This window comes from Chelonoidis abingdonii, chromosome 7 (assembly GCF_003597395.2).
Source record: "Chelonoidis abingdonii isolate Lonesome George chromosome 7, CheloAbing_2.0, whole genome shotgun sequence".
Classification (NCBI taxonomy): Eukaryota; Metazoa; Chordata; order Testudines; family Testudinidae; genus Chelonoidis; species Chelonoidis abingdonii.
The window spans coordinates 30,992,623-31,048,025 of NC_133775.1; the positions used below are offsets into that span (position 1 = coordinate 30,992,623).

Genomic DNA, 55,403 nt, shown 5'->3' on the forward strand with positions numbered 1-55,403 from the left:
TGATGTGTTTATAAAAGATGTTATTCTTTTTGCTTAGCATTAACACATCCTGGCCTCCAAGTAAATAATACTTAAGCACAGTCAGAGTATCAGCTGGTAATTCAGTAGCCTCAGGCAAACTCTCAGTGCTTTCTAGTTTCAGCTACCTATAATAGGAGCATCAAAGTATGTGGGTAAAAGGGCTGCATAGCTACTGTCTCTTAAGCTTCAATCCTGTAAATACTTACACATAAGCAACTTTATACAAAAAAACATGGTCCCACAGACGCTACCTTGCACAAGGTTAACTTGACACATATAAGTAATTCCATTGGCTTCAAAGGCATAAAGTTAAGTGCATGCATAAGAATTTGCAAGATAAGGGCCTCACTGATTCTATAATTTCTTTTCTCAGTTCACAAGTAAAAAAAAGATATATTTTTCTAACTGCCAGCCCAGTAATCTCAACCTGATATCTCAGTAGCTTAGTGTTTTCTGAGCAGGGCATCACCATCAGTCAGCCTGACCCAACTGAGGTGTATTATACTCATGTGATACCTGAAGCATACAAACTTGTGTGCTACATTGAAGTAAAGATTCTGCCTCTGAAATTGTCACCAATTCCACTAATCCATGTAGCTAGCTATGGTAGGTAAGGTATAGGTACGGATAGAGCTCTGCACAGATACAAAAATGTGGATCTGCCTCTGCCAGGATCAACCCGCGATCCGACCCACAATCTGCTAGCCAACTTTTACCTCTATCCACATCTGCAAGCTGTCTCGGAGGGGTGGGGGAGGCGGAGATGAGTGAGCAGGGAAGAGGAAGCGCGAGAGCAGGGTCTGGGGGTAAGGGGCAGGGTCTCAAGATGGGGCCGTGAGGAGGGGGGGCTGGGCTGCTGGATGGCGAGCACATGCTGGACAGCCCCGATTCCAATCTGCCACCCAGCCCCAGCCACTGGCTGCTGGCCGCCAGCCCAGAGCGCATTGCAACCTTTGGGTTGCCTGAGCTGGATGCCACAGGACAGGTGCCGCTAGGGTGAGCAGATGTCCCAATTTTATAGGGACAGTCCTGATATTCAGGGCTTTTTCTTATATAGACACCTATTACTCCACACTCTGTCCTATTTTTCATACTTGCTAGCTGGTCACCCTAGGTGCTGCGGTAAGACATGGCACCAGAGTCCATGCATGCATTCATGGGCCTGCCTGAGAGAATGGGAATGGGCTCCAAAGTCTTCTCACCTGCTCCTGCTTATCCCCTGGCTAGTGGACTTTCATCCCTCCACTCCTGAGCCGTCAGCCAGGCAGCCCGACTCCTTGGTCTCTCCATCCCCTGCCAGGCACTGACTCTCCCCCTTTTCCTCACTCTCCCTTCTCACCACTCCCAGCCCAGGCAGCATACATTTTATTCCTATCTAAAGTGCTCCGGTCTCTGTTGGAAATCAGATCACCTTTTCCCGGACATATTTCTTGGCTTCATAGCCCCAGCGGGGGGTGGGGGTGGAAGGGGGGTTCACCGCCGCTGCCACGAAGGGGGCTCATGACTGGGCTGCACTTTATAAGCCACCCACTAGGTACTGGAAAGAGGCAAAGTGTCTCCAAAATGGTTTGGGACTTGGATGGGCGCAGCTCAGCTTGACTCAGCCCTGTGCAAACACGTCTCTGTCTCCACTCTAGATCCATAGAGCCCTGTGAGGCTGTATCTGGATCCGCCCAACTATCTGCAAAAATGGTCCACTGATATGAAGCGGATAGCTGCGTATTTGCAGGGCTCTAATTATTGCATTAAAGTAAAGTAAAGACAAAAGGTTAAGGTTTTTCTAATTTCCTGGATAGCAGAGGCTAGGTTAAGGGCAATGTATTGGAAATTCTTAAACTATTTATCAAATAAGAAGTCTACACGTATGACAGTGACCTCCATGTGGTTTAATTGGACTGTTCTAGGCTTTTAAAAGTAAACCTGGTACTGGATTCAAGGTTTTACTTCTGCATATCTTGATGTTTCTTCATTCATGATTTTTTAAAAAGGTTATGATCATTCAGTATCACTAAACAGGTAAACTCTGAAGTGGTGGAGGAAAATGTTAAATCTAATCAAAAGAAAATTTAGTATTAGTTTTTTAAGCCAGGGAACCAAAAAGTTGTAATAGAAAGTACTGTGCTAGTATCACAATAATCAAATATACTTAAATAATAGTCTTCTTTTTTTTTTTTTTTAAAAAAGTGTAGAGTGTAAACCAACAGAATAATACTTCACATACCATTAGCTTGTTGATATGGGTACCTAACTGCAAAGTAAAAAAGAAAACGCTGATGCACCAATAAATATTTCATTGCTAGTAGTTTGTTATATGTTGAGAAAAGATTACAGTTATAACATGTACATGTAAAACAAAATAAGTAACATCAGTTATATTTTTATATAAAAAGGACATTTATAGGATATTTAATACACACTTAAAATTTATATATTGAGATGTTTAGACGTTACCTCAATCTGTTATCTTTAAAAACAATATCACAATTCTGTAAGAATATTTTAAACTATTGCCATAGAAACCCAATTTACATAAACAGGATTTTCCTTCATACTGGCCCCAGTTCAGCTAGGTACTTAGGTATGTGGTTTGTTTTAAGTGCATGAGTAATCTCACTGACTTCAAATGAATTACTAATGTGCTTAAAATTAGGGATATTCTTAAATACCTTGTTGAATTGGGGCCATTATCAGGAGGACTATCATCACATTTAGTGCCTCCACATAATAATTTGAATGGATTTTCTTTCAATTATATGTTACATATACAAAATATTAAGAATAGTATTTCTATTACCATCATGGTAGCTGGAATCCATATTGAATCCAGTGAGATTTCTACAGCAATGAAAGTACAGTGAATAACAGGAACACACCTTTCATGGAGATTGCACAGTTTTCCCTTCACTGTTGTTCAAGAAATGAAGATTAGTAATGCCATTTTTAGATTAGTAATACCATGTAAACATTCAGAACATGATCAACCAGTGTATATACATCAGGGTAGGCTCAATTCTGCAAAACCTGGAGCGAGAATTTTGCTATGAAGCCCTAATGATACGGGTTCAATCCAGCAAAATGTCCTCAACTTCCATTGACTTCACTGAGAGTTAAGGTCATTCAGCGCCTTCCAAGATTCTGCCCTTTAACATTTAAAATATTCTAAATCAAAGAAATCGGCCAAACATTGTTACATATGAGTTTTTCAAGAACTGTACATAACTGTGGATGCTGTGGTTCTGGTTTTCTGATTTTCGTAGTGTGTGCTCTAATTCTTTCAAACATACTTCCTGATGTTTCTCTCTCTAAAGAAAAAGAGGGAAAGGTGATGCAAGTTAGAAATAAAATATAAAATAAAAATATAATAAGACTAGTCCTTCAAGTTTATAACCATGTCTGTCATTCCCTAAAATTTTAGTCAACTCCACACAAACGCAAGACCTTCAAAATGACCCCAAAATCTTGAACCTATACATTATGTCTTCTGAGCACAAATTGATCTGTTTGAGTAACTTTATACTCTTAAAAAAAGATATGAGTCCTGGGATATCCTTTATAGCAACTGTTGAACATTTTGCATTTCCATCATTAAAGATTTGTGGCACCTTAATTCCAATACAAACTCAAAACTCTCATGCTTATTTTTTTAATGAGAACATCTGTTACTGATCTTTAATGCAGCCTGATTTTTGTGGCCTATGTTACTCTTTAAAATAAAGGATGAATGATAACATCATTTACTTGTTTATTAGATCCGTATATGGTAATTTGTTACATTAAACAAATAGCCATTTTTTGGATTTTCTTTCATGCCTATCATAACATGATTTCAGATGTGAGTTACTTAAAATAAACATTTTTCTTAAATTTTTTAGTCATTTATAACATTTGGATTTAATTCTAACGTTATATGAAATAATCAGGTTAAAGTGAACTAAAGAAAAAATTACCTTCTTGAGCCCTGCCCTGTTTCCAGCATCATGGTAACAGGAATAAAAATATGATTTTTGTTTTTCCTTTCCATAATTGTATTCCCAATTTTATGGATATGTAACTGGAGAAGGTGAACAATGTATATGTTTTGTTTTTGTTCAGAATAATGCTCCCCTCAGGCATAAATAATTCTCTTTTCATATTTATTTTGAACTGGCACCTAAATACTTCTAGAAAGGAAACTATTGAAAAGTATACTACAGACCTGATACAGAGGTATCAGAGAGATTCTGCTGAAAAATAATAGCAATGACTTATAGTCCTTATCTGAAAGGTTTCAGACCCAGGTGGGAGATTTGGAAGTGGAGTTACAAGGTAAAATAATTTAGAATGCATGGGAAAGTCTCTGGTCATGTGACTTCAATTCTTTTATAAAGCTAAGCAAATTGTAATAAATCCTTGCTTTGAGGCTTGACTACGTTCCCATTGACCTCAATGTCAGAACTCCAACTGGTTTCAACAAAAGCAGGATCAGGCTCATAAAAAATGAAGAAGTGTATAGGTATCATGGATAGATTTTTAGAGGTACTTTTCAAAATGGGGGGAAAAAAAGGGGACAAGAACACCCTGCCCAAAATAGAAATGCCAAAAGGGAGTGGAGGGGGGGGGAGAGGGAAGAGCAGGGATGATGAATGCTGACGGTTGAAGGAGCAGCAGTGATCTCTATGCTATGTATAACCTGCAGCTCAAAAGGTTTGTTACACCTTCCCCACCCCCCACCTTCTTTTGAGCTTAGCTATCAGTATAATAAATGTGCTGCTTTCTGCCAGACTCTGGTGGGTCATTAGTTTTCCCTAAGCTTACTAGCTGGCCCAGTTTTGGTTAACATTACTGGTGGACAATGCAGGCAGCTTAGTAGAGGATTTGATCCAAGAGTAGGGTCTCTCCGGTAGTCTCTTGAGTGGGTCCAGCTCAAGCCTGAATGAAAAAGTGGTAGGCTAGCAACCTGCTGCAGGGAGGAAAGGACGCCACTACTAAGTATGCCACTGTGGGGCAAGGGGAAGAAAAAGGTGAAGCAGCTTGAGCGAGAAGACACCTTCCCTTGGGGAGCTGCGCCGCCGCCAGGGGTGTTGTTAGAAGGGCTCCAAAAGAAAGAGGCAGACCCCTGGATACTAGGGGGGTTCCACCTGGGAGTACAATTCCTGAACTAGAGCTCATGTTAGATACATCTGTACTATATACAGTCCCAACAAGGTGGGACTGGATCGTGCAACCGCCTGGCTGCTGTGAAAAGCAGGCTGGCAATGGCAGGCGGCAAAAAGTCAGCTTGCCACTGAAACAGATTCACTCAAGGATTGATGTAATGCACTGGAGAAGGAACGGGATGTGTGGAAGGCGCAGGCTCTGACTGCTAGCACCCAGGCATCTTCCCTCTCTGTAGCCGCGTTACAGGTGGCGGCAGCAGAGGAGGAGGAGTGGGAGCGGGTGAAAGTAGAGAATGCCACTCTGAGCCAGGCAGTTACCTGCTTGAAGGATCTGGTCCTGGAGGGGTCCACACAGTAGAACAGGGCCCCGGGGGCTTATTCAGCCCGGATTGCCACCATTGGGGTGAAAGCTCAGCATGGTATGGGACCATATGATGATTGGGATGGGGATATCTGGTATGATCCGGATCCCCCAGATCCGGACCCCGGATGGCCGGACCCCAGACACAGTGTTGCAGTGGTCCAGAGGGTGGTCTGAAACTATGGACCTGTGCCCGCAGGGTGCAAGGCAGCCCCAAGTACTGGACACACTGTGGCAGAGACCAAGTTGGCTCCTGCGCAAGCAATAGAGTTAGCAAAAGCCCTGGGTGGCATAGATAATATCCCAGAAGGAAAATGGGTACCCTGCAGACAACTCAAACAAGCACAGTTTGCTGCAGTGGGAGCACTGTGCTAATTTGTTTCTAAGATATCCTTCAGCTTCCAAACCAGAACATCAGGGGAGCTGGTACCAGCTGAAGAGTTACAGAAATACCAAGTATCAGAGGGGTAGCCGTGTTAGTCTGGATCTGTAAAAGCAGCAGAGAATCCTGTGGCACCTTATAGACTAACAGACGTTTTGGAGCGTGAGCTTTCGTGGGTGAATACCCACTTCGTCAGATGCAGGTAGTGGAAATTCCAGGGCAGTATATATATGCTAGCAAGCAAGCTAGAGATAACGAGGTTAGTTCAGTCAGGAGGGTGAGCCCTGTTCTAGCAGTAGAAGGTGTGAAAACCCAAGAGGAGAAACTGGTTCTGTAATTGGCAAGCCATTCACCTTTGTTGATCCAGGCTGATGTGTCAAATTTGCAAATGAAACTGAAGCTCAGCGTTTCTCTTTGAAGTCTGTCCTGAAGTTTTTTTCTGCAGGATAGCCACCTTAAGGTCTGCTATTGTGTGCAGGGAGTTGAAGTGCTCTCCTACAGGTTTTTGTATATTGCCATCCTGATATCTGATTTGTGTCCATTTATCCTTTCCGTAGTGATTGGTCCAGTTTGGCCGATGTACATGCAGAGGGGCATTGCTGCTATGATGGCGTATATTACATTGGTGGACGTGCAGGTGAATGAACCAGTGATGGTAGTGGCTTGATTGTTAGGTCCTATATGGTGTCGCTGTGTAGATATGTGGCAGAGTTGGCATCGAGGTTTGTTGCATGGATTGTCCTGAGCTAGAGTTACATGGTACGGTGTGCATTGCTGGTGAGAATATGTTTCAGGTTGGCAGGTTGTCGTGGGCAAGGATTGGCCTGCACCCAAGATCCTGAAAGTGTGGGATCATTGTCCAGGATGGTTGTAGATCCCTGATGATGCGTTGGGGGTTTTAGCTGGGGGCTGTAAGTGATGGCCAGTGGAGTTCCTGTTGGTTTCTTTTCTTGGGTTGTCTTGCAGTAGGAGGCTTCTGGGTAACACGTCTGGCTCTGTTGATCTGTTTCCTAATTTCCCTAGTGCGGGTATTGTAGTTTGAGAATGCTTGGTGGAGATTTTGTAGGGTTGTCTCTGTCTGAGGGTTAGAGCCGATGCGGTTGTACCTCAGTGCTTGCTGTAGACAATGGATCGTGTGATGTGCCCAGGATGGAAGCTGGAAGCATGAAGGTTAGCGCGAGCGGTCGGTAGTTTTTGATTAGAGTGGTGTTTAATGTGACCATCACTTATTTGCACGTGGTTCTAGAAAGTGGATCTCCTGTGTAGATTGGTCCAGGCTGAGTGATGGTGGGGTGGAAGTTGTTGAAATCGTGGTGGAATTTTCTAAGTCTCCTTCCCATGGTCCAGATGATGAAGATGTCATCAATGTAGCGTAGGTAGAGAAGGGCGTGAGTAAGAACGAGAGCTGAGGAAGCGTTGTCCAGGTCAGCCAGATATATTGGCGTATTGTGGGCCATGCGGATGCCCATAGCAGTGCCAGCGTATGCTGGAGGTATATATTAATCATCAAACTTGAAATAGTTCTGTGTGAGTCAAATAAAGGCACAGAGCTCAGCAGCCAGTTGTGCTGTGGCATCATCAGGGATACTGTTCCTACAGCTTGTATTCCATCTGTGTGTGGATGTTTTGTTAGAGAGCCTCTACATCCATGGTGGCTAGGAATGGTGTTCTGGGAGGTGACCCAATCGTTGTAGTTCCTCAGAAATCAGTGGGTTCACGGAGATCCTGGGAGTGCTGGTGCATAGGGTTGAGTAGAGAGTCCACTATCCAGACAGTCCCTCAGTGAGAGTGCCAATGCCCGAGATGATGGGGCGTCCAGGATTTCCGGGTTTGTGGATCTTGGTAGTAGATAGAATAACCCTGTCGGGCTCTAAGGGTATGCTGATTTGTTCTGGTGTAGTGTAGGGATGTCCTGAGTAGATGGTCCAGTTCTTAGTGTATCCTCAGTGGATTAGGAAGTGGCCTGTAGAATTGGTATGAGAGTTGTCTGGCGCCTCCTTCTGGTAGTCAGACTACCAGACTACAGGACTCCACTGGCCATCCTTACAGCCCCAGCTAAAACCTCCAACGCATCATCAGGGATCTACACCATTCCTGGACAATGATCCCACACTTTCACGGATCTTGGTGGGCAGGCCAATCCTTGCCGCAAGACAACCTGCCAACCTGAAACGTATTCTCACCAGCAACTGGCACACCGTACCCATAGTACTCTGCTCAGGACAATCATGCAACAAACCTCGATGCCAACTCTGCCCACATTACTACACCAGCGACCCATATAGGACCTACATCGCCATACCCATCACTGGTCATTCACTGCAGTCCACAAGTAATAGCCATTCATATCACAGCAATGCCCCCTCTGGCTATGTACATCGGCAAAACTGGACAATCACTACGGAAGGAAACTGGACACGAATCAGATATAGGATGGCATATACACAAACCTGTTAGAGGAGAGCACTTCACAAACTCCGCTGGCCCAAAATAGCAGACCTTAAGGGTGGCTATATCCTGCAGCAAAAAAACTTCAGGACAGACTTCAAGAGAAACTGCTGAGCCTTCAGTTCATTTTGCAAATTGACACTAACAGCTCTGGACCAACAAAGATCGTGATGGCTTGCAATTTACAGACCGTTCTCCTCCCTTGGTTTTACACCTCTACTGCTTTAGAACAGGGCCGTCACCCCCTGACTGAACTAACCTCGTTATCTCTGAGCTTGCTTGCTAGTATATATACCTGCCCCTGGAAATTTCCACTACCTGCGTCTGACGAAGTGGGTATTCACCCACGAAAGCTCACGCTCCAAAACGTCTGTTAGTCTATAAGGTGCCACAGGATTCTCTGCTGCTTTTACAGAAATACCAAGGTTACAGTATTGCGACAAACTCTGTGTTCAGTGTTCTGTGTTGTATGTTCTGTGTTTCATGTTCTGTGTCTGTCTCTGGTGGGTGTCTTGTGCTAGCATTGGGTCCAGAGAGAGAGGGGATAATACACTAAACAAGGTAAATGCTTTTTCCTCTGTCTACTTCCCCCATCCCCAACCAAATTACCAATCACATCCACCTCTGTCCTAAAGACTTTGGTCCCCAATGCATCAGGTTTATTTTTTGTTAGGTTCTCTAATAATCATTTTGTTGTTAATTTTTGTTATTGATACATTTGTATTGTTAGTTACATTTTCTTGTATTGTTAATTCCACACTTTCCTCTATGCACCCTGGTTCTACTTCCCCAAGCCCTGAAGAGTAGTTCATGGGCCCCCATAACCTGTACAACTAAATGTCACTAAGTATCAGCAATTTCCCAAGTTATCTGTTACTATGTATCTTCCAAATCAGTTTAACTTCGCATGTTAACTGTGGTACTCCTACAACTCTTATTTGTTGTGTGTGCTTAAGGAGATCCTGACCTCAGTGACTTTTATTGTTTGATGGCTATTGCAGCATCAGACTTGGGCCTCATTTTGTTTGTCGATGTACCCAATTATTGTGATAGTTTTACTGTATTCCCAACTATTATGATTGTGATTGTTAGCATTTGTGTTTATGTTATATCTGGTGTTTAGTCAGTTGTAATGGTTTTAGTTATATTCACCTGGTTATGATTGTTTGGTTTGTTTGCAACAGCTCACCTGTGCCCTACGACAACAACTACTGTAAAGATCATAGATCAAGGGGCGGAGTGTTGTAGGAGCAGCAGTGATCTGTATGCTATGTATAACCTGTATGCTCAAAAGGTCTGTTACACCTTTCCCCCACCCTTCTTTTGAGCTTAGCTATCAGTATAACAAATGTGCTGCTTTCTCCCAAACTCTGGTGGGTCACTAGTCCTCCCTAAGATTACTAGCTGGCCCAATTTCGGGTAACACTGATAATGCTGGAAATAAGTTATAAAAACAGCTAACAGAACATCCTGAATATCCTCATTTGGAGCAGTCGCAAAGGAAACTCACGTCTTCCTTGTTAACACTCAAGTAGGGGGCTGAAATCTGTGGTCCTCTCCTATGGATGAATTTTCCCCCTCTGTTGGGGAGTTACATCTTTTCTCACTCAGACGGTTCCCCTGGAATTATTCCACTAATGTGGGGGACTAACCGTTCTTCCAGCCTTGGTACAGTCACATACTGCTAGACTTCTTGATAATAGTTGCCCAGAGAAACATGACAAATTGGAAAGATGTATCAAAAATATTCAAAAAATATTCAATAATCAACTGACTACACAAGGATGAACAGGGAGCAGCCAAAAAAGCCAGCTTCATTCTCTGTCTCAAACTTGGAAAGCTCTAACAGACTTCACAGAAATATCCAAAGTAGAACAAGAAACTAAATTCTCCCTGCAATACTGCTTATCTTTGTCAGTGATGTGCCTTTCCATTCTTATTGTATCATTTCTATCCATTGTAAATTGTTTTTATTTTATTATAATTAAAGACACACCAAAACAATTCTGTGATAATGGGGAGACGTATGCCATCAGTTTTGGGCTTTTTCCCCCGAGCTTCTAGAGGGTTTAAAAAACTTCCTGTGAATCTTAAACCAGAGTTCATGCTAGAAGGAGAAAAAGGCAAGTTCAGAAAGTAAGAAGAATCCCTGGCTCTAGGTGACCCGGTGTAGCCAGAGTTCCTTTTGACCATACGCCATCTTCAATTTAGCTGGAATTCACCTCTTACCCTCCTACCCTCCCAAAAAAGTCTATGAAGATTTATGTAATATTCACCCACCTCATGAAGGATGAAAGAAAAATGAAATTTTGTTTATTGTTTTTTAAATTAAGGGGGGAAATGTTTGTTACCTTTGTGGTGTTTATGTGGCTGTTGGCAGAAAATACCATTTTACAGCATTGCAGGGCCAGAATCAGGTCCCCGGTCTCTGAAACCTTATGCATCAATTTGAGTACTGTTGTCTCTAGCCGGATGCCATGAAATCAAGGGCCAACATTTTCTATTTGGATACCTGAAGTTAAGCACCTGGGATGCAATTTTCGAAGAGTAGAGGATTTAGACATGCCTTCTATTAACACTAACGTAAAACGTGTTGAAATTCCCAAGATTGCTTTGAAAATCTCCACCTAAATTCATACTTTGGCACTTAAGTAGCTAGCCTGATTTTCAAAAGGTGCCAAGCCCACAATACCGTCTTGAAATGAGGACTTGCTCATAGAGCAAGAACCAATGTGCCACACCTAGGATTTGCAAGTTCTTGAAACCTTTGAAAATCAGGGCACTTATTTAGATTCCCGTATAAGGCTATAGGTGCCTAACTTGAAGCACTCATGTTTGAAAATGCTTGCACAGATTCTTGGTCAGATCAGATTCTTTTATCAGCTCAGAAATACATTTATCCACTTCACTAAGTAGGTCTGGACCTGCTAACAATTTGTTTGTCTGGGTGAGCCTTTAGAATAAGGAGCAGCCCCAAGGGAGGTTACTAAAGGGTCTTAGCAGAGTAGACAATCCTGCACTAATGTAGGAAGATGGATTAGGTATCCCGGAGATCTTTTCCTAACCTGTCATCTATAATTCTGTGCACAAAATATGCAGTCTTTCTGATAGTTTTATGCTTAACTGACTTATGTGAACTGACTCTATGCCCCAAATTATGTACAAATTCATTTAGAAATATTTATCTGTTTAAAACACTTTAGTGTATGTAATGATTAAATTAACTAAGCAGTTTATGATCAGTGTCAATAAAGTTATAGATACTCACATTGTTTAATTTGCAGACAAGTCGCTTTTGCTCCTCTCGTCTCTCTCTTAATTCGGTTTCCAGAGTCAATATTTTTGTCTGAAGAGCTCTCTCCTTGGATGACATTTTTTCAACCTCTTCAGACTCCTGTGATGGTAATGAAGGAAGAAAAAGCTATTTAATTACATATAGACCTGCATTTGAAGCACAAAACAACAAATAATTATTTTAAACTATTTTATGCTACAATTGATCGTCTTGTCCATATTTGCTGATTATAATCCTCCCTCTATTCCCCACCAATTATCTTGAGCACACATGGAATACATTCAGATTTAAAATGAAATAAGCTGTCTCATAGGAAAATACTGCAGGAATGATTAATGGGGAGGGAAAAGTCTGACTCATCTGTGAATCTGTCCTGAACTGAGACTTATTCAGAATCTGTCAGTATTACTAGAATATGAGAACAATCATACAATTGTACATTCTACTTTACTTATAGTTAATTTAATGGGAACATTATCACTTCAGATATATATTTTTCTGATTGTACTGCAATAGTTACTTGTGATGTAAGTTCCTACACTTCTTCGCCTATTTGTTTTATTGCTTGAAATCTAATCTTTTCTGTTCATGACCACACAAAAACTTGCAAATTTTGAGTGTGGAAAGCCCTCTTCTGACATTAGAAAGGCTCGATATCAAAGTCCTAGTGGGCTGCCCATTCAAAAGGGAAATGAAAAAAGACAAGCTGAAGCTTTTGATCAGAAACTCTGTCACTTCTGCACATTTAAATATTGGGTGGTTGAAGCTCTTCATGTTGTTTCAAGGAAAGAATTCCTGTGTATAAAGATGAAGGACAAAATCTCAGTCCCATTGAAGTCAATGGGAGTTTTGCCATCAGCTTCAATAGGGCTAGGAAATCCAAAGTTCTTTGTATTTATTCAGGCAAAATTCCCATTGACCTATTCTTCCACACAGCCCCCTCCTATGGAATGATCTACCTTTCCTGATCTGTCTGGCCATCACACCTCCTCAAGCCCTTTGTTCTTTTCCAGATTTTTCTTCATTTGAAAATGGGAAAAACTGCAATCAAATTTAAAAACATATTACACCATATATACCTTTTTTCTGCCTTCTTCTAAAGCAGCCTCCAACTGTCTGGCTAAAGCATCATATTCTGCTAATTTCTCTTTAAGCTGCAATTCACTGTGCTGAAGACTCTCCTCTTGGTTTGCCAGCTGATGTACAAGTTCTTCATTTTGTACTTCCATCCTTTCTAATTGTCTTTGTGTAAAACAGATACACACATGAAATTTGATGAGGAGGAGAAAAATGTAAAAGTGAGTGCTAGTCAGATATCACATTTACCTTTTAAGATATTCATATTTCTTCTGAATGTTACAGTTTTCCTCTTCCAAAGAATGGTTTCTCAAGAACTTCTTGTTGTCATCCATCTGTGAAAATGACGTTTCCATTCTATTTAATGGAGATTTGCACAGGACATTATAAGCCAAATCAAGCTTGCGTTATTCAAGCTATCCTATTAAAATCAGTGGGCTTACTTCATCACCATGGCAAGCAGTATTTGGCCTATATTTGAAGCAAATAAAATCCAACTATAGGAGCAGACTATATTGTAACCTAAAGACTTATTATGGCATGAACTTAGGGCTGGTTTACCCTGCAACCTAATACATTTAGTTGGACAGGTTTAAATTCGTGCAAAATCTGGCTCATAAAGCCTTTTTTCTCCATTTTAAAATTATTTTGTCCTCACAGTATATAAAAAGTACTTGGAAGCTTGATAATATTTGTTTCCTTACCATTTTCCTACATGTACAATTGTTCTTATGCAGGAGCAGCTTAGGAGTGCTGTCTGATGGATTTCATTAAAGCACCAAAGTATTTATTTTGAAAAGACCAATAAACTTTGCAAACACATATACTAGACTTTAACTATATATATGAGACTATAGCTAGATATAATAGAAGAAAAATACTGATTATTTGAATTTAAATGTCATGTCGACAAATTAGTGATCAGATTCTGATCTTGGGTACACAGTGAAAACCTTGAGAAACATCACTGACATTAGAGTTCTTCTGTATTTAGGCCTCAATTCAGGATCATCTCCCTCTTCAAGAAAGCATGCAAACATTAGATTAACTTTAAGTACCTACTTATTCTCCATGAAATTAATGGAATTTACTGAAAATTAAACATGTGATTAAGTACTTTCCTGAACTGAGGCCTTGGACAGGTTTAAGTGAGAGCAGAATCTATCCTATAGCTATAAAGATGATCTTTCCAAGAAATTTAACATAAAATCCAGAGCTTGTATTTTTATATGGATCACAAAAATAGCACATGGGACCTCTTTCTGTTTCTAATGATGTCATTGAAAGTTTTGCCACTGATTACCTGTCAATAAGTTTTAGGAGACTCTTTCTGATTTTCCCCATTAATTCAAACACTTCCCAGAGCTCTGCTGTCATAGATTATTCTAGTCCACAAAGAAGATATATAGTCTGTCACATACATTTAAGTTTAAAATAAAAAAACTACAAGTTGTTTTTCTCTCAATGTTCAGAATCAAAATCTTTGAAAAATGAAATGTATATTAAAAACAGGAGGAAAAACATTCAGGCCCTTAAGAGGTACTATAAACAGTGATTAAAAACTCTAAAAATTACTTGGAAATCATCTTTTTTAGAAGTCTGAAGTGTCCTTTTTAGTATATTTATATGTACAATACAATGTAACTTGTAAAATAGAAAGGATATAATTTACTGCTTTGAAGTTTATGATTTGTAGCCATTTTCCTGAACAAGTATTGCCCAGCTTATAAATTAGGCATTACAATACCATTTTTTAAAAAATGCAGTATTTTCATTACATGAAAAAAAATCCAGAGATTGAAATTACTCCATTAAATATAATGGTGTCCTTTAGAACTGTACAGTACATTAACAAGGAAAACTTTCTCGGATTGAGCTGGGGATTCACGTTTAACATATCTAATTATTCAAAAGAGAAGAGGTCTGTCTTATTAGAAAGCTCTAAAATCTAAACGCAAAAGTAAATAATAAGAATTTTCAGCTAGGGACTGAAGCTGCAATTTCATCTCTCAACGTACAAAAAAATGCAGGCAGAACATATCACAAAGAGCATAACAATTGCTGCAGAAGGAACTTTTGTTCTATTAAGCAAGTATGTGGATGAGAGAACATTGACATGGGTTCCCTCACATGGCAAAACCACTCCCAAGGCTTTCTTCCACATAGTTTAGATACTTTACTATTAAATGGTTATGCTCTAAGCACCTGAACCTGTAGCTCCCTAATGGTTTTGGATTTGTCTGCATAGCTTCTTTTGTAGGACAACAGATTTTCCTGATACTCTAGCAGCCTCTCTTCAGCTACTTTCAGTAAGTCACGAACATGTTCTAACTCCTTCAACTGAGCCTGTATCTGGCTCCTCACCTGCATGGTAGCATTAAGGGAAAACAGGTAGGTACAAAACCATAAATTATTTGTTAAAAATTTTCAAAAACTTTCCATATGATAACATACACAATACATCTAAAATTCTACACACATTTTTGCATAATGTTATTCCTTCAATAATAATGAAAAATGGAATGAATATTATGGCACAAACTTATCCCTCCAGCCCTATATTTTAGTTAGAGCTCAGTGAAACTGAAAATGTAATGAAATGTTTATGAAAAGTAACGTGAACATTTTCAACAAGCTATTGTATGTGTACTGCACTCTTAAAATGCTAATTTGTAGGATGCTTAACAAAGCAAACCTTACAGTAATTTCCTTCTTCCCTGTCCAGCTTCCACAGCTTTTCATGAGGGTGGGGGTAAACTAGGCCACTGATTGGTATTTAAAAGCAAACAAACAAATCAGTAAATATGAACATTCTATGGTGGGTTCACAAATTGTTATAGTGTGGACCACCTCCTACCTAGTTACTGTCCTGGGAATGACTGCTGCTATTGCGCTGTAATTCTCACACTGTGGTGCTTACAGCAATTGCTTAGAGGAAAAAGTAATGTTAGTGAAGTATTTAATGTATTTTTTGCATCGTTTTATGCAATGTAGTACCTGGAAAACAAGAAAGCCATCATCTTACAACCACCAGCAAGTGGTTCCCAGGCCAGTCTGAGGTTCACTGTTCTACAAAATACCATGAAACCATGTTATACTGTTTGTTAAAGTGGACTACTTACCTCACTTATCTCTAAATTTTTGGTTTCTGTTATTGTTTTGTTTTCATTTAACACTTTCTTGTATCTGGCTTTCAATTCTTCTGCTTCCATTTGTAATTTTTGTACCTAGGATACAACACATTTTACATATATTTGCAAATGCTACTCCATCATTCCTTAAAGCTGGAAGCATTTATGTCAAGCAACAGCCTTTCATTTCCCCAAATGGTACTTTGTCATTGCATATACTTACTTATTCATTTTCTCTATCCTCATAATTGCCTTCACAACTGAGTAGGCCGCAGAAACATTGAATACCACCCACACTGCTGAGCAACTGGAGACTGCTCCCTATTCCAAGCCACGTATTGAACTCGTACAGATACAGAAAGCCTATTTTGACTTTGTTGCCCCCAAACTTATATCTTTGCAGTGGCAAAAACTGTGACTTGGCACTATTTGACTATTAGCTGACTCATTTACTTGAATCCCCTTGCATCACTCCCCAATTGCAACAACTGCAGTTTTCCTTCCTTGCTGTGCGACACCCGGTCAACCTGATGAAGTCATCCAAATGTGTAAATGGCAAATGTAGTCTTCTGGGACTCAGACAAGACCAAATTACTTTTCAGATGAGGTTCCTATTATTAATTCAAGCATTGCAGTTATTTTTTCAGAGGCAAACTTTTCTGTCCTGCAATTAAAACTCATCTAACAAAGCCCAAATAGCATTAACATATTCATGTTAATACACTTAGGCTAGGTCTACACCGGGGGGAGGAGTCGACCTAAAATATGCAACTTCGGTGTATCTTAGGTCGATTTACCTGGCCGTGAGAATGGCAGCGAGTCGACCGCTGCCGTTCCCGCCTCTTGACATGGTGGAGTTCCGGAGCTGACGGCACAGTGATCAGGGATTGATTTTATCGCATCTACACTAGACGCGATAAATTGATCCCCGATAGATCAATCACTACCCACCAATCCGGCGGGTAGTGTAGACATACCCACAGACTTTAATGAAAAGCCTCTGTGCTTATCATGAAAAAAAAACCCATAATCTCTGAAACAATTCACTTGAATTTACACAGGCACTTGAGGCTCACTGCACTTTAAAGTTACTTTATTTCATACAGTAAATAAAAGGCAACAAGTGGTTAATATGATTTATAAGCACCTATATCTTCCATTTCAAAGGCTTTGTTACAGCCATATGCAAAAAGTTATAAACGTATAAATATGAATATATCTAGCCATTTCAAAAGCTCATACTTCCATGTCTCCAAATTTCAAAAATTCTCATCACTTTAAGATACATGGGGTCAAATTCATCCTTGGTGTAATGAACATTGCCAGTTATTCATTAAGGGCCTGATGCAACTCCCATTGGAGTCACTGGACAGGCTCCCACTGACTTCAGTGGGAGTTGGATTGATTCTAAAGGGCCAAGGCCAACATTTTCAGAATTGTGTGCAAAAATTTAGCCTCCTAAACACATTTTTTGGCACTTAAATGTCTGGTGTGGCTTTCTAAGGTGCAGAGGACCCAGAAGCTCCTGCTGAAATCAAAGGACCACCACCTTTAAAATGATCAAATTGTACACCCTTTTAGTTAGATAGCAGTAACTGAATTTTTATTTCTCATGGAGATAAAAATATTCAACATTAATTTACCATAATTTAGATTTGGTGCGATGAGATCTTATTACAGACTGGAAAATTCTGCTTGTGAAAAAAGTGCTGTTCTGTTTAAAATGTTTGTAATAGATTTAACAGAGAGAAATACTACTTCAGTTAAAAAGAGCTTTTACACTGCAGAATACTTAAAGGTAAACCCATTCTTCTTACATGTGTTTCACAGGTTTTCCATGCCTCCAACTTCTGTTACTTATCAAAAATACATGTGCTTTAACAAGGAATTTCCCTCTTTGTATTCCAATCTCTCCTCTATCTCATCTTTGTAGTGAAATCAAAATAACATCAATCATTTCCACTGCAAGAAATTCCTATGATAAAGAGCAAAATTATGGCTTCACTGCAACAGCAAGTAAGTGGAGAAACTGGGCTTAGAGGGAGAAAGTTTGTTTAAAAAAAAGAACGTAATCAAGAGAAGCAGTGAGGAAACTAAGTTTCCTGGCATCATGTTTTCTTTTTTCAAATTTGCGGCAGTGTGACAGACCCCGCTTCACAGAAAATATTTTGAAAGGACAACTCTGAATATAAAATGCCAAATTAACTGGTAATATAATGGCCCATTATCCACCATGGAGAACGAGCTGCAGCTGTTGTGTGGGGGCAGTTAATTATCCAATCTCCTCCCTCTCAAAACACTGGGTGTCAGCTAATGGCAGTCTATTTCTGAAAGTAGCCCAGCCACTAGTTTGAACTCTAATAACTACTTAAGGCTGGATGTGGTGAGGAACTACCTCTTGACTCTTACAGCAGGCTAAAAGTTTTATTGTAGCTCTTTGTTCCATAGGCTAGGCCTGTTGGCAGGTTTTCGAGTTTGTAATAAAACTGTTGCCTGGTCAGTAATTTCAAAATATGATGAGTCAGGGATGTCAATCAAGGGTGTCCTTACGCTATCACTGAATTCTAAACAACATCTAATTCATCATGCTAAAATTTCCTCTCCGTAAACAAAGGCACATACTACAAAGGAAATGCTAAGGAACTCAAAACAGATTTGTAAAATATGAGCTTTACTGGTATTTCCCTAGCACTGAGACAAAATATCCATATGCCATATCAACAGAGTGCCAAAACATTACTCTATTGCTACCTCACTAGTCCCCGGACTGTTACCAGATGTCCTGGTCTGTGGGGAACTTTTTTCAGATGATGAGCTTGGAGAGGTTGTTTGAAGGCCAGAAGTTCAGGAAAGATTTATTTCAGGATGGGGTCCTCATCAAGTAAGGGTTGTAGTAGTTTGATGATACCATGTATGGGTTCCAGTGTGGGGTGGTAGGCAACAACTAAGGGTGTGCAATTGGAATGGGTTTTATATCTGTACTGAAGCAGGTTCTCTCCAGGTATTCGGGTGGTCCATTCCATGACGCTGTCATAAACAGATAGTTAAGGGTTAATGTCTCTTTTACCTGTAAAGGGTTACAAACAATGAATCTGGAACACCTGACCAGAGGACCAATCAGGAGACAAGATACTTTCAAATCTCGGTGGAGGGAAGTCTTTGTTTTGTGTGTTTACTTTGCAGGTTGTTCTCTCTGGGATCTGAGAGCGACCAGACGTACCTACAGATTCTCTAATTTTCTGTTTAAGTAGTAAGTACAAATAGAAAGGCGGTTTAGTGTTTTTGATTGTTTTTCTTTATTTGCAAATGTGTATCTGGCTGGTAGAATTTTAAATGTGTATTTTGCTGGAAAGATTTTATTTTGTATTTGTGCTAGGGGGGAGGCTTCTCTCTAGTGTCTATAAGCTGAAAGACCCTGTAATATTCCATTTTGATTTACAGAAATAATTTTTACTTTTTATTTCTTTTATTAAAAGTTTTTCTTTTTTAAAGACCTGATTGATTTTTTCACCCACTTGTTGAAGGACTCTAAGAGGAACTGAGTCTGCATTCGCCAGGAGTAGGTGGAGAAGAGGAGGAGGTGAATTCCTTTCTGTTTTAAGATTCACGGAGCTTTGAATCTGTATTGCCTCTGGGTGAGGGGAAAGAGAGAGGGAGAGGGACTTTCCTCTCTGTTTTAAGATTCAGGAGTTTGAATCACAGCTGATTCTTAGTTGTACCCGGGAGGGAAAGATCTGGGAGGAAGAAAGGGGCGGGGAATGGTTATTCCCCTTGTTGTTGAGACTAGGGGTTTTGGGTCTTGTGGTCCCAGGGAAGATTTGGGAGTCAAAGTGTCCCAACAAACTATACTTTTGGGTGGTGGTAGCCCTGAGAGAGATATAAGCTAGGTAAGTAAGGCTTAAGGAAATTCATGCTGGTACACCATCTTTTGGACTCTAAGGTTCAGAGTGGGGTTTTATACCATGACAGATGCGATCTACTTCTCAGGTGGAGTGTCCTTGTTTGGTGAAGGTGGTTTTGAGTATTTTAAGATATATATCCTGGACTTTCTCCTTGGAGCATATTCTGTGATATCTGAGTGCTTGGCTTTAAATAACAGATTTCTTGGTGTGTTTGGGGTGATTAATGGATCTATCAAAGCAAGTGTGGTGATCCGTGGGCTTCTTGTACAGAATTGTCTCTAGGGTTCCATTGAAGCTGATCATTGTGTCCAGGAAGTTGATGCTAGCAACAAAGTGTTCCAGAGAGTGTTTGGTAGTTATTGAAGTCATGGTGGGAATCTATGAGGGAACTTAAGTCATCTTAAATATCATTGATGTATCTCAGGTATATCATTGGTTTCATGGTGCATTTGTCCAAAAAAATTTCTTCAAGGTATTATCTGTTATCTATATCCAGGTACTCAGATACCATTGACTATGCTCCAAGGAGAAAGTCTGGGATCCAGACTATGCTCCAAGGAGAAAGTTTTAAATCACTCAAAACATACCTTCACTAAACAAGAACAGTCCACTAGAGAAGTAGATTGCATCATGGAACAAGCCACCCAAATACCCTGAGAGAACCTGCTTCAGTGCAGAAATACACCCCCCTCTGACAGCACACCCCTAGTTGTCACCTACCACTGCATACTGGAATCCATAAGGGGCATCATCAAACAAACATCCTGAAAAAAAATCTTACCTGAACCCCCTCTTCTGGCCTTCAAACAACCCCCGCACAACCTCTCCAAGCTCATCACCAGATGCAACTGCCCCACAGACCAGAATAGTAACTCAAAGCGACACCAGATCCTGACAGAACAACAGATGCAAAAACTGCAGGTGGTATCTCCACTATTACCATGATTAACATCCCCTACAACACACCTTTCAAGATCCATGGATCCTACACATGCTTATCACAACATGTGGTATACCTGATCCAGTATACTAAATGACCCAGTAACAACTGTGTGAGTGAAACCACACAATCACTACAGTCTCGAATGAATTCACACAGCAAAATGATAAAAGACAAAAATACCATATCACCAGTGAGTGAACACTAAATCTGACCTATCAGTCCTCATCCTCAAAGGAAACCTGCACAATAACACTTTCAAAAGGAGAGCCTAGGAACTTAAATTCATAACTTTGCTAGACATTATAGCCTTGTCTTCACTACAAAGTTTTGTCAGCAGGGGACGTATATACACTACAGAGCGACTTTGGGCAGCAAAACACTGCTGTTTTGCCAACAAAATAAAACCACCTCAACGAGAGGTGTAAAGCTTTTTGTGGCCAAGTTAAAGCGAAAAAGTGTCAGGTCAGTGTAGACGCTGCTGTTTGTTTTGTCAACATAACTGGCTTCCCCCAGTATCCTACAATGCATGCAGTGACCACTCTGCTCACTGTTTTGATCTCTACTGCCCTGAAGGCATGCGTCCCTCCCCTTTCAAGACGCCAGGACAGCTGAACATGCTGCTCTGCTCTTGGAAAAAAGAGCAAATTATTAACTTGGAATGCTCCAGTTCTGCCCTGCACTAGGAACACAGCAGCAGGCAGACTGCTGTTGCAAGGAGTGGAGGGTGGGTGGGCGAGGACTGCTCTGCTGCTTTGACATTCCTTAGCATTCAGAGCTCAGAGCTGTTCAGGATGCCACTCCTGGCAGCGGAGGAGGCTGTAGGAGAACTCAGAGGGAATCACAGAACTTAAGGCAGGCAGGCAGAGCAGGTTGCTTCGAGAGGGACTGCTGTGCCGAGCAGGGCCGGAGGGAGACATTGAGGGGCATGTCTCCCTCCCCTGCCTCAGGGTAGGTCGGTTTGCCTGCTGTCTCCCTCGCCCTGGACACACCACTCTCCTGTCTCTCCCCATACCACTTCAGTTGAAAAGCAGCTGATAATCTACTAGGATGCCCATGGAAAGATGGGATTGAGAAACTTGCATCATGTGACACTGTACCTGCCCCACGAGGCATTGCAAACCCTTTCAAAAGCATCCTGTGGCCAGTTGCACATTGGAATAGCTACCACAGTGGCCTCCTCTCTGCTAGTGTGGATGCACTCTGTCAACACAATGAGCATAGTGTGGACATGCAACAGCAGTTTTAATTAATGCAGTTTAACTCAGGGGGGAGGGATAGCTCAGTGATTTGAGCATTGGCCTGCTAAACCTAGGGTTGTGAGTTCAATCCTTGAAGGGGGACACTTAGGGATCTGGGGCAAAATCAGTGCTTGGCCCTGCTAGTGAAGGCAGGGGGCTAGACTCGATGACCTTTCAGGGTCCCTTCCAGCTCAATAAGATAGGTGTATCTCCATTTTTTTTTAAAATTATTTTATAACTTTTGCCAATAAAACTTTGTAGTATAGACAAGGCTCCTCCCCACTTTTTGTACTATGACTACAGGGATGCTAATAGAGCACTTCACCTTCAATGGTCCCATAGAATATGTACTAACTACTTACACTAAACTGTTCAACCTCATATTTAGCTGTGACACTCTGAGAGCATGGCTTCACTTGCAGATATAGAATGCTGTGAGTTAAACCAGCCTTCGGAAAGCACAGTAGGGAAAGTGCTGCAGTCTGTCCACACTAACAGCTGCTTGTGCACTGGTGTGGCCACATTTGCGGCACTTGCAGCGGCATTGGGAGTGGTGCCTTATGGGCAGCTATCCTGGCATGCAAGTGACTGCAACGTGCTTCTCAAATGGGGGGTGTGTATGTGCGGCGACAGAAAGTGGGTTTTGGGGGGGCTGAGAGCATGTCACCATGCTGTCTTGTAAGTTTAGACAGCAGCAGACCCCCTCTCCCCTGCCTCTCTCTCTCTCACACAGCATTCCGCACTAATTTGTCTCCGAGCATACTTATCTGTCTCAGCAAATAAGCAGCCGGTTGTCAGAAACAGAGCTTTCAAACAGCATATTCGTATTCCTACAGTGAGTTCAAAACAATGACAAGAGTAGCCACTTGACTTATGGGGATTATGGGATGTTTCTGGAGGCTGGTCAGAGTGCAATAATACACCTCATCCACACTGGCACCACGGCACTCCAGCAGGGGCGCAGCAAATGTTATTCCACTCGCCAAGGTGGAGTACCAGCAGCACTGTAGCCACGGAGTCAGAGCACTCTATGTGCCTTGCCAGTGTGGACGGGTAGGGAGCCAGTGCGCCCAGTGCTCCTTTATTGCACTGCAACTCACAAGTGTAGCCAAGCCCTCAGTACCTTTCCCAGACCTGAAGAAGACCTCTATGTAGCTCAAAAAGCTTGTGTCTTTCACCAACTGAAGATATTACCTCATCCGCCTTGTCTCTCAAATATGATCCTCATAATTATCTCAAAACTGCATATTGACATAAAACTGATACTTAAACCTTCCAGGTCCATTAGTCACCTGAGTTTTATACTGTTCAGCAAGGTTTTCCTGCTGCTTTACTTTTTCTTGCAGATTTAAGAGTTCAGCTTCAGCCAAAACAGTGTTGTCTTCCAAAGCAGCAAGTAAAACCTAGATTAAAATACACAGAAAATAAATATTTAATTCTTGTTATAGGCAATACACTTTTTTTCTGACAGTGGAGAATTAAGAAGTCAAAGCACCATCAGCACTATTATATAACTAGCGATTAAACTACTGGTATTTAATTGTACATGATTACATTTTGTTATTTTGCATGGTAAGTAACTGTGACAAACTCATTTAAATCTGTCAACTTTCATTCATATTTGATCCAGAGTAGAAATACTATACAAAAGACATAAATCCTGTCATTTTAAAGACAGACTGAGTGTGAGTTAATCTAAGTCTAGGGCAAACCAAGATTCAATCAGCTTGATTCTCTGGTTGATTAAGATGCAGGCAAAATCAAAGAGGCATTTGACAGCCTTGATTTTAAAAAAGAAAAATTTTTGGAATTATTTTCCAAGTTGGAAGGGCTGTTGGATGTTAAAGACTATAGGGGATAATAGTCACTATACAGAGAACAGAGACTATTACACTCCCCCCAGGTAGTGGAATATATTGATCAAACAATACATTGTTGAATTGCCTATGTAACCTTGACTGGCATGTCTGATATGATGATGAATTCTGGAACATCTTTATAGTCTGTGACCACTTTCAATGTTAAAGTACAGGGATCTGAAAGGATAGCAGTGAGGCACTTGAAACCAGAGAATGTGATTCTCAATATATATCTACACTTCAAGCTAGGAGTGTGATTTCCAATTTGAGGAGAAATACTTGCACTAGTTCTGATCAAGCTACCATGCTAAAAACAGAATGTAGCTGTGGCAGCACAAGCAGTGGGATGGGCTAGCAGCACAAGCAGTGGGATGGGCTAGCAGCCCTGAGTATATGCCTGGGGTCTTGGATGGGAACGTACTCGTGGCAGCTAGGCCCTCCGCTGCTCATGGCTACACTCTAGTTTTATCATGGTAGCTTGTTCAGAACATGAGTATTTCTTCTTGAGCTGGGAATCACACCCCCAAGCTCCAATTCCAAGTGTAGGCATACTCTGAAAGGCTAGAAGGACAAAAGGAAAAAAGTACTTTCTAAACATGTTTAGGTTTTTTAAAACTTTTTTTATAACTAAACGTAGACCAGATATTATGTATGCTATTTATTTTATTCTGAGCTGATCTTCTCTCTTCACTCTTAATAAATCTTGTTTTTAACTGGATCTCTCAAGACTTACTGTTTGGGAATTTCACACAGAAAGTTAGATGCCATTTGAATTATGTATGCAGCAATAAAATGACTTCAATGGTAAAGAAGCTTTCTTGTTACAAACTGGATTTCAGTATTTGTAGATCAGATGACATATGAACTAGGCATCTTTTGATGTAATTAACAATTAAATAATAATTGTGAATATAATCTTTGGAGGACTGGGATGAAAACTGGCCACCCACAAGCCCCAGTGATTGGTTTTTCAGTGTGTAAAGCTTTGGTTTACAGGAAAAGGCCACAATGGATATCCAGGATCAAGAATATGAGCCACAGAAAAAGAGTAGTAGGATAGGTAGCAGCAAGACCAGCAAACGGAAGTCCTAGAGACTCTTATCAAATTGTGCCAAGCAAGTTTGAAATCTCACTAACTTAATTTGAAACTAGCTATTAAAAGTGAACTCAGTTCCCATGTTTGGAACATTAGTAAAATTTTGTTTCAAGTTAAAAAGGTAATTATTAGTTAAATAATCATATAAATAATGATAATGAAAAGGACGGAAGGTAGTGTGGTTAAGATACAGGACTGGGAGATCAAAGACCTATTCCTAGCTGTGCCAGAGATTTCCTATGTTAACCTATCAATGTCTCATTTTCACCAACTTCAAAATGGGGATGAGAATACCTACTTCACAGAGGTCTTGTGATGTTTAGTTCATTAACACCTGTAAAGCTCTTTGGGGCCCTTGGATGGAAGGTACTGGATAAGTGCACGGTTTATTAAAGGAGGCCTCGAGATATTAAAAATGTATAGTAATAACAAAATTTGAATTAAATCTAGGCACTCTTTATTTTAAAAATACATCAGGTATCCAGGGTTATTCTCATACTGAACAATGAAATTATATAACAATCTACCTTTAATTTTGCATTTTCAAGACGAATATTTGCACTTTCTGAATTGATAGAATTAAGTTTTCCATGGATTTCTTCATTTGAATTTCTTCCACGATCTTGTATTTTTTTCAGGTCCTCCAAAAGGTTTGTGATCTGCCTTTATTAAATAAATCAAGAACTTTTGTAGCAACTAGCACATAGTACTTTTTTAAAATTAATTTGCATATTATGTTCCTCTAGCAGCTATTGAAAAGTTTGTGGGGTTTTTTTTGTTTTTATTAAAGTAACTCCATATATTTACATACTCCGAATGAGCAACAACTGGAGAAGTTGGAAGTTCTTCAGCTTTTCCAATAAATGATGTAATAAGATTAAAGGATGTGAAATGGGGTTAGAACAATTGTAAATAAGCTGATTAGATGGCATGCACAGGCTCTCTTCCAATGCAAATATCAGATTATATATATATTTACAGTCCAAGACATTATGATGCAGAATTTAAAAGGGGACTGCCAAATTAAAAGCCATCTTAAAAAAATTTCTTCCGTAGGTTAGGACAGGGCCGGCTCTAGCAATTTCGCCGCCCCAAGCATGGTGGCATGCTGCGGGGGGCGCTCTGCCACTCGCTGGTCCCGTGGCTCCGGTGGACCTCCCGCAGGCTTCCCTGCAGGGGGTCCGGTGGTCCCGCGGCTCCGGTGGACCTCCTGCAGGCGTGCCTGCGGATGCTTCACCAGAGCCGCGGGAGCAGCGGACCCTCCACAGGGAAGCCTGCAGGAACTCCACTGGAGCTGCCTGCCGCCCTCCAAGCAACCGGCAGAGCGCCTCCCGCGGTATGCCACCCCAAGCATGCACTTGGCGCGCTGTGGCCTGGAGCCAACCCTGGGTTAGGAATACCACCTTCAACTATTAAAAGTAAACCAATTCTACTTTACTTTTCATCATTTATACCAATTTACTTTTTGTACTACAGTCAAATGAGGTAATGAAAACTGTCTAATAAGATTCACTTCTGTTCACAGACAGTTTAGCTTTCTGGTACTCATTCACTGGCATAAAGCCATAGTTTTTGCTGCAAAGAAACTTTTTCTTTGAAATTTAAAAAAAAACCGAGAACGCTTTCCATGAAAATTAGGTTTTCTGAAACTAAAAAACCAAAACCCGTAAACTTAATTTTGGCCCTTACAAACATGTGAACATTCTTCTTTAAACAGCTATTTGACAAAACAAACATTCTGCATGAAACCCAACTAAAAAGTACAGGCAGCAGCCATTAGTCTTGTTTTACGTATTTATGACAAACTTATTGGAAATACGAACTGTAGTTCAAACCATAAAAATGTGTAAGGATACTTCTTACCATATGCCAAGGAAAAAGGCATTTTTAGGTATTCAACCTTTTTCTATTATATATTTTAAGATTTTAGGGAGTTCTGTTTTGTCTGTGAATACAGACAAATGGCATACATGTATCCATTGGGGGCAAATCCCATCCCCTATCTGCATGTATGGAAGGCCCATTCTGTAGTGGTCCAATTCACTGCAGCAAAATTGTGAGTAGAAAGCCAGGAGTCTATGCAGGGAGGTTCTTCTGTGCTACTGTGGAGGCAAGGTTTGACAGTGGGGCTGGAGAGGAGAATCCCTGTTCTATCAGTTACTGCTCAGATCCTTCAGCTATTTCCCCCCATGGGGTGTAAGGTTTCAGCAGCTCATAGCCTGTAATTGCAGCCACTGCTGGCAGGTGAGAGAGTTCCCTGTGTCAAGCACAGTAAGCCCCTGTAGTAAGGAATGATGTAGAAGTTACTCTTTAGTTACAATAGAAGTTGTGTGATCCAATGGAGAGAAGGCGATAATGCTAAGATATGTTCCATAGTTGAAACATCTAATTCTGAGCACTAATTTCCAAGTTCTAAATTCTACCTGGAATTTTAAACAGTAAAAACATGTATATGAAATTAATACTATTTCTTATTCATTTGCAAAAAGCTTCAACAGTTTAACTTACTTCTTCAGAGTTTCAAATTGAACCTCTAACCGAGTCTTTTCTTCTACAGCCTTCTCATGATGATTTTTCCAGGCACTGGAAGCTGAAAGTACTTCAGACAATTTGACTTCCTGTAGGATACACAAAATATAGGTCATGTAACATAAGAACTGCTTTTTAATTTTGCACAGTTCCTAAACACAAAAAATATTTTAACTTAAAGCAGCCTTAAATCACACTCAGTAGTATAAAATAATGTAAACTTAAGCTTGCAATCTCAAGAAGAGAAATTAAATTTTTAAATGAGGTAATTTAAATATATTAAATAAACTTGAACTACAGAATTATGAGTCCCTAGAACTGAATCAGAATTAAGCACTCATGGTGTTTTCAAGCTGCAATCTACAGTATGACTTCAAAATTTGAGCTAAAATGCTTTCTTAGAAGAAATATTTGACTGTACTAATCTCCGAGACATAAGAATGACATTTTAAAATAAGAAATCAAAATAAATGCCAAAATAAAATTGTCATAATAGCAAAATGTAGTGAAAAAGAAATGAATAGCTAACTAAGAGTTTCAAACACAAAAGAAGAAAGATTAGATTTTGTGGTTTATTTAAAGGCGGTTAAGTTGAGCTTTTCAAAGCAGTGAAGAGTTAGCTACACGTTTCATTAAAATTAACTGCTTTGAAAACCTTCACCTTAAACTTCACAATAGGAAAATAAAGAGAAAGTACTATGACAACACAAAAAAATTGAAATTGAAGTTTGACAAATGGCAATTAAATTAATTAAATTAATTAATTAAAATGTCCAGTACAACTGAATGTCAGCATGAGAAAACCAAGTTGCATCATGTGGTCTGAAGGTAAATTAAGCCCACAAAGAAGAAACAAAGCAAATTTAATTAGATCCTGATAGAACGACTAGGCAAATGTATGTCTACAATGCTGTAACATGCTATGAAATGGTATGACAAAAGCATATTCCCACCTGTTGGGAAGTGCAATGAAAGGAGACCAAGTTTTAAATGTACTCTAATGGGCCAATTGATTCCATTCAGAATTGTAAGCCACCGACTCCAGAAAGATCACTCGCAAAAGTTTCGATCCTCCTGGCCTTATGAAATTTAACATTGGTGAAAAAAAGGCAGCAAGAGGCCCTCAACAAGGTCTGAGTGACAGCTGAATGAGAGAGTTCTAACTTCATTTTCAAAGCTCTATAAAATTCAGAGCATATAGCTTACAAAGAGAAATTTGAGCATCTACAAGACATGCTGCCTCCTTGATCCATTTTAAAAAAAGACACTGGCTGAGTGCTAAGACATCAAGATCCCAATCCTGCAATCTGATCTGTGTGAGTGGACACTTGTGCCTATTAACTTCAGTGTCTATCCACACAGCTCAAACTGCAGGATCAGGGCCCACCTATGAATGTAAGGGAACAAGCTTCTCAATGATATTTAGTGATTAATGTGCATGACTCCTACTAGCATTAACTGGCATATACCATACTGAAAGGAGACCAAACCCTCTACAGCAAAATTACAAAGTGTACAACCACATGGTCCAAGTCATTCACTAAACTGACTTTTTAATTTTGTAAACAAATCAAAGACAAGATGATCATGATGGTCCCTTCTGAACTTAAAGTTCATGCATCTTATCTAGCAATTGCTTTTGGATCACTGATTTTAAATTACCCTTCTCTAAAGTGGAACCAATTAAAATGTACCAGTCCAGAGTACAGTACGCTCAGTTGGTCACTACTGTTCTCCAGTGATGAGGCAATCTTAATGTTTGATTGCACTTATTATTTTAAACAATACTTGATTATTTTAAAAAATATTTGATTATATCAACACAGCCACTTACCCTCTTTCTAATTTTGGAAGTTAGTTTTTCAATAGATGCTTCAAAACGTTCAGCTCTCTGTTTCTGGGCTCTGGTTGCTTTTTTCAGAGATTTCTTCTTTTGCTCATTTGTTTCCTTTACAGCTAAAATTTGGTGCTTGTGTTTGCCAATTTGAAGCTTCCACTCAGTTATTTTCTTTTCCAGAGTCTGCAACATAATTAAGCAAAATGAATATGTTCTGAACATTATGGAGCAGATTTTGAGTCACAGTAACATAACCATGAAGGGGAGAAAGACTTCCACCCCACCTGCATTAAGCTTCCTGCATTCCAAATACATGCACAAGGGTGAGAGCAGAAGCTGCGCACCCAGTATTTCCACCCACTGAGTAGTGAGAAATGAGGATGGAGGGACAGAGAGGGAGGAGGGTGCATAAGTCAGAGGGTAGGGAAGGAGCCAAATGGGGGGAAAACCATGAGGATGGGGGCACAGCAGAATAGGAAGAGGATAGGAATCAGTGAGTAGGTTGTGGGGTGCAGCAGCAGATGGGGACAAGGGCAGACTGGAGTCAGAGGGGCAGAAGAGTCTACAACTACTAGAAAATACTCCCCTCCAGAACCTGGAATAGAACCCAAGAATCCTAAATTGCTACATTCTTCTGTTAGCAAATAGCTCTGAAGACCACTGAAAAAGTGTGTTTTTCATCCTCCTCTAGTGGCTGGCCCACACAGAATATAACCATCTACTACTGCTATCAGTTACTACATTAGCTCAGGTAGTACCGGTATGTGCTGTGGATGGGTCTAAAATCTGCTGATAACCCAATCTGATGATCAATATGACTCCACATGACAGAAACTCTGTTTTTCCAGTTTGTTTTTGAAAAAAATAGGAAATTACATTTAACCAAATACATTAAAAGAACATTAAGGCTGCACAGTCACACACTCAAAAGTTAGAAAATGCCAACACTGCCTTATGTGTATGCATTATAGTACAATCTTTAATTACATGATTGCATGCTCTTTTTTCCACAGGACCCCTGCCTCATTGAGCATTCAGTGGTCTAGATGCACCTGCTCTGGGGATGAATCAGGGCTGTGCAGCGAAGATAATTATCTACAACACCCCTGCATCATTTGTTGTAGAAGTCAGAAGTACACAGTGAATGAGGCAGATGATTGCAAGAAGAGAAAGGATGGTCTCAGCGTTGAGTCCGATGAATGCTGCCTTTGAGAACTGAATTCTCTCCCTGCCTCGGCTACAGAGTTCCTATGCAAGGCTGGGCAAGTTACTTGAACTAGATTTTTCATGGGTGTTACTATCATGATATTTATGTTTGTTCCCCTATATGGCATTTTTTATTTAAATAAGGATGCTAAAGGCAAATCACATCAAAGACATTAAAACGAGGTACAGTGACATTTGGTGAAGAAAACAATCAGATGTATCCTTAAAGCCTGCTTTAAAGAGGGTCCAAACACAGTTGTCTTTAGGATGGTCATCGATGGCATCAACAAGCTACCAGCATGCAACTGTTTCTTGATGGACAGTCTTAAATCCACATTGATATCATCAACACTTTTTCCACCATGCAATAAAGTAGTAAACATGTCAGCTACATATACCAGTCTATATAAAATCCTTTCAGGTCATCTTAAAATAGTTTAAAGGCAGACATGACTAAATGTAACATGAATTAAAAACAGGTATAGTGCCTTCTCTTTCAAGTTTGGGCCGTGACCCTTCCTAAGGTGTGTTCTAGACACATATATAGCCAGAATAACATGCAATTTACTTGGTAGTCAAAAGGGGAAAAAAGGAACAATGCCACTTCTTGATATAAATGTGAAATGAAGCAGTTTATATTTGACTTTGATATTTATAACTGTGACTTGGGAGATAACATCTTCAATGAATGAAGCAAATTGAGGACAAGATTTTTATTTGTCAGTCTGTTGCTTATATGCTGGTAAAAGATACTACCTCACCGACCTTGTAGCTTATATTAACAGTTAAATAAATACCTAGGGAATACAACTGTAAATCTTTTATATCACCACAAGATGTCACTATAACACTACGACTGACAGTCCTGTGTAGCATGCAGCTCTGTCCTTTACAAAGACTTAGGTAAATTTAAACTTGGAACTAATTTCATAATAAGCAGAAAACATTCAAGCTGTCCGAAGGCTTTGTCAGGGTATCAGCTGACTTCTGTGGGCTATGGACACTTAGGCCAGGTCTACACTGCGACTTTAAATCGGTTTAATGGCCGATATACCGATTTAACGCTGTACCCGTTCACACGACGTCGTCATTAATATCGAGTTAAACGGCTCCGGCTAGTTATTTCTTTGTACATAATTCTACATTTGTAAGTTCAACTTTCAATAACTGCATTAAAAAATAAAACAATGTGAAACTTTAGAGCCTACAAGTCCACTCAGTCCTACTTCTAGTTCAACCAATCGCTCAGACAAACAAGTTTGGTTACAATTTGCAGGAGATAATGCTGCCAGGAGATAATGCATGTCCTCTGGAATGGTGGCTGAAGCATAAAGCGGTATACAAATGTTTAGCATATCTGGCACATAAATACCTTGCACCACCAGCTACAAAAATGCCATGTGAATGCCTGTTCTCACTTTCAGGTGACATTGTAAATAAGAAGCAGGCAGCATTATCTCCTGTAAATGTGAACAAGCTTGTTTGTCTTAGAGATTGGCTGAACAAGAAGTTGGACTGAGTGGACTTGTAGGCTCTAAAGTTTTACATTGTTTTGTTTTTGAGTGCAGTTATGTAAGCAAAAAAACCCCTACATGATAAAGAGATTGCATTACAGTATTTGTATGAGGTGAACTGAAAAATACTATTTCTTTTATCATTTTTACAGTGCAAATATTTGTAATAAAAATAATATAAAGTGAGCACTGTACACTTTGTATTCTATGTTGTAACAGAAATCAATGTATTTTAAAATGTAGAAAAACATCCAACAATATTTAATAAATTTCAATTGGTATTTTATCGTTTAAGAGTGCGATTAATCGTGATTAATTTCTTGAGTTAATCGTGTGAGTTAACTGCGATTAATTGACAGCCCTAATACACACACACACAAAATGTTAGTATTTGGCATTGCTCTCAAATCTCTACGGTGATATTGTTTTAAAATCACTTTCATTCCTATTTTCCAAAGTGAAAAAATACATCATTACAAAGGTTTATATGCACTATTAGAACATCATATCCACAAGAAACAGGTATAATCATTGTTAGAATTAAATTAATTTCTATAATTAACTTATCAACTGAGTTTATCTTTGTAGTGGAGTAAGATTCTAGTAAGTCTAAAAACAAAAAACCTGCATATTTGTCTGTATGGTATTTATAAGGAGATCATTAGTATCCCAAACATCAGAGTCCTAGGTCAAATCCAAGCCTTATTACCAATCTAGGCAAGTTACCTTTGCAATATCACATATCATAGCTTTCAACTCTTACTGTTCTAGGAGGGCTTTGTGAGTGACCAAAAGACCCAAATTATCCATGTAAGATGATTTCAACTGATTTTTCTGACATGTTCAGCTAATACACATACAATGCTTGGTTTAACTGCAAACCTCAGCTTTCCTCAGCTTATATAAAATCTCTCCTTCCCCTTTAAAATTATATTGCAAACTTGTATTAATTTCCCTAGTTTCTTTAACTGTGCTTAAAAGATTGAATATCTGGCTAGTTACAACTGATTTGGAGCAACCACGAATAATTACTTGGAGATTCAGTTAAAATGATATGCTGCTCTATCCTTCTCCAGTAAAAAATTGTATATTAGAAATTTTTAATTAACTATACAGATCAACTGGCCAAACCTTCCCCCCTGCATATGATGGATGATGACAGAGCACTTATGCAAGCTGCCACAGACTATGAATTGTAGAAGTGGCCTCTCCACTGGTGCTCCATTGCCAGTGGAGTAGGATTCCATGCTACTTCGCCCTGGAAAAGAACGCTGCACAAAGCCCATTTACTTGGCTGTTTTGTTTGAGCTCAGTTAGCCATAATTCGGTATTCAGAGAACAATACTATATGTAGTAGACAAAGAAGCTAATTTCATTTATATTATCTAGTATGTAGAATTGAACTGAAAAGAACCAGTAGGCATGACAACCAGACCTATAGACAGCACAGACCATAAAAAGAGCCAAACAAAATTGCTCATCTTTAATAAGGGAGAAAAAAGTATGGCTAACACAAGGTTTTACTGAATGTCACTGTCATTATTTAGTGTACAAGCAAGAATGACTTTAAATAAAAAAACTGCTTGGCGGTTATATTTTCAGCAGTAGCAGTCCAGCCTGAAGTTTGTCCCAGTGAAAGTGCGTGAAGCAGAGACCATTATCACAATATTGTTCAGTAAGGCCTGGTCTACACTACGCGTTTAAACCGATTTTAGCAGCGTTAAACCGATTTAACACTGTACCTGTCCACACAACGAGGCCCTTTATAACAATATAAAGGGCTCTTTAAATCGGTTTTTGTACTCCTCCCCAACGAGAGGAGTAGCGCTAAAAACAGTATTACCATATCGGATTAGGGTTAGTGTGGCCGCAAATCGACGGTATTGGCCTCCGGGCATGACAGCATAGCGGTATCAGTCGTTCCCCCCGCAGTTGTAAATTGCAATGAGATGCGGTTATCTGTCGACCTGTTCGCGGGTGCTACCTGCTCTGGTCGCTATATCATGCAGGCTACTCCCCACCTGGCTGAGGTCGGCTGGGGGCGCAAATACAAAAGGGGGACAAAGGGAATGATTTCCCCCAGAGTCGATTCCCTCCTTACCATAGGCTACTAACAAATTGAGTCAGTCCTGCCTATAGAGATATGGTGGCAAGTTACTAGAGAAGCCAGATTATGTCTGTGTTGTGATGAACCCGCCGCGCCCACAGCCCGCTCTTCGTGTCAGCATCCGCAGAAATGATGAGGGCTGCATGGCATTCTAAGGTTGTCGTCGCCTAGCAGAACCCACCCGTGTGCTTTGCCCTCTCTCCCCAACCTTCCTGACGCTACCGTGCGGCAGTAGTACCCACCATTTGCAAATCCTGTGATGATAGTCTAACCGGGGTGTTCAGGGTATAGCTCGTCAATGTACCCCCTTCCCCCCTGAAAGAAAAGGAAAAAATGGTTTCTTGACTTTTTTCAATGTCACCCTATGTCTACTGAATGCTGCTGGTAGACGCGATGCTGCGCAGTGAAGAGCAGTATCCGCTCCCCTCCCTCTCGGGTGGCAGTTGACGGTGGTACAATATGACTGCTATCCATCGTTATCATAATCAGCCCGTGAGTGCTCCTGGCTGGCCTCAGGTGAGGCTGGCGGGGGCGCCTGGGTAAAAATAGGAATGATTCCAGTCATTCCCTGTAGATGGTACAGAACGGCTGGTAACCGTCCTCATCATAGCAACTGGGGGCTGAGCTCCATCAGCCCCCCCTCCTTTCATGTGTAAAGAAAAGATTCTGTACTGCCCTGGACTATCATAGCAGCGGGATGCTGGGCTCCTCTCCCCCGCACCGCTAATGTCCTGCCTGGACTATCATAGCAGCTGGAGGCTGCCTCCCCCCCTATTTTATCTCACTAACAAGTCAGTGTTTCTTATTCCTGCATTCTTTATTACTTCATCACACAAATGGGGGGGACACTGCCACGGTAGCCCAGGAAGGTTGGGGAGGAGGGCAGCAACGGGTGGGGTTGCTGCAGGGACACCCTTAGAATGCCATGCAGCTCATCATTTCTGCGGGATCTGACACGGAGCGGCTGTGCTCTCTGGTTCTCTGATACACACTGGTTCTCTAGTACACTTGCCCATATTCTAGGCAGGACTGACTCTATTTTTAGATACCATAAAGGAGGGAATGACCCTGGGGGTCATCATTCCCATTTTTGTCTTTGCGCCCCCAGCCGACCTCAGCCAGGGGCACCCATGATAGCAGCAGACAGTACAGAACGACAGATAACCGTCATCTCATTGCCAATTTACAATGCGCAGCAGACGGTACAGAACGACTGATAACATGCAAAAGCAAATGAATGCTGCTGTGTGGCACTGGAGTATCGCCTCTGTCTGGCGGCATCCAGTACAGATATGGTGACTGTAAAAAAATAAAAAAAATAAAAAAAACTGAACGGGCTCCATGGTTGCCGTGCTGTGACGTCTGCCAGGGCAATCTAGGGAACAAGGACGCGAAATGGTTGTCTGCCGTTGCTTTCCCGGAGGAAGGAATGACTGACGACATTTACCCAGAACCACCCACGACAATGATTTTTGCCCCATTAGCCACTGGGATCTCAACCCAGAATTCCAAGGGGCGGGGGAGACTGCGGGAACTATGGGATAGCTACTGAATAGCTACCCACAGTGCAACGCTCCAGAAATCGACGCTAGCCCCAGACCATAGACGCACACCGCCGAATTAATGTGCTTAGTGTGGCCGCGTGCACTCGAGTTTAGACAATCTGTTTTACAAAACCGGTTTATGTAAAGTTGGAATAATCCCGCAGTGTAGATGTACCCTAAGAGTGAACAGCCTTTTTATTATTATTATTCTAAGCTGGAGAAAGTGAACAGAGGCTTATATTTATATCAAGATTTTTCTTTTTTTATTGTATGTGTGATAACAAGCAACTGACCAAAAGATTGATGTTAAGGTATCAGGTAAATTCAAGAAGACAAGTCGACTTTTAAGACAACTCACCTGCTCAGTCTTAAATTTCACATTCCTTGCAAATTTCAAATACTCATAGAGAATCTGTGGCTAGTCTCTCTCCTCCCTTGCAGCCGCCTGATCACACCCTTGCAGTCTTTCAACACTGACAACTTCTGTCAACTTTCTCTGTTTGTTAACACTGAATATATATCCCTTTATTAGGCCTTGATCCTGCAAACATTTCCATACCTGTTTACTTTAAGCATGTGAATAGTTGCATTCTCTTCAGTGGGACTCCTTATATGTACATGTGTAAGTGTCTGCAGGATAAATGCCTTACTTTGGATACTTTTTACACCATTCTATGAGTGTCTATAGTGTAAGCTATAATTCATTTGTAATTAAGAACGTTGGCTCTCAAGAAATATCTATTTCCATTATTTTTACTCTTTTGGGGTTTTCTATTCTAATTTGTCTATACCAGGGATTTAATTTAATAATAGGAAGAGACATTCTAATTAAAAATGGCCCTCTGGCCCTAATATACATTTATTAATTTACCAATTAACTAAAAGTAAACCCAAAGGAAAAATATTTGTAACCTGTATTTTTGCTTTCAACTGATCATTCTCTGTCTCCTTTTTTTGGATCTGGCATTGCAGGTGGGCTTGAACAGCTTCTACTGACTTTGATAGGTGGTCTGCTTTTAGTGCATTTGCCTATGCAAAGATATGAACACAAATCTTTTAATTTATACAGATACGCCATAAGAAGATTTTTCTATTTTTCTGGTATAATTGATTTCTCGCATATAGTAGTATACACATCCTATGGGTCATGTACAGACACAATGTAATTATGAAATAGATTGCAAACCCAGACTCAAGTATAATACCCTCAACTGAAGCACTGTCAAAAGCTGTTTTAACTCTTTTATTGAGTATAGTCAGTGTTTTTCCTCCCACCCTCACTTTGCATGGAGCCACCACCTTTGTCTGGTACAGTGGGTAAAAGGAACCATTATCTACACATTTTGGTCAGGTTAGCATGGTCTAGAGCACTAGCCTTCAGCGGGTGATGAACTCAAAGAGCACAAGGAGAGTGACGGTGAACAGCCCCTGTACAGAGGCAAAATGGAGGGGTCTTTTGCACTCTCTTCTCTATAGGGCTGCCAACTTTCTAATAGCAGAAAACTGAACACCCTTATATAATAATATATGGCGATATACCTATCTCAAAGAATTGGAAGGGACCCTGAAAGGCTCACTAGCAGGACCAAGTACTGATTTTGCCCCAAATCCGTAAGTGGTCCCCTCAAAAATTGAACTCCCAACCCTGGGTTTAGCAAGTCAATGCTCAAACCACTGAGCTATCCCTTTCCCTACCCCTTGCTTGTCCTGAGGCCCCAGCCTTTTTCACTCCAACCCCACCTCCGTCTGTTGGTTGCTCACTCTCCCTCACTTGAACATTTTCACCGGGCTAGGGCATGGGGTTGGGGTGAGGGCTCTGGCTGGTGGTGGAGGCTCTCGGGTGGGGCCAGAAATGAGGGGTTCAGGGTGCAGAAGGAGGCTCCAGCTGGGGGTGTGGGCTCTGGGCTGGGGTTGGGGATGAGGGATTTGGGGTACGGGGGCGGGGGGGCTCCAGGCTGCGGAGGTAGGGCCGAGGGGTTTGGATCGTGGGAGGGGGCTCCGGGCTGGGGGAAGAGGGTGGAGTGCGGGAGGGGAAGCAGGGTGTAGTCTCCGGGAGGGAGTTTGGGTGTGGGAGGGGGCTCAGAGCTGGGGCAAGTGTTGGGGTGTGGGAGGAGCTGAGGGGTGTGGTCTCCCAGTGGCGCTTACCCAGGCGGCTTCTGGAAACAGGGACATGTTTCTCCGACTCCTAGGCGGAGGTGTGGTCAGGGAGCTCTGCATGCTGCCCCCGCCTGCGGGTGTCACCCCCACAGCTCCCATTGACTGCAATTCCCGGCCAATGGAAACTGCGGAGCCGGTGCTCAGGGCAGGAGCAGCACACAGAGTCCCCATGGCTGCCCCTATGCCTAGGAGCCAGAGGGATATGTTGCTGCTTCCTGGGAGCTGTGCAGAGCCAGGTAGGAAGCCTGCCAGATCCGCATCAACTGGACTTTTAATGGCCCGGTCAGCAGCGCTGATCAGAGCTGCCAGGGTCCCTTTTCGACCAGGTGTTCTGGTTGAAAACCAGACACTTGGCAACCCTACCTCTCCACCTTATGCATTCATGTAACATTAGCCTAAACCGAACCTTAAATGAGAAATGACAGTCAGGTCCAAATCAACCTCCCCCTCCGGAGCCATCCCTCACATTGACCATTGGAAGGGCTGGGGTAAGGATGGTTCACAATCCAAAAAAACATCTGGAGTCAAACTTCCTAGTACGGGTCCACCTCTGTGAGAAATACTGGTCCACAGGAATAGCTTTTCATATAATGTTTGAAATTAAATATTATCCTTTCTCACAATTTGAAAAATCAGGAGTTTTGTAGGTAAGAATTTAGCACACTGAGATAAAACATCCATTCTGAGGGGGAAACTGACTTACTTTTTCCTGTTGAAGCTGAGAAGAAAGCTCTACAATATGTTTCTCTGTTTCAAGCGTTCCTTTTCTGAGACCCTTCATGAAGGAAAATTAACACAAAATGAAAAGGTCTCAATATGCACATTTTGGGCTACATTTTCATATCAGTGCACCCAAACTGCACATGTAAAAGGGATACTTTATTAGGGTAACTGAGCTCTCATTTCCAGTGGCATAAACATTTCAAGATGATGCCCCTCTCCCAGACTGGTAGTGTTCCATAAGCAGCCCTTGTACTGACACCTATAGTTCAGATTGCCTTAATTACTGAGTATCAGACATCCTGGGTTTTGGGGGAGGGGAGTGGGAGAACAGGACAGACAGCTCTTTTTAATCTGATAGCATTCCAATTGCAATGTAGTCAATTTCTGCCCAGATTAGGAATAAAGTGACTTGTGTTATATTTTTTGGCCTTGGACAAGTTATTGCCACCACCTTGGGCCTCAATTTACCCCATTTATAAAATGAGGATAATAATACATGCTACCTGAGATATTTAGCACTGTATCATGCTTTTCAGCTTAGCATCTTTTATTCCTTCTCAGTACTGGGGTAAATTGCACTTCAACTTCCAATTACTTTGTTTTAAAATTATTAACAAAAAAAATACTGGTGGAATTTTACAATTCTTTGTAATACTTAAGTTGCACCAAAATGGTTAAAACTTCTCATCATTGCTTTCATGGAGTTAACTGTCTGGATTCATCTTCTGAAGATTTAGGTAGTTGGATACCATATTGCCCTTTATTTTCTCACTTGTGGCAAATGGCATATTTGGGGGAATGATTTGGAGGGTTTACAAACTTTTAGTTCCATCTGCTTTCTCAAAACTGTGTAGCCTGATTACGATAGTTAACGTCTGGGCAGGAATGTGACCTCTTGATGGAATGGAAACATTACATAAACTATAACAAAAAATGGTAATTTTGGGGGGCAACCAATTCACAGCTTTTCCCTCCCTTACATTGCCTATCAATTTATGTCAGAATAAAAAGGCAATGCACTTGAATAACCACAACATTACAGCAAAAGTAACATCTGGTCTTAGAGAATAGAGCTAGACATTCTTCTCAGTTATACCATTGTAAATAAGTAGCATTTCCATTAAAGTTACTCTGGAATTACACTGGTAAACATCAGAAACTGGCCCATGCTGTATATCAGATCATGTACAGCACATTAACTCTGTGTAATAAGCGTGACACCATAATCCTGAAAAATATCGCTGGTCAAACGAGTAAGGAAGAAACAAAATGATGGAAATTGGGTGGAAGACAGACAAAATACACATACGTGTAGTGTAAGCAGAAAGACCAAGCAGTCTTCCTGATCCTAGGCCTGGCAGTTGCCTAGTGGAATTGTATGAGACTGGGATTTCACTGTTTTGGCATGCCTTGATAGAGTAAGGAGCCAGAAAATGTAATTTACTTACATCATTTTCAGTTTCACTTTCAGTTAACTTCTGCATCAAAAGATCAATTTGTTTACTGCTTATCTGCAAGTTCAAAATAGAAAAAACAACCAATTAATTATTTTACGGTATATGGAATTTATGGATTCAGTGTACTCGGAATGGAGACTGAAATACCAACAGCAAGGAGATATTTACTTTGACATGCATGATTATTTACAATTGGTGGGAAATATCTTAAGAGATTCTGTTCATTCTATGCGCGGAGTTTATGAGTAGGGGAAAATAAACCAAGATTAATTCTATATGTAACACTGATTAATTTTTAAATGGAAGCACTTACATACCATGCTTATTTAATTTTCCTTGTTCAAATAGTAGCCTAAAGGTCAAGTGTGTATTCCATTCATCTATTTTAAAGACAAAGTGAAGCATTTCCTTAAATGTTTCTGAAAATATTGTTTGATGGTAGCTAAGATTATCTCCAGACCCCAAAGTCTTATATCCCATAATATTAAGTTCTATCACAAATATAAACAAACTTGGAATGGCAAAACCATTTATGTAGCCATAACTATCACACAATCATCAATTACATAATTTGGCAGACAAAGTTGTCCTTAATTTATCAATCAGTCTTTTTACCCTAATTGACAGAACTTCCAGTTAAGTAAATCCCAAACTTCATAACTTCCGAGAATGGGCTCACTGACTTCCAAGGAAGTTTCGATAACTCAGCATGTCATAGGACCAGGCCCAATATGAATATTGAATTATAGGAAGGAGATCACCAACAAATTGGGTGTCAAACTACAGAGGGATCGGAAAGCAGGGAAAAGCAAATGAGAGCTGCATTCTCAGCACTGATATTTGCAGAGTGCACTCTGCTGGATATTAGAAGCATGACGTACTCTGGCTCATCAATGAGAGGGAAGCCTTACAGAGCATTCTGAACAGAGCCACAGCACATGTGTACAATGTCCACTTTAGGAATTCACTGCTTATGTATGTTTGGTTTTGTTTGAATACAAACACCTGTGAATTGCAGGCATTCAGACACAAAGAGATAATCACACCATTATTGTAACATAATGCTCTCTACATTTCTTCACTTTTCTTCTTTCTCTGCCTCCCTATTATTTATTAATTGTCATTTTCTATTTGTTTGTCTTTTCCTTTTTAAACTTCCTCTCCTTCCTTGATTATTCTATACACATAGGCTCCAGAAAAAAGAAGAAAATGTCTTCTCTCATCTGATTTTTATTACAAAACTTAATATATCTTTTTGAAGTCAAGCAATTCCTATTCTGTCTTATTCAGCAAATATGATTAAGCTTAAAGACTAACATATACATGAAAGGGATGTATGGTTATTGTATGATATTTACAATTCTATACAAGCATAACATAGTATAGATTTCTCAAAACAAGTTAAACTTCCCACACAACCCGGGATTGATTTGGACAATAAAGAATATTTGAAATATTAGAATTTTGCATTTTCTGTTACTGGCTATTTCTTTCTTTGAAAACACTACCTTAAAAGATCAGGAAAACATAATAAAATGTGTTCATGCTCACTGTTAAACCACCCTAAGATTGCTTTCGGTCATCTTACTTCTTTATGCTCTGTTGTTCTAAGTAGGTGTAGTAACAATCTTTTTATGTGTTTGAGAGCCTCTAGTTCCTTTATCAGTAAATCCTCTTGTTTAGAAATCTTCATCATATCTGATGCAGAAAGGTTACACACCTGATAAAATATTAAGCCACAAACAAATATACTGTAAGTGTACTACAATATTTCCCCAAAATAGCACAATTACTACTATTAAAATTTAGCTTTAAAATATAGAAACCATAAAACTATTTTTTTAAGTACACTGCAAAATATCATAATGAATATGCAAAATACTATTTAGATTAGGATTTAAACATTTTGGTATGAAATACTACACAATTCAATATTCACTCTTCAAAGTTTGTAACAGAGAGATCAGACATATGCTCTAATCTGTTTTAACTTTTTTGCTGACAAAAGGCTCAATTTTCCTCTCTCAAGGGAAAATCCATTTAAATCAAACTAATTATGCTGCTCTAAAAATAACAAAGGCCAATCAGGTAGCAGACCTTTTAGTAAGTACTATCACTTAAGTTATTTCATCCCGATTTGCACATATGTATTCATGTTCTTCTATCTGTAGCTGGAGAAAAATTGAAGTACTATTGGAAACGTTAACTCTGTGGTACAGAAAAGTGTGAATTCCCAATGGAAATTCTTAAACAAATTAGTCATGAGGAAATGCAAAAAATCAAAATATCTTGACTCCTAGAATAATATTTGTTTTGTTTTATAAACTTAAATAGTAATAATGTATTTGTACTCAACAGGTTAAGGACATAAAAAACCTCATTTGAAAATATCTTTTAAAATCACAGTAAAAAAAAGTATCTATTGTACAATATTGTGTATAAACAGGGTTACAGTTGGAGAAGAAGATACAAATCTACTCAAGTTCTGCTCACAAACCCACAATACACAAGTAGCTATATGCTTCCGCTAAAATGATCAGCAGTGAAATAGCTCAGAATGTTGACTTTTAAACTGACAATATTAGGGTTCAGAATTAACATTCATGTGAGATGAAAAACATACGGCCCTATCAAAGCTCTTATTTAAATATATATGTCTGCACTTAGATATCACATCAGTCAACATTTAGAGTGTTTTTATAATCAACCATATGAGTTAGACATTTAAGGTTTTTTACAATAAATGTTTAATTCTGCAGAAATGAGTGGAGCAAAAAAAAAAAAGACCATACATATCCCATATCCCAAAACACTAACCCAGTTAGAGTTCTGAGGGTAAATATGTACACAAACTTTTGTATAGTATTAAAATACAGAAACTTACATTTGTTATTCCAGCAATAGTGACTTTAAATGAAGGCAAAAACATTTCTGTTGAACTGATTGCCATCTCTGCTTCAAGAAGCTTTTCCTGTAATGTGGCAATTTCATGTTCTTTCAACCTATTCACAAGAGGAACTTAACAGAAATCAAATTGCACTAACTATACATGTTTAATATATATAAATATAAATAAACTTTTCCATTTCACAAATATTTATTAACCAAAGGCAGAATTTTCTCAAGTTTTCTCTGAGTAAGAACCTCAGAATTTGGTCTACAGTGTTCCCTTAATATGCAGGCTACAACTCCTTTTCAACTGCATATCATAAATTATTTACGTTGAACACTTACGGAAACACTTTCTTGCTGCTGCATTCTATGTCCTCTAAAGACAATGGAAGTAAGAACTTTGGGATTTACCCTACTTTAAAAAAAAATGTGTAAAGCAAAGTTTATTTTAAGTGTTACCAGTAACTCCTTGGTTGACTGTACCATGAACTTTTAAAAGGCAAATGTACTTTTCATGAATTAGGCTGTTTGCTTTTTGCATTTCACTCAGCCAGGGGAATGAAAATAGACTAAATAATCTCACTTGCAGGGTCTCATGAACTAGTACAACATGCAGCAATGTTTGGGTTGCAAACACAAGCAGGGTAGGACTTTCAAAAAGTTCCCTATTATAAGGTGAAATTAATCTCTATTCTGAGGACCTATATAAGCCCTTATGTTGTCTAAACAGAAAGCCTTAAATGAATCCTCTGTCCAGGCTTGAACTGCACCCAGAGAAGATAAATATTTATGTTTTGAACACATTGTGTGGATTTGAAGAGCTAAAGAAGCACAAAGACTGTTTGTCTCATGAAATTCTGTAATTGTATTTTTCCCAGTCTGAAGCATACCATCTCATTTCACTTTCACTCAGGTTCTGTTCTAGGAAGTTTTCCCGTGATCTGCTTTTGAACTGGGGTGACAGTTCTTTCAGCTTGGTCTGATGTTTATCCATAACTTTGGTAAATGAACTCCAATTCTGCATCAAGGGTTCTTCCTCCATGCACGCTGAAAACTTACAAACATTTTATTTCAGTCTTTATCTTCTCCCCAACTATTTCAAGACATATTTTCTACCTATAACAACTAAAGCTTAATCAAAAGATTCTCTATCACAAGATAACAAACCAGAAGATGGGGCCAGAATTATTTCAGAAGGGTATTTCAAATGTCCATCATCCCTTTTATTATAGGAAATAGATTGGAATTAAAAGACAGTACCAATTTTCTCCCCAATAACCTATTTCTCTCCATAATTTTTCTTTAGTCTTTACGTAAGAAGTCTCGTCCAATGCTGTAAAACAGCCAACAGTGGATGTTATACCCTGAAGATCAAGCATATTACCATTACAGTGAGAAAAATGGAAGTCCAGAATCCAGTTTGTTTATTTGTATAAATGGGCAAAAAACAGGATGTTTCTGATGATAGTTATCATAGCAACAAATTTAGCATTAAGGCCATATAGTTTAATTATTAGCTTCTTAAAAATGTATAGAAAACAATCCAGCTGGGATTTCTAAAGGAGCCTAAGAAAGTTAGGCAACCAAATCTTATTTAATTTCAAAGGAGAATTGTATGCTTAACTCCCTGATGATCCTTTGAAAGTCCCACCCCACAGGAATTTGCAGCTGGTCAGGAATTAAGTAGAATTTTCTTTATGCTTTCGCACACATCATTCTATGAATTCCTTCCAATTTAGCAGGAAATTATTTAATGTAAGGGAGATAAGAACAAATATGCAAATATCTCTAACGCCAACAGGAGTGCAAGAAAGGATTCAGAATGTCAGCCTCATACTGATACTATTTTTAGGTCTTCCACAATTCCCTACTTGGTCTGCTTCTTCACTTAGATCAGTAAAATATTTTCCAAGTTGGTTGACTTTTCTGATTCTAAAATAATCTTCACAGGACTGAATCAATGAACAGAGTTTTGCTGCTTCTCCAGGTGTAATAGGTAGTGCATGTCTTGTTCCCTACAACAACAATATTGAGAATTATGTAACAATTGGGACCACTCACTGCTAGGCTTGCTATCCTTACCTGCCACCTGAGCCCTAAGAGATATCTCAAGATAAAACAACTTATGTTCTTTATTAAGTAGAAATACTCAAGAAAAAAATTTCAGGACGAACTAAATCAAGGGTCAGCATCCTTTCAGAAGTTGTGTACCGAGTCTTCATTTATTCACTTTAATTTAAGGTTTTGCTTGCCAGTAACGCATTTAACATTTTTAAAGGGTCTCTTTCTATAAGTCTGTAATATATAACTAAACTATCGTTGTATGTAAAGTAAATAAGGTTTTTAAAATGTTTTAGAAGCTTCATTTAAAATTAAATTGAAATGCAGAGCCCTCCGCACTGGAGGCCAGGATCCGGGCAGTGTGAATGCCACTGAAAATCAGCTCATGTGCCGCCTTTGGCACGCATGCCATAGGTTGCCTACCCCTGAACTAAATCACCATTTTTATAATTATTTCCATCATTACTAAAGGCCCTACTCTGTGACGTAACAGAAGGTGAGAATTGAGAAAACTAAGAATTTAGCATAACACTCTCTTAAGAACTAGACAATAACATCACACTTATTTACATCTCGTCATAATGTGAAATTTTACACTTAACTTCTATTTTTTCCATTTTCATTTCTTTGTTTTTCCACAGGTTTACATTTCATAGGGGAATTCAATCTGAATGACATATGCTGGACAGGGCCGGCTCCAGGACCCAGCACGCCAAGCGTGTGCTTGGGGTGCCATGCCACGGGGGGTGCTCTGCTGGTTGCTGGCAGGCGGCTCCAGTGGACCTCCCGCAGGCATGCCTGCGGAGGGTCCGCTGGTCCCACGGCTCTAGTGGACCTCCCGCAGGCGTCCCTGCAGAGGGTCCGCTGGTCCCGCGGCTCTGGTGGAGCATCCGCAGGCACGCCTGCGGGAGGTCCACCGGAGCCGCGGGTCCGGTGAGCAGCAGAGCGCCTCCCGGGCAGTGAAATGGCTAGAGCTGGCCCTGATGCTGGAAGTCTTATGCTGCTATTACGAAAACATCCTCTGAATGTCTAGAAGTTATAGGGCTGGTCTACACTACGGGGTAAAATTGATTTTAGATACGCAATTTCCGCTACGTGAATAACGTAGCTGAAATCGAATATCTAAAATCGATTTACTCACCCGTCCTCACCGCGCGGGATTGATGTCCGCGGCTCGCCATGTCGATTCTGGAACTCCGTTGGGGTTGGTGGAGTTCCGGAATCGATATAAGCACGCTCAGGGATCGATATATCCAGTCTAGATTAGACGCGATATATCAATCCCCGAGCAATCGATTTTAACGCGCCGATACGGCGCGTAGTCTAGACGTGGCCATAGAGGACAATTTTTTAATTCCCGAAGTGTTACACACAGCACAGGGGAATTCTATAAAATACCTCATCTTGACAGGAGGAATTGATTGCAGAATTAAAATGAGTGTTTCCAAAGGTGCAAGTGATTGTGACTTGATTACATTTGTTGCATACAAAGACAACCATAGTGATTTAAAAAGGCCAATTATACAAAGCTGAAAACAATTATGAGCCAAATCAATGGAGAGAAAGAATTTACAAGGGAAAATATTAAGGATAATTGGTAGTTGTTTAAAAACATTTTACTAGATGCCAAAAAAAGGTACAATCCCAAAACTGAGAAGGCTATACTACTTAAAAAACAACCTGGTTTAGAGGAGAGGCGATATACAAAATGTATTTATATAAAAAATGAGGTGCAGTAGCTAAGTGGTTAAAGCACAGCAATCCTGGAGGTTGTGGGTTGGAGTCTTGATTGATCTTACATTGAAAGGCTGTCTCCAGTTCACCAACATAGGGTTAGAGAAGATACAGGTGTAGCAGGGCGGTCACCCCGCTCTGGCTCAGAAGGGGTTAAAAGCCAGCTGTTGGGGATGGCTGAGGCTGAGAGTCAATCCGAGAAGGCTGGGAGGCAGCCAATCAGAGCCAGGCTGGACCCTATAAAAGGGCTGCAGGGCCAGAAGGCTGCCAGTCTCTCTCCAGCCTTGAAGAGGGAAAGACTGCCTGCAAGCAGAAGGGGTACCATGCACAGAGCAGTGCTAGGAAAAGCAGGAGTTGAGGAGCTCCAGCCTGGCCAACTCCCAGACTGAGGCTTTACTTCCAAGGCCTGAGAAGGTACTGGGGCTGTGGGGAGCAGCCAGGGAAGGAAGAGGCAACTGATCTAACCCCCTTGCCGATGATGAGCGGCCACTTCAGACTGCAGTTTTCCCCTGAGGGAAGGGTCTAGATGAGGACTGGCAGTAGGTCACTGAGGCAAGGTGAGTTTAGGGGATTGGGGTTCCCTGGGGAGGGGAGGACCCCAAGTGTGGGGGCCACTGTTTTGGGGCAGTACCCAGAAGGGGTACTGTGGGCCAGGAGGGACGTGGGGCCTGAAGTATAGTGGTTGAGATTGATAATAAAAAGACAAGAAGAGATAACAGAAAGTGTTCTGAGGCTGGATGAGTTAATTCCCAGACTGACCAGCAAGAGGTGCTGTGGCGGTGAGTGCATGCCATGCTACCAAATGCATTTGGACATGATGCTAGCCACATTACCCCCTTGTATAATGTTGGCTATGGAAAATGGCACACCTTAAAGACATCACTGCTAAAGTTCCCAGATGACAAAGATTTGGGGAGTTAAAAAATGAAGAGTTCATGTCACTGATACAGAGATCTGGATAAACTGGAAAACAATATACATTTCAATGTAGCCAAATGTAAAGTCATATCTAGGAACCAAGAACGCAGGCCATACTTAAAGGACGGGAGACTCTTGGGAGTCTCCCAGTGTAGCAATGTACCCCAAAAAGGCTAATGCGAACTCTGGATGTAAAAATGAGAATATCAAGTAGGAGAACAGAGAGGTTATTTTACCTCTGTATTTGGCACTGGTGCAACTGACTACTACTGAAATATTGAGTCCAGTTCTAGTGTCCACAATTCAAGAAGGAGGTTGGTAAAATGGAGATGACTCCGAGAAGAACCACAAGGATGATGAAAGGACTGGAAAACTTGCCTTTTAGTGAAAGACATAAGGAGCTATTTAGCTTATCAAAGGGAAGATTAAGTGACTTAATAGGTCTGTTAGGTACCTATATGAGGAACAGAAATTTTGATATTAGAAGGCTTCTCTTTCTAGCAGATGAAAGTATAACAAGATCCAATGGCAGGAAGTTGAAACTAGACAAAATTTAGACTAGAAATAAGGTGCAAATTATTATGAGTGAGGGTAATTAACCATTCGAACAACTCATCAAAGGCTGTGGCAAATTCTCAATCACTGTTACTATTTTAATCTGGATGGGATGTTTTTCTAAAAGATCTCATACTCAATGAATCTATAACAGTTCCAGTCTGAAGTTTTAATAAAGAATCATAATTGCAAACTGATGATGCAAGTTAAAGGGTGCTTAGTTGCAGGAGGAGTAGAATTTTGCTAGAGTGATATAAATATGTACAGCAAAACAGTAACAAAATTAAAATTCATAATCATTTAATGACGCCAGTTAACCAAATACTAATTTAAGTTGCCCCAGTTTCAGTCGTAAGAGTGAATTAAGTCTCCATTGGTTCTACAACTTATTCTTGCAAATTTACTTGTATGTAAACTTGTTAAGTACAAATATTGATACAGAGGCTTAATACATTACATTCCATGTGTGTTGAATGCAAATAATTTTCATATGTTCTCAAGTTAAAATTGATACAAAAATATTTTTGCTATATTTACACATTGCACAACTAAGCACAAAAATCTGACTGAGATTAGACAAATACCTTCTATGCAGCATCTTGGTTAGCATAGCATTTAGTTTATCCTAGTTCATCCAGAGCCAGAGAAGCACAAAATAGAATTTATCCATTTTTTCAGAACGTAATTTTTAGAGGTAGCCTTTAAATAGGATATGGGATCCCTCCTACTCAGGGCGGCTCCAGGCACCAGCACACCAAGCGCATGCCTGGGGGGGGGGGGGTAAGCCACTGGGGGGCGCTCTGCCGGTCGCCGTGAGGGCAGCAGGCAGGTTGCCTTTGGTGGCATGCCTGCAGAGAGTCCACTGGTCCCGCGGCTTCGGTGGACCTCCCGCAGGCATGCCACCAAATCCGCGGAACCGGGGACCTCCCACAGGCAAGCTGCTGAAAGCAGCCTGCCTGCCATTCTTGGGGCAGCAAAATACCTAGATCCGCCCCAGCTCCTACCTTGTATCAAACGTGCATGAATCTTCTTTTAAGAACTTAACTTCTTAGTAAATATGTAGTGTATTCATACACTTTTATAAACAAACGCAGAAGTCTTCCACATAATATCCTCTATTCTAACCCCATTTTTCTCTTCTTCTCCTCTGAATTTATTTCCTAGTGGCTTGAGATGTGACCAAGCAGCTTCCAATGAACACTTGTCTAAGAGCAGGTCTACATTACCACTTAAGTCAATCTAAGATATGTCGCTCCAGAATATGAAAAGGCAGCCTCTGAGTGACGCAAGTTTTGCACTGTTCACACTGGTGCTATGTCGGTGGGAGACACGTTCCCACCATAGCTTCTGCTTCTTGCAGAGGTGGAGTAATTATACCAAGAGGAAAGCACACTCTGCCAGCATAGTGTCTCTTCACTAGGTGTGCTACAGCGGTGCAGCTGCGCCAATGTAGCCCTGTAATGTAGATTTGCCCTAACTCACTTAATGAATTATCCTACACATGTCCTTATTAGCATTGCACTCCATTCCTAAACAGCAAGAGTAGACTCTTCAAAAGTGCCTAGGGGATTAGATACATGGGTCCCATTGATTTTTCAAGGGAAATAGGGCACAGAACTCCCTCATACCCTTTTGAAAATCAAACCCAAATGCATCCCTTCTTCCTACAGTCTACAGATTGGAAGCAAAAATGAAGTTTGACTTGAATTCAAAGTCTAATCAATAACAAAGTGCATAGATTACTCTCCTTGTAGGAAATGCTCACACATCAGTAACACATTAGCAGAGCCGTCCCTTGGGTAGAGCAAATCGGTGCGACCGCTCCGGGCCCCGCGCGATTGGTCCTGGAAGAGACTAATCCGTCACTTCTGCCCCGGGCTCCACACCCCACTAGTGACGGCCCTGAAAATTAGTATAAATTGACTTACCTCAGCAACATCAGGCAAAGACAACTTTTTTTGAACATGCAACTCTGATAGAATATCATTATTCTGTGTGTGCACAGATGACAACATTCTGTCTTAATTCTGCAAAAAGATTAAAAGTTGATATAAAAGCATCTATCTACATTGCCATCATTGTAACAAAAATAATAGAAAAGCAAGCTGGTCAAGGCAAATTAGTTAAAGGATCACTGATGCCTCAGTTCAGTCAAATATAAAACCCAACAAAAAGCAGGATAAACAAAACAAGAATGAGGCTTCCAAATGCCCCAGAGTGAAATTCCTGGCCAGAGCCAATACTTAATAAGCATGAGTTGCAAGGATACTTAGTTAGCACGTGCTGTTTACATGGCCCCGACCACTCGCACATTCACTGCACAAAAGTTAAATAACCCCCCAAAACTGAGGGCTGCTGACTGTAACTGACATGGGAGGGAGGGAGCGAGGGAGGCCCGATTGGATGCAAGATCTCCCACCCGAGACACAGCAGCCGACGCCGTGAGTGTAAGGGGCCGGGAAAGGGGCGGCACTACACCGGCGGTCCAGGTCACCCCCAAGCAGCTCCCCTCGCGCCGGGCAGGGCCCAGGCACCTTCCCCCAGCGCTGTCCTGCCGCTACCGGCCAGGACCCTGAGCCGCCAGGCAGCGCCGCGGGCTTTGCTCCGCCCCCAAGCAAGAGAGGGGCGCCCCCCGCCCAGGCCCTCCCGGTGCGCTGCCCCGCCGGGTTCCCTGGAGACGTTACCAGCCTCCCTCCAGGGCCGTCCCGCTCCTTCTCGTCCCGCTCCCCGGCGGGAAGAGAGAGCCGCAGCCGCTTCCTTAGCAACCTGTAGCCGCCCGCCGCTTCCCTCGCCCGGCGCTCAGGGGCGGAGCCCGCTGCCATGGGGGGCCGAGCGGTGCCGGGGTGACGGCAGGCAGAGCAGCCCTCCTCTTTGGCAGCTAGATGCGGTTTCCGTCACGCGAACGTGACCATGTTGGCTACTGCTGAGGACTGGCTACTGCCTGGTGCAGGAGTTGGTGTTATACCGGCCCGGGCAGCGGCTCCAGGCGGGATTTAACCCCCGCGCTGGGGAGAGACCAGAGGCACCTGCCGCCCCCCGCCCTGACCGGCCCGGGAAGAGCTCAGGGCGGCTCCCGCTCCCCGCCCGCCCCGAAACCACACGGGGCGGTTCTCACCCCACCGCGCCCCCCACGCGGCCAGCAGGGGCAGGGGGCGGCCGGCGGTTGCTGCTGGTGACCGTGAGAGCAGCGCCTTAGCCCCGCGGAGCCTGGTCCCGAGCGCCCCAGCCAGAGCCGGGCTTCGTCCTCCCGAGTCCCCGTCACCCACCGGGAGCAGGGCCAGTCACACACACGTGCAGGCTACACCCTCCTCCTCGCGTCCGCCCGTCACACACCGCTGCGGGCCAGCCCCGCCCGTCACACACACGTACAGCCTAGGGCCCCCCTCGTCCTCTTTTCACACACCGCTCCAGGCTAGGGCCCCTCTCATTCCGCCCCCCCCGGCACACACCGCTGCGGGCTAGGCGGCCCCCTCGTCCGCCCGTCACACACACGTACAGCCTAGGGCCCCCCCTCGTCCTCTTTTCACACACCGCTCCGGGCTAGGGCCCCCCCTAACCCCTTCCAGCACACACCACTCCAGGCTAGGGCCCCCCTCCTCTGCCCCTCACACACCGCTCCGGGCTAGGGCCCCCCTAACCCCTTCCAGCACACACCACTCCAGGCTAGGGCCCCCCTCCTCTGCCCCTCACACACCGCTCCGGGCTAGGGCCCCCCCTAACCCCTTCCAGCACACACCGCTCCGGGCTAGGGCCCCCCTCCTCTGCCCCTCACACGCTGCTCTGGGCTACGGCCCCCCTCAACCCCTCCCAGCACACACCGCTCCGGGCTAGGGCCTCCCTTGTCCCCCCAGCACACACCGCTCCGGGCTAGGGCCCCCCCTCAACCCCTCCCAGCAGACAACACTCCAGGCTAGGGCACCCCTCCTCTGCTCCTCACACACTGCTCCAGGCTAGGGCCCCCCTTGTCCCCCCGGCACACACTGCTCTGGGCTAGGGCCTCTGTTGTCCTCCCGGCGGCACACACCGCTCTGGGCTAGGGCCTCCCTCGTCCACCCATCACACACTGCTCCGGGCTAGGCCCCCCCCTCCACCCATCACACACACGTACAGCCTAGGGCCCCCCTCGTGCTCTCTTCACACACCGCTCCAGGGTACGGCCCCCCCCCGTCCCCCCTGGCACACACCGCTCCAGGCTAGGGCCCCCCTCATCTGCCCATCCCACACTGCTCTGGGCTAGGGCCCCCCTTGTCAGCCCATCACATATACCCCCTGCCCAACTGTCACATGCATCTCCAGACTAGGGCCCGCCACCCACCCACCCACCCATCACGCACACAGCCAGCCCACCCATCACTTGCGTCTCCAGACTAGGGCCTTCCTCACCCCCTCCCCCACTCCCTTTACATGCATTTCCAGACTGGGGCCCCTCCCTTGCTCATCCATCACACACATCTCCAGACTAATCAAAAATCGGAGAGGCCCAATCCTAAATTCACCAGCCAGATGGGGCCACTTGACTGTCTATGGCCAGCAAGAAAAATAAGATATGCATGGACACGTGGTAATGGAGTCATTTTCATGCCAAGCTAACCTTCTCTAATGCACTGTCATATTAGCAAATTCTGAACCACAGTGCACTTCCTGCCTGTCAAAGGCACTGAAGGTCTAATAATGGGCTCCAGCAGAGAAGTACTCAATGCAATTCAGGAAAGAGTGTTTGTAGAAAAGTGGCTTTGAGCCATCTTTGAATTCCCTGCCCTTGAGACTGCTCAGCACTGAGCCAGTCTCCTGGTGTAATTGCACTAGCTGCCAATGGCCCCTAGAGACCATTCCAGAAGCCATAGATCATTGCAATTGCATCAACTGCCCCATCTTTGCCACGGCATCACTTTAACATCATTGCCTCTTTTGCCCCCCCCCCCCTCAGGCCACCAACAGGTGGGGCAAAAGGCAGCTGCTCCAGGGCCAACGATTTAAAAGGGCCCGGGGCTCCTGGCCACTGTGTGCCCCCCCCCCCCAGGCCCTTTTAAATCGCTGCTGGAGCTCTGGGCAGTGGGGACCAGGCAGCGCAGATGGGCTGGCTGGGGGAGGCGGACCCCTGTACCGGTAAGAATTTAATATTACTTTCACCCCTGAACATAGGGCCAAAAGCTCCCTTTCATATTAGAAAAGGGAGCACATACAGCATAACTGCAGAGCTGAGCTGCCATAGGCACCAGCACAGGAGGGCCAAGCCTCTGTACATGGCACTGGTCTTCAGAGATTTCTCAAGATCCACGCTGATTTGGGAGAGCCACAGGTTTAGGGGCAATCACTGGTTGTTCTAAAGAGGAACAAACCCATCATCTCATCCCCCAACAGAATGATAAAAGATATTACACAAGCTAAGACTCAAAAAGTTATGAGTTGTCTGTGCAGGAATAATCTAGACAGAATCTGGCCTATTGCTTTTTAGAATCCAGAAGACTGCAGTTATTGTTGTGTTACTATGACATTCAAGATTTTGTCATGTTCACCACATTATAACAATTCTAAGACAGATCACTTATTGGACTTTAACAAGTTATGTCCTTTTAAGCATCTTGCTTTTCACAGATTTGTGAATCTTTTGACATTAGATACCAAATAAACATTAGTATCCGTAACATGCATAAATCAATGTTTCCCTCTTCCATTGTATCACCAAACTATAACAGTCTAAAAGAGAAATGCAAAATATTTGTCTGGTTAGGTAATATCAGCTTTCAGCACAAGTTGTTGCATATGTCTGTCTTTGAGGGTGAATTTTTAGAATCAGCTCCGATGAGGAAGATTTTTTTTTCTTTCCTAGTCAGAATGACACTCCTGTACTTTCTCCCTTTTTATTCTTTTATGTTTATCCCATTGGATTTTAGGCTTCCTTTAGCTTGCCAAGCAAATATGATTCATAATTGTTAAAGCTATACAGACCTTATGCAAGTTTTCACTGACTTTACTTTGCAGCTAGTGTTTTGTGGACTTTTATTTATATAAAGACTCAAATTGTGCTTCTCCTTTTACTCAGTTCCTTGCAGCATGGCTGATTATACTGGGACAAAACTGTATAATCATCTAGGATGCTGGGCTTAGCGGATAGAACCTGGACTTTCCTGTTGAATTTAGTCACCCTGCTTATGATGGAAGAAGTCCTACAGTGAAGTACCTTACTTAGCCTCCATTTGCACATGCTCAAATGTGCCAGTGCAAATCGATTGCATACCTACTTTCTACACAAAGTCACTTATGCATACTGTGATACCTCACCTCATATTCTTCACAGTGATATTATTATATGATTATGGCATAATTCTGATGTAGTTTAGGCAAGATAGGCCTTGAGAAATATTGGAAAGGTTAAGATTTTCTGAATATGATTATCCTATTTGTATGCATATATAATTTTTGTATCTTAAGTTAGGAATATTGACTATATATCTGTATTACAAATGTGTTTACACTTGGGGAACATACACTAGGCAGAAGACTGTCAGTCTAGGGGCTTGGCTACACTCGAAACTTCAAAGTGCTGCCGTGGGAGCGCTGCCACGGCAGCTCTTTGAAGTGCGAGTGTGGTCGCAGCGCTAGCGCTGGGAGACAGCTCTCCCAGCGCTGCACGTACTCCACCTCCTCATGGGAATTAGCTTGCAGCGCTGGGAGCCGTGCTCCCAGCACTGCGGCCCTCTTTACACTGGTGCTTTACAGCGCTGTATCTTGCAGTGCTCAGGGGGATGTTTTTTTCACACCTCTGAGCGAGAAAGTTGCAGCGCTGTAAAGCACCGGTGTAGCCAAGGCCTAGATGGCTGACTGGGAAGGGCCCATTCAGGTTAAAGGACCATTAGGAGAAAACAATAGGCCTTAGAAGACATTTATCTCCCAGGAGGGGGTGGGGGCTCCTTCCTGAGGACACTACAAACAGCCTCCAAGCAATGGCTGCTGTGGCACTACATGGGCATGTAACCAGATCACCTGGTACTGGACTCCATCCTGGAATACCGGTGTTTTTCCACTGACTGGCATGGAAATCAAGCTTTGAGACAAAGGGTTCCCGGCCATATACAAAAGCTATTTAAGGTAGGGGAGTGACATCACTGTGGTTCTTCACTGACTCCCCACCCAAAGAGATTCCTGGAAAGAGCTAAGGAACAAGGACTGAACTGGGGGAAAGTGCTGGACCCAGGCTAAAGGGATTTTTAGCCTGTGAAAGGAACACCTGATGTTTTTAAGCTGTAAGGAAGTGCAGCTAGCCCCTTAAGAATATCTGCA

The 55,403-nt window shown here is 41.7% G+C and overlaps 1 protein-coding gene across 4 annotated transcripts; it reads right to left on the reverse strand.

Annotated features, from left to right (window-relative positions):
* Positions 1–1,493: 1,493 nt before the first annotated feature.
* On the reverse strand, positions 1,494–50,913 carry ODF2L (outer dense fiber of sperm tails 2 like). 4 transcript variants are annotated; one of them, XM_032779271.2, is made up of 19 exons: positions 50,807–50,913; positions 50,051–50,149; positions 44,726–44,869; positions 43,745–43,908; positions 42,847–42,964; positions 41,551–41,682; positions 39,954–40,016; positions 38,486–38,557; positions 36,538–36,654; positions 29,252–29,437; positions 27,397–27,506; positions 25,416–25,551; positions 23,226–23,336; positions 15,842–15,946; positions 14,925–15,083; positions 12,969–13,054; positions 12,722–12,884; positions 11,616–11,741; positions 1,494–3,323 (listed from the first exon to the last, which is right to left on the reverse strand). In XM_032779271.2, exons 2-19 carry the CDS (start codon positions 50,135–50,137, stop codon positions 3,186–3,188), a joined length of 2,217 nt encoding a protein of 738 aa, XP_032635162.1. In that variant the 5' UTR covers positions 50,138–50,149; positions 50,807–50,913; the 3' UTR covers positions 1,494–3,185. The 4 variants fall into 4 exon arrangements, with proteins under 4 accessions (XP_032635162.1, XP_032635166.1, XP_032635165.1 ...); XM_032779275.2 differs by lacking the exon at positions 44,726–44,869; XM_032779274.2 differs by lacking the exon at positions 15,842–15,946.
* Between the last annotated feature and the right edge of the window lie 4,490 nt (positions 50,914–55,403).

What these genes read in the sequence shown, in the direction of transcription:
- ODF2L (XM_032779271.2), bottom strand. Translation starts at nt 50,137, where the DNA reads ATGTTGTCATCTGTGCACACACAGAATAATGATATTCTATCAGAGTTG. An exon ending in CAATTTGAAACTCTGAAGAA is followed by an intron (nt 25,552 to 27,396) that starts GTAAGTTAAACT and finishes TATTTAATAAAG; the next exon opens with GCAGATCACAAACCTTTTGG. An exon ending in TTGAAAATGCAAAATTAAAG is followed by an intron (nt 23,337 to 25,415) that starts GTAGATTGTTAT and finishes ATTTTAATCTAG; the next exon opens with GTTTTACTTGCTGCTTTGGA.